The sequence below is a fragment of the Triticum urartu genome, chromosome 7A (genome assembly GCF_056163025.1).
Source record: "Triticum urartu cultivar PI428250 chromosome 7A, HENAU_Tu73, whole genome shotgun sequence".
NCBI classification, from domain to species: domain Eukaryota; kingdom Viridiplantae; phylum Streptophyta; class Magnoliopsida; order Poales; family Poaceae; genus Triticum; species Triticum urartu.
This window is the reverse complement of record NC_141879.1, coordinates 448,647,325-448,719,413: the sequence shown is the minus strand read 5'-3', so window position 1 is coordinate 448,719,413 and position 72,089 is coordinate 448,647,325.

Genomic DNA, 72,089 nt, shown 5'->3' with positions numbered 1-72,089 from the left:
TTCCCACATCCACATATGACATAACCCAAAGTCAAACTCGGCCCCACCGATTCTTTCTATCCGACGCCACCGAGTTCAAATGTCATAGCCACTGCCACAAACCCTAGACAAATCGGACTCACCGATAGGGATTTCGGTCACACCGAGATGGGGGTGTAATCTCTCTATTTCCCTTCGTAACGTTTCGGTCCTATCGAGATGAGCGATCGGTCCCACCGAGATTGCAATGTAAACTCTCTGTTTCTCTTTTGTAACATTTTGGTCCCATCGAAATGAGCGATCGGTCCCACCGAGTTTACCTGACCAACTCTCCGGTTAGCTTATTACCAAAATCGGTCTCACCGAGATTACGTTATGCCCTAACCCTAACCATATCTGTCCTACCGAGTTGCATCTCAGTCCCACCGAAAATCCTAGCGGTCACTAGGTTTGCTGAATTGGTCTGACCGAGTTTCTCAATTCGGTCTCACCAAGATTGGTAAATTGTGTGTAATGGTTAGTTTTTGTGTGGAGGCTATATATACCCCTCCACCCACTCTTCATTCATGGAGGGAGTCATCAGAACATACCTACACTTCCAATACACATTTTCTGAGAGAGAACCACCTACTCATGTGTTGAGGCCAAGATATTCCATTCCTACCATATGAATCTTGATCTCTAGCCTTCCCAAGTTGCTTTCCACTCAAATCTTATTTCCACCAAATTCATATCTTGTGAGAGAGAGAGTTGAGTGTTGGGGAGACTATCATTTGAAGCACAAGATCAAGGAGTTCATCAACAACACACCATTTGTTACTTCTTGGAGAGTGGTGTCTCCTAGATTGGCTAGGTGTCAGTTGCGAGCCTCCGACAAAGATTGTGGAGTTGAACCAAGGAGTTTGTAAGGGCAGGGAGATCACCTACTTCGTGAAGATCTAGCGCTAGTGAGGCAAGTCCTTCGTGGGCGATGGCCATGATGGGATAGACAAGGTTGCTTCTTTGTGGACCCTTCGTGGGTGGAGCCCTCCGTGGACTCGTGCAACCATTACCCTCCGTGGGTTGAAGTCTCCATCAATGTGGATGTACAATAGCAACACCTATCGGAACCACGACAAAAACATCCGTGTCTCCAATTGCGTTTGAATTCTCCAAACCCTTCCCTTTACATTCTTGCAAGTTGCATGCTTTACTTTCCGCTGCTCATAGACTCTTTGCACGATTGCTTGAACTGTGTTAAGATTGCTTGACTTGTGCTAAGATAGATAAAATCTGCCAAAGACTAAAATTGGGAAAAGGATAGATTTTTAATTGGTCAAGTAGTCTAATCACCCCCCTCTAGACGTACTTTCGATCCTACAAGTGGTATCAGAGCTTTGGTCTCCATTTGCTTTGATTTCCATAGCTTTTGGTGGTCATAGCCTTGGTTTCACAACCGAGGAGAGTATGGCGTCTAGCGAGGGAAATTATCACCGTAGAGGTCCTTACTTTGATGGTACTAATTTTGCTAGTTGGAAGCATAAGATGAAAATGCATATTCTTGGACATAACCCCGCCGTTTGGGCTATTGTGTGTGTTGGCTTGCAAGGTGAATTCTTTGATGGGAGAGAACCAAATCGTGAAGCTACCGTGGATGAGTTGAAGATGCTACAATACAATGCTCAAGCTTGTGATATCCTCTTCAACGGATTGTGCCCCGAAGAATTCAACAAAATCAGTCGTCTTGAGAATGCAAAGGAAATTTGGGATACTTTGATTGATATGCACGAAGGTACCGACTCCGTCAAGGAATCCAAGTTGGATGTGCTTCAAAGTCAACTTGACAAGTTCAAAATGAAGGATGGTAAAGGTGTCGCTGAAATGTACTCTAGTCTTGCTCTTATCACAAATGAGATTGCCGGCTTAGGAAGTGAAGAGATGACCGACAAATTCATCATCAAGAAGATCCTAAGAGCCTTGGATGGAAAATACGATACCGTATGCACATTGATCCAAATGATGCCAAATTACAAAGATCTCAAGCCTACGGAAGTCATTGGAAGAATTGTTGCTCATGAGATGTCACTCAAGGATAAGGAGGAGCTCCATAACAAGTCAAGTGGTGCTTACAAAGCCTCATGTGAAGCCCACATCATCAAGTGAGAAACAAACCTTCAATGAAGAATTGAGCCAAATGGTGAAGAACTTCAACAAGTTCTACAAGAGTAGAAGCAAGGAGAGAAGTTCCAAGTCAAGGTCCTACAATGACAAAAGATCTTCTAGTTGAGAGCGAAACTACTACAATTGTGGAAGACCCGGACACTACTCCAATGAGTGTACGGCTCCCCACAAGAGAAGAGAATATTCTCCCAAAAGAATAAGTAGAAGGGAAGAATCACCATCAAGGGAGAGAAGGAGTAGGGATGATCGATATGAATGAAGACCCTCACGGAGAAGCAAGGATTCGGAAAGGAAGGACAAGTCATGAAGGAGCTAGACAAAACGAAGACATCAAGCTCATGTTGGTGAATGGGTATCCGGCTCCGACTCCGACAATGACTCCAAGAGAAGCTATCACTCCGACTCCGAATATACTCAAGATGAAGGTGTTGCCGGACTAGCACTTGTGTCAACCAACTCCTACGACATATTTGATTCACCAAATGAAGGAATTGGAACATGCTTCATGGCCAAAGGTCCAAAGGTATCACACCCTGAGTATGTTGATTTCAATAGTGATGAAGATGACTTGTTAGGTGATGATGAGTTACTTGTTGACAACTATAGTGATGAATACTATGATGAAACGAATGACAATGATAAGGAGAAGATTGAGTCTCTAACTAAAGAACTAAACACTCTTAAGTTAGCTCATGAAACTATCTTAGGAGATCATCGAGAACTTTTAAGGACTCATGAGAAATTACATTTTGAGAAGCTCAATCTTGAGCAAGAGCATGAGTTCTTAAAGGCAATCAATGATGATCTTCGCAAGAAAAGTTCTTCTTACATTGCCAAGCATTTACTCTTATCCACTTACATGCCTCAAGTCAAGTCTAGTAACAAGAACAAGAAGGATTCTTCCTCTAGTAGTAACAATAATCATGCTAAATCCAATGTTGTTGCTTCTAGTAGTTCTCTTGATTCCACTAATGATTCTCTTAGCCAAGTTACACTTGAGCAAGAAAATAGCTTATTGAAGGGAATTATAGAGAAAGGTGTTTACAAGAGCCTTGCCGGGAGTAAGCAATTCGAGGAAATTGTACGCAAGCAAGGAAGGCACAGGAAGAATCAAGGTGTTGGTTTTGAACGAAAGTTCAATGCCAATGGAGTTGAGTGGGAAGAATATCAATACCCCAAGACGAAGTTTGTTCCTCAACAAGAGAAGTATGATCCTACTTCTTCCAAAAGGACACAAGCTCAAGATGATCTTCCACCACAAGATCATAAGCAAAAAGGCAAGGATAAGCTTCAAGAGGAAATTGATGCATTTGAAGAAGCTCCTAAGGCCTTGGTCAAGTGGGTTCCCAAGACTACATCAAGTTCCACTTCATCGAGTACAACTACAACTCTGAGGATTCCCATCAAGATGGTGTGGATACCGAAGAAGAAGAACTAGATAGTTCTTGAGGGTGACTCCGCCAACATACTTCACTTTTATCATTTTGGCAAGAACAAGTGCAATCAACTTCCACATCTTGCACTAGTTCAAGGATTCACAAACCCTCTTGTTGGTAAGACAGGGGACAAGGTAACCTAAAGCTTTCATAGACATCATCTTGTGTGTGCATCACTCTATGTCTATGGATATCCTTGTTTGTTCCTTGTGGGACTAACCCGTGTAGGTATTGAAAGTGCAACTCACTCCAAAGGATAGCTCCAAATGATCTACATCAACATAGAGCATCCACATCTTCAACACCTACATGAAGTCATCATTGACAAAACCCAAGGTTAGTTTATCCCTCTTAGGGGGATCTCACATCTAGGGGGAGCTTTACTCTAACAATTGAGTTAAAGCAACTCTAATGGTGTGAACACAACAACGCTTTATGTAAAAGTGGTAACCCCACTTGTGCTTAAACGATGAGTATGACCTATGATCAAATGTTCTTATTTGACTCCTAAGTCAATATACTCATATATAGATGACCTAGTCATCGCCAATTGCTTGATAGATGCTAGAATTGTTTGTGCATGCTTTGCCACATATTTTAGTTGCAATTTTATTGTGTGAGTATGTTGGTTGCATAATTCACTCATTCGAGGACATCCACTTGTTGTTTTGATTGATTGGTTTCCTTTTCTTTTGGCCAAGTGGATGGACAAGAATGCCTAAGAACCTTCTCTAGCTATCTATGCTTTTCTCGTCTCAAACTCTATTCATGCTACATCACAAAATTTGATCAAGTTAGATTCGAACCACTCTGTGTGAGGAGCACTCGGAGTCCCCGATTCGTCATAGACTTAAACTTCCAAAACTTCTTGGTGCGTTTTGGTCTGACCGATTCATCCATTTCGGTCATACCGAGATCACTAAGTCGATCTAGGTTTTCAATCTCGGTGCAACCGATTTGAACTTTTCGGTCACACCGTGTTGCAGTAACTGCTTGCAGTTATGCATCTTGGTGCCACCGAGTTGTTCCACTCGGTCACACCGACAGGGTCGGGCTATATATATCCACGGGTCAAATTTTGGAAAACTTTTCGAACCTCCTCGACCCGCCCTTAGCCCGCTCTGCCTCCAGGGTCTCCGGATCGTCCTCCTCGTCGCCAGCCGCTTCCTGCCGCTGGTCTCCACCGCCGTCAACGGAATCAACCCCGCCGTAGTGAGTTCATCGCCGAACTAGGGTATGAGCTCGATCACTGTGCTATCCTTATCTGATTCATAGCACATTGTGTTCGCCATGTATCTTGCCACGATTGAGATCATTCTATCCAGTCAAAACACTCCGTTGATTAGAGATGATTTGAGAATTTAGGGTTAGTTTTCCGCCGAAACCATTTCGGACCCACCGAGTTGTGGAACTCGGTACCACCGATTCAGCTAAGGCCATTGCACATGTGATTCTCGGTCTGACCGAGAATTGCAAATCGGTGTGACCGAGTTCAGGACTTTGTGAATCCCTAGCAGTCTCGGTGCCACCGAACTGTGACTCGTTCTGATCGAGTTCACTAGTTTAGGTTCCAACAGCTGCTTCAGTATAACCGAGTTTACAAATCGGTTGATCTGAAATGCTTTCTATGGAAAACTAAAACTAAATTTTTGACTCATTCTTTTGCAAAAACCTCTGCATTTTGTGATGTTCGTCCACTCTATCTCATCTATATCTATTCACAGGGTCTTCTGTCAGTGTTTGCAATATGTCTGATCAGAGTGACAGCGAAAACAAGTTAGAGGAGCAGGTTCACTTGAGTGAGGGCACTAGTCCCTCTAGCAGCTCAGATGATGGCAGCAGGAGCACACCAAGCAATCTGCCAAAGGCTGCCACCAGGGCCAACAATAAAAGAACTTCAGAGTTAGAGGATGAGGACTATGTGGCCGAGGAAGAAGAAACCACCTCAAAGAGAAAAGTCCTGAAGAAGGAATATGGCACAACTGCTGCCACCAAGCCAGGCATGAAGCAAAACATTCCTGCCAAGAGAATTCCAATGTCTAAGGCCAGAGCATCTACTCAAGAGACTTTGGGATCTGCACCCAAAGAGCAGGTTGTGGCAGAGAAGAAGAGGAAAGAGAGGGTCAAGAAGACCACTGCCAGAGTGCTTGGGAGATCCTCAATCATGAGAGATTCTGAAGAGGAAGAGGAAGAAGATGCTACACCAGCACCCAAAGCTCAGAAGCTTATGGGTGATGCCATTAGGGCAGGGGCTGTTCCATCTAAGCCTAAGACTGCTCCAAAGGCTGCTGCTCCAGCTCCAAAGCCAAAACCAAAGAGGAGCACCAGGAACATCCCTTCTAAGGAGAAGAACAAGGCCCCAGTGCCTGAAATTGAAATGGAAGAAGAAGATGATGAGTCACATGTATTGAGGAAGTTGAAGCCAAAAATTCCAAATCACAATGATGCTCATCCAGTAGCTGAGAACATGAAGATCAGGAAGGACTCAGGATTGAGGCTATGGAGAGAGTCTGATCCATATGCCACCAGGAGAAGGACTGCTGTGGACTATAGGTTCCATACAAAGGAACAGGAGGACTTCTATGAGACAGTCTTGCTTGACAAGAAGCCCATAGTGTGTGACATGAGATGGGTCGACTGGGACTACATCAAGGAAAACGAGGATCACTATCCAGGTGTGTATGACAGTTTCAAGGCGTGTGGAGTCGATGAGTTTGTGACTCAGAATCTCACAAAATGGAATGATGAGCTCATCATGCAGTTCTACTCCACAACTCACTTCTACCCAGATGGAAGGATTGTCTGGATGTCTGAAGGTACGAGGTACCAGTCAACAGTTGCAGAATGGGCGAAGTTGATCAATGCCCCAAAAGAGAGTGAAGATGACTTGGATGTCTATGCCAAGAAGAAGAAGGATCACAACTCCATGGCACACATGTACAAGGAGATCCCAGATGCTGCTCTTGAGACACATAAGTTTGGATCTGTACATTACCTTCTGTCAGGCTTGCCTACTATCAACTGGATCCTTAGGCACACTCTCTTGCCAAAGTTAGGTGATCACAAGATGATCAGAGGCCATGCAATAAACTTGCTTCATATTTTTTATGTCCCACAGAAGTTCAAAGTCATGAGTCTTATAGTTGAAACTATCAAGAGGACATCTGCAGATCAGAAGAGGAGTTGTGGGTATGCCCCACAGATCCAGGAGCTGATCAACTCCAAGATGGGCACTGGTACATATCTGCTGGATAAGGAGCACATGCCTATCTACCCAGAATTTGAGGACAACACTATGGTGATGGATGAAGATGAACCTTCTTCTGTGCACGCACAAGCAAAGAAGGAGAAGGCAAAGGCTGAAAAGGCTGCAAGGATTCCAACTACTGAAGAAGCATCTCAGTATCTTCTGAAGAGCAAGAAAGATCAGCTTGGCTACTTGATTGCATCCACTCTGAGGATTGAGAAGGGACTGGCCACCCTGACTCAAAACCAGGAGAGCTTGGAGAGGATCGTGAAGCAGAAGTTCTATGACTTGGATGTGAAGGTAACTGAGATCCAGTCTGTTGTGGAGCAACTTCAGGATGATATGCAGGAGAGGAAGGGCAATACAACCACTAATGCATTTGCCAGAGTGCCTAGAGCTCAGAGGTCTGCTCCAGTGCCTGTTCCAGACACCAGAGCCACTTCATCTGCACCAGCTATAGCTTCAGTGCCACCAGCTCCAGCACCTACTCCATCAGCTCCATCTACTTCGACTGAAGCCTTCGTTCTTGGAGTTATCCGGACACCACCACCTGAAGACCAAGCCTGAGAGACGATTTAGTGCTATGCATTTTCTAGGAACTTTTTGGTAACTTGTTGCCAAAGGGGGAGAAAAATGTATAGATCATAGGCTTCGAGAGAGAGCATTGCTTTTTATTCTCTCTTGCTTTGGTGGTTGAACTTTATTTGCTTTGCTTGTTTGAGATACTTTCTATCTGTGTGATACTTGGATGATCATGTGTTTGATCATATGCTACTTTAATGCTTGTTGGATGACATTATCATTTTATCCCTATATGATCACTCACTTTGCTTGGTGATGAGTGCATGTATTTAATTATTATCATTTTGAGCGCTCCACCAAGATGTATGTGACATGGAAGAGTAACCCATGAGCCTAACTCTTTGTGCATTTGCAGTCTAAAGCAAATCATAAACTATGCACAAATTTAGGGGGAGCTCTTGCTTTTCACATACTTCTCAAAGCGACAATGCTTTTCACTCTTATTATCATTTGTCGAAGCTTTGATCTATATATTGTCATCAATTACCAAAAAGGGGGAGATTGAAAGTGCAACTATCCCTAGGTGGTTTTGGTAATTCCTAACAACATATAGCTCATTGAGCTAATGCTATTCCAAGATTAATACTTCAGGAAAAGCTCAATGAATGGCATGGCATGGATGAGGAATGTGGACCCCTCAAAATACTAAGGACAAAAAGATTGCCTCAAGCTCAAAGCTCAAGACTCTACATTTTATATTTTAGTGATCCAAGATCACATTGAGTCTATAGGAAAAGCCAATACTATCAAGGAGGGATGAGGTGTTGTTTAATGAGGTTCTTGCTTCATAGTGCTTAGTGATATGCTCCAAAACCCTCAACTACCTTCCCACATCCACATATGACCTAAACCCAAAGTCAAACTCGGCCTCACCGATTCTTTCTATCCGGTGCCACCGAGTTCAAATGTCATAGCCACTGCCACAAACCCTAGGCAAATCGGTCTCACCGATAGGGATTTCGGTCACACCGAGATGGGGTTGTAATCTCTCTATTTCCCTTCGTAACGTTTCGGTCCTGCCGAGATGAGTGATCAGTCCCGCCGAGATTGCAATGTAAACTCTCTGTTTCTCTTCTGTAACATTTCGGTCCCACTGAAATGAGCGATCGGTCCCACCGAGTTTACCTGACCAACTCTTTGGTTAGCTTATTACCAAAATCGGTGTCACCGAGTTTGTGTAATCGGTCACACCGAGATTACGTTATGCCCTAACCCTAACCATATCGGTCCTACCGAGTTGCATCTCAGTCCCACCGAAAATCCTAATGGTCACTAGGTTTGCTGAATCGATCTGACCGAGTTTCTCAAGTCGGTCTCACCGAGATTGCTAAATTGTGTGTAACGGTTAGTTTTTGTGGTGAGGCTATATATACCCCTCCACCCACTCTTCATTCATCGAGAGAGCCTTCAGAACATACCTACACTTGCAATACACAATTTCTAAGAGAGAACCACCTACTCATGTGTTGATGCCAAGATATTCCATTCCTACCATATGAATCTTGATCTCTAGCCTTCCCAAGTTGCTTTCCACTCAAATCTTCTTTCCACCAAATTCATATCCTGTGTGAGAGAGAGAGAGTTGAGTTTTGGGGAGACTATCATTTGAAGCACAAGAGCAAGGAGTTCATCATCAACACACCATTTGTTACTCCTTGGAGAGTGGTGTCTCCTAGATTGGCTAGGTGTCACTTGGGAGCCTCCGGCAAAGATTGTGGAGTTGAACCAAGGAGTTTGTAAGGGCAAGGAGATCGCCTACTTCATGAAGATCTACCGCTAGTAAGGAAAGTCCTTCATGGGCGATGGCCATGATGGGATAGACAAGGTTGCTTCTTCGTGGACCCTTCGTGGACTCGCGCAACCGTTACCCTCCGTGGGTTGAAGTCTCCATCAACGTGGATGTACGATAGCACCACCTATCGGAACCACGACAAAAACATCCGTGTCTCCAATTGTGTTTGAATTCTCCAAACCCTTCCCTATACATTCTTGCAAGTTGCATGCTTTTCTTTCCGCTGCTCATAGACTCTTTGCATGCTTGCTTGAACTGTGTTAAGATTGCTTGACTTGTGCTAAGATAGCTAAAATCTGCCAAGCACTAAAATTGGGAAAAAGATAGATTTTTAATTGGTCAAGTAGTCTAATCACCCCCCTCTAGACATACTTTCGATCCTACAAATATGATTAATTGAACTTAATTTATCATGAACTTAGTCTTGGTAGTTTTGCATATCTATGTTGTAGATCAATAGCTCGTGATATAGCTCCCCGTTTATTTTTGATATGTTCCTAGAGAAAATTAAGTTGAAAGATGATAGTAGCAATGATGTGGACTAGGTCCGTGATCTGAGGATTATCCTCACTGCTGCACAAAAGAATTATGTCCTTGATGCACCACTAGGTGACGAACCTGTTGCAGGAGCAGATGCAGACATTATGAACATTTTGCAAGATCGGTATGATGACTAGTGGATAGTTTAGTGCACCATGATTTATGGCTTAGAACCGGGACTTCAAAAATGTTTTGAACGCCATGGAGCATATGAGATGTTCCAAGAAGCTGAAATTGATATTTCAGACTCATGCCCGTTTTAAGAGGTATGATACCTCTGACGAGTACTTTGCCTATAAGATGGAGGAGAATAGCTCAGCTAGTGAGCATGTTCTCAGAATGTCTAGGTACTACAATCGCTTGAATCAAGTGGGAGTTAATATTCTAGATAAGATAGTGATTGACAGAGTTCTCTAGTCACTATCACCAAGTTACTAGAACTTCAAGATGAACTATAATATGCAAGGGATGACGAAAACGATTCCCAAGCTCTTCGCGATGCTGAAATCAGCGAAGGTAGAAATCAAGAAATAGCATCAAGTGTTGATGATTAATAGCAGCACTAGTTTCAAGAAAAAGGGCAAGGGAAAGAAAGGGAAACTTCAAAACGAATGGCAAGAAAGTTGCCACTCCCATGAAGCCCAAAGCTAGACCCAAGCCTGAAACCGAGTGCTTCTACTACAAAGGAAATGGTCACTGGAAGTGGAACTTCCCTAGATACTTGGCGGATAAGAAGGATGGCAAAGTGAACAAAGGTATATGTGATATACATGTTATTGATGTGTGCTTTACTAGTGTTTATAGCAACCCCTCGGTATTTGATACTGGTTCAGTTGCTAAGAGTAGTAACTCGAAATAGGATTTGCAAAATAAACAGAGACTAGTTAAGGACGAGGTGACGATGTGTGTTGGAAGTAATTCCAAAGTTGATATGATCACCATCGCACACTCCATCTGCCTTCGGGATTAGTATTGAACCTAAATAAATGTTATTTGGTGTTTGCGTTGAGCATTAATATGATTAGATAATGTTTATTGCAATACAGTTATTCATTTAAGTAAGAGAATAATTGTTGTTCTGTTTTTATGAATAAAACCTTCTATGGTCATACACCCAATGTGAATGGTTTATTGAATCTTGATCGTAGTAATACACATATTCATAATATTGATGCCAAAAGATGCAAAGTTGATAATGACAGTGCCACATATTTGTGGCACTGACGTTTAGGTCATATTGGTTTAAAACACATGAAGAAACTCCATGCAGATGGGCTTTTGGAATCACTTGATTATGAATCATTTGATACTTGCGAACCAAGCCTCATGGGCAAGATGACTAAAACTCCGTTCTCCGGAACAATGGAGCGAGCTAATGACTTTTTGGAAATAATACATACCGATGTATGCGGTCCGATGAGTGTTGAAGCTCGCGGCGGGTATCATTATTTTCTGATCTTCACAGATGATTTGAGTAGATATGGGTATATCTACTTAATGAAACACAACTCTAAAATGTTTGAAAAGTTCAAATAATTTCAGAGTGAAGTGGAGAATCATCGTGACAAGAAAATAAAGTTTGTACGATCTGATCGCGGAGGCGAATATTTGAGTTACGAGTTTGGCCCTCATTTAAAACAATGGGGAATAGTTTCACAACTCACGCCACCTGGAACACCACAGCGTAATGGTGTGTCTAAATGTCGTAACCGTACTTTATTAGATATGGTGCGATCTATGATGTCTCTTACCGATTTACCACTATCGTTTTGGGATTATGCATTAGAGACAGCAGTATTCATGTTAAATAGGGCACCATATAAATCCATTGAGACGACACCGTATGAACTGTGGTTTGGGAAGAAACCAAAGTTGTCATTTCTTAAAGTTTGGGGTTGTGATGCTTATGTGAAAAAACTTCAGCCTGATAAGCTTGAACCCAAATCGGAGAAGTGCGTCTTCATAGGATACCCAAAAGAAACTGTTGGGTAGACCTTCTGTCACAGATCCGAAGGCAAGATCTTTGTTGCTAAGAATGGATCCTTTTTAGAGAAGGAGTTTCTCTCGAAAGAAGTGAGTGGGAGGAAATTAGAACTTGATGAGGTAATTGTACCATCTCTCACATTGGAAAGTAGCTCATCACAGAAAACCATTCCCGTGATGTCTACACCAACTAGAGAGAAAGCTAATGATAATGATCATGAAACTTCTGATCAAGTTACTACCGAACCTCGTGGGTCACCCAGATCATGTTCCACACCAGAGTGGTATGGTAATCCTGTTCTGGAAGTCATGTCGCTAGACCATGACGAACCTACAAACTATGAGGAATCGATGATGAGCCCAGATTCCCAAAATGGCTTGAGGCCATGAAATCTGAGATAGGATCCATATATGAGAACAAAGTATGGATTGTGGTGGACATGCCCGATGATCGACAAGCCATTGAGAATAAATGGTTCCTCAAGAGGAAGACGTAGGCTGATGGTAGTGTTACTATCTACAAAGCTCGAATTGTCGCAATTTTTTTCGACAAGTTCAAGGTGTTGACTATGATGGATTTTTCTCACTCATATCGATGCTTAAGTCTGTCCGAATGATGTTAGCAATTGCCGCATTTTATGAAATCCAGCAAATGGATATCAAAACTGCATTCCTTAACGGATTTATTAAAGAAGAGTTGTACACTACTGCAGGATGCTGCTAACGCGACACTACGATCAGAGACCCTTAGAGAAACTTTGGGCGATGCAATAATTGCAAACGGTCGTGTATGACAACCGTCAAAAAAGTTGCAAAACGTTTGCGATGGAGGATGCATAAAACACGGTTCATATTTTAGTTGCGTGTGCGATGAAGGGCATATGGTTCAGCTCAATTAACTGTTTGCGATGAGGAGGAACAAAAGAAACGGGCAGCCAGATGAAGGCGTGTGCTATACACAACATACAGTTCACTCGGATGAACTATTTGTGATTAGGCAAAACAAAAGAAACGGGCAGCCAGATGAAGGTGTGTGCGATATACAGCATACAGTTCACTCAGATGAACTATTTGTGATTAGGAAACACAAAAGAAATGGTGAGCCAGATCAAGGTGTGTGCGATATATGTCATGCGGTTCACTCGGATGAACTATTTGCATTGACACTAGAGAACAGAAACAGTTCAACCTAACAAGACGTGTGTGTTGCGCGATGGGATTGCATACAGGACAACAACATATATACATACACACACTTAGAAGGACATGCTCGCATAACCAAATTAAACATCCACTTACATAGGTGGCTACTACAACCATGGCATTTGCACAATCCAAAGTAAACTATTACATGGGTAATTACATAGGTGGCTACTACACACATGACATTACCACACACCAACAATAAAGTAAACTATATATTACATGCATGATTAACTAGCATAAATGATCATTTGATCATCATCTACTTCTTGTGACGCTTGCTCTGCTTGTGGCTCGATCCGGGCTCGTCGATTTTGGTAACGAAGCACTTCCTCATGTCAATGATCCATCTGTGCATCTCGTAGCATGTGTACACGCTCTTGGCCGGGAACCTGAGGTGAGGTTCATCTAGTTGCCGCATCCAGGCCCCGTGCTAAGATACGGGACTTGTTCTCTGGGCATCCTGCTTCATCTTTTTGTAGTAGGGGTCGATGATGGCCGAGGCGAGTTCGACCAGGGAGTGCTTCTTCGTGCTTCCCTATACCCTGTAGTGGTCACATATTTCGACAAGGTTCTTGCAGGCCAATCCCATAACACTGAGCACTTTTACATCGTTGGTGGTATCCATCGTGGTGAACTTGTAGTCAGTGTCGTTGACAAACCTGTTGAAACGGACGCAAGGTTTTGTGGCCATGCAGTAGTGGCAGATGAGACCATGATGGCCCATGCACAACTGTGCGACGGCAACCTTCTGATCTATGCCGGGACGACCGGCGGTGTACTGGAGGTCGATGCCGACCACCTTGTACTTGTCTCCAGCAAGCAACTGCTCAACGCTATTGATGTAGTCGTCCACCATGGCCAGGTCGATGGTGTACACCACCGAGAGATCCGTCTCCCTCACGTGGGTCTCCACTCTATGCTCGCCGAACTCCATTGGAGCGCCGTCGGACATCCCCTCTCTATGTGTCGTCGTGGGTGTGCTTGTTGTGTTGTGGGGCGCGATCAAAAGGTTGAAGAGACTAAGGTCATAATGGCCATGGGAATTGAAGGGGAAGCTGGACGGCCAGGAATATCGACAGGCCCTGATGGCATTTCTAATTTGCAGCGCGTAACTCCAACGTGTCGCATGTAACTGCATCGTGTGGCAACGTGCGCGGCGCAACCGCATGCATATGGGGCCCCTGACATGATCGTGCGCACGCCTAACGCGCGCGGCCCAACCGCTGGCAGAGCACGCGCGGAGGGACGCGAGTAGAGCGCTCCGCAGAGCACTCCGCATATAGCAGTTGAACACGCAAGGAAAAGTTGTCCACAAGTCGAGCGCAACGACGGATGCGAGTAGAGCGCGCCAACGGACGTGAGCAGAGCGCGTCGCGGCGCCTAATGGCGAGCACAGCGCGCTGCAGCGCCTAACATCGGGATAGACCTTCATTCAAGCCAATCAAAATAAGACTGGAACGGACATGTCTGTATTGAGCAAAGGGATCGCACATGTCCGTATTAACTGGAACGAGAATGCAATAGCAAAATAAGAATTAAGGCCACCATGATGCGATCGCAGTGGTGGTTACAGGAGGCGAGAAGAAAGATGCATTCATCAATGTACGGCCTCCTCCTCCTCAACTCCGTGCGCCGGCCGGGCTACCGACCGGCGACTAAGGAGCGGCGGCTTTTGTGGCGAGGTCAAGGTGATTCTCAACAAAGGCATCCAAGGCTTCCAGCCGGCTGAAGAAGGCCAGCATCATAGCGTCTTCACTAGCCTTGTAGATACCTATGTACACGATTCGTTCATACACATGGATGTGTAGGTCGACAGTTTCTTGCAGGGCGAGGCGCCTCGCGGCGAGCGCGACTTCCAGGTGGACATTCTTCATGCCGTCGGCGGGCAGTCGCAGGGCCACCAGTGCTTGAAAGAGGTTCCGACCATGGAGGCCGATTAGGGTGGCAGGTAATGAGGAGCCCGGGCGCGCGGGCTGGAGGAGTACGGCGATGTCGTCCGCGAGCCTCTTGATGACTGCGAACCTGTTGGTGGTGCGAACGATCATCTGGTCCAACTGAGAGTCATAGCTGGCGTCGATGGCGGCCATCCACCAGCCACTCGCCAACACCGTATGGAGACGATCCACGGTGCCATGCCGTAGGCCGACGTCATGGACCATCTGGCACAGCCGCTGGCTGCTCGCGCACATCGCCGCCATGGGTCTGGAGTGGGCACTTTTGCGCTTATTAGTGTAGGTGCTTAGGCAAATGCTTAGGTGCGTATGATGTGGTAGATGCATTGGAATGGAGGGCCGCCTTTATATGAGTGCAAACTGCGTTGCATTCACATCGTGCTGCCTCTCTTTTCCCGGTCCTCCCATTACTTCCCTCATGCATTCACACGATGCTATTTGAAGGAGGATGCATCATTGGCCGTTCAATATTTCGAGAACAGCTACCCTCTCCCTCGTCTGCATTAATGCTGTATCGGGAACTGCACCGCCCGCTATCAAATCGAATAGTACTACGCCACCTGTTGCCGCCTGGCGGAACACACATCCTCGCCTCCATCTATGCTAATTACTGAATTTTAGTTGCGGAAATTAGATACCGCTAGTGATTTTTAGCTTCATATTTTGACAAATCGCACTATTACAAGGTTGGCAAATGGCAGTGTTACTAGATCAACAAATGTCAATCTTTCTAGTTTGACAAATGGCAACATACCCAATATGACAGATGCAAATCGCAGCACATTGTTTTTAAGTGGTTCACACGGGTCATCCAAAAGAACCGTCAGTGTTCAAGAGATGCACAAATCCTGCTCTCACTTTGCATACGGGTGTTCTATCTGAAACAATCATGCTTGTTGTGAGAAGCTCTGGATTGTGAGAAGCATATACCCAAACCTGCCCCAAATGGGACAAAAAATTTACCACGACATGTTGATGCCGCTCCATGATAGCATGCCAAGTTTCATGAATTTCAGACGAGTTTTGGATTTACTAGAATTTAAAAACCAGGCATCTCAATGTTTTGCCGGCAATCAACGGTGCCTGGTGTTTGAAATTTATTCCCATTTCTTGCATGGGACCTAAGCATGCACCCGAGGAAAATATTTGATTTTTCAACCAATTTATATGCACTGGAGCATGTGCATGTAGTTCAAATTTGAATTATGCACATAAATGCATTGAAAACTCACTTAATGCATAAAAATGTCGAAACGAACCCCGAAAAATCACAAAAAACAACACACTCGTGTTGTTCTATGTTGACACGAGAAATTTTTTGAAAGCAATAAGAGGCAATCGATATCGTTTCGTCCCCAAAGGTTGGGCATTCCCTACCGAAACCATCATGCTTGTTGTGAGAAGCTCTGGTTTGTGAGAAGCATATACCCAAACTTGCCCCAAATGGGACAAAAAATTTACCACGACATGTTGATGCCACTCCATGATAGCATGCCAAGTTTCATGAATTTCAGACAAGTTTTGGATTTACTAAAATTTAAGATCCAGGTATCTCAATGTTTTGTCGGCAATCAACGGTGCCTTGGTGTTTGAAATTCATTCCCATTTCATGCATGGGACCTAAGCATGCACCCAAGGACAGATATTTGATTTTTCAGCCAATTTATATGCACCGGAGCATGTGCATGTAGTTCAAATTTGAATTATGCACATAAATGCATTGAAAACTCACTTAATGCATAAAAATGTCCAAACGAACCCCGAAAAATCACAAAAAATATCACAACACTCTTGTTGTTCTAAGTTGACACGAGAATTTTTTTGAAAGCAATAAGAGGCAATGGAAGTCGTTTTGTCCCCAAAGGTGGGACATTCGCTACCGAAACCATCGTGCTTGTTGTGAGAAGCTCTGGTTTGTGAGAAGCATATACCCAAACCTGTCCCAAATGGGACAAAAAATTTACCACGGCATGTTAATGCTGCTACATGATAGCATGCCAGGTTTCATGAATTTCAGACGAGTTTTGGATATACTAGAATTTAAAAACCAGGCATCTCAATGTTTGCGGCCGAGTGACGGTGGCAGGGTGTTTGACATTCATTCCCATTTCTTGCATGGGACCTAAGCATGCACCCAAGGACGAAGATTTGATTTTTCAACTAATTTATATGCACTGGAGCATGTGCATGTAGTTCAAATTTGAATTATGCACATAAATGCATTGAAAACTCACTTAATGCATAAAAATGTCCAAACGAACCTGGAGTAATTCCAATTTTTTTGACGACACACCTATAGTTGCATGTTCACTGCAGATAAAAGCTCTAGCAATTGAAACACCGTCCATGGCCGCTGTGACCCCATTATGTAATTCAAATCAAGATGAAAGATCAAGTAGATCCCACACAGTTTATTATAACCAATCGTGTGAGATGTAGCACAAAATATCTTCGGACCGTGTCTGATGACACTTTGCGTGCCAGTTTTTTGGCTGAAGCGATTCCAAATTTTCGGCATGCACGGAAATATCTACCTCTCCGCCCCCTCCCCCTTACCAAAAGCCACATTTCCCCTGTTTCCGCCTTCCTTTCCAAGTTGAAACCTTCACTCCTTGCTTGCAGCGCCGCTGCCTCCTCGCCAGCGACCCTCCTTCACGCTGCTCGGCCTCGCCTATCCAGGCAGGTAATCAAAACCCGACCCCCATCCTTCTCCTCCTTCCACATCCCACATGCCTCGACCACCGGCGCGAGCGCGACACCTTCCACCCAAATCACCGACCCCTCCACCAAATAAGCGCCGGCCTAAGCCATGGTGCACGAAGTATAGCCAGGACCTCAAGGAGCATTTGGCAGCAGAGAAGCAAATCGCAGTCGCACGCGCGGATGAGGTCACGATGGCTGCCATTCGTGCCGACCCCCAGATCTTAGAGGAGCACCTCGCCGTCGAGGCCACTGTTGATGCCTCGCGCACCGACGACGCGACGCGGTTGGGTGCTTTAAATGACAGTTCGTGTCGTTTTCTTGAGGCTACTTTCAGTGCCTTCGACGAAGACTACACGGTGTTTTCTCAGCGTGCACATGCTTACCTCATCTCGAGTGCCAGCAGGTTGCTGCCCGGAGCGGCTCAGGAAACTCACCACTACAACAAGGGCACCCATGATGCGGACGTGATGCAGAGCATCCCATGATCATCCCCATGGACGCATCTACACCTCCAACGACACCACTTGGACCAATGGCACGAGCACGTGCAAGAGCTCTCGAAACCGAGGTGACATCTCTCCTCTCACAAGTCCACTTTGTTGCACATGGGACATGGCTACTACCTCAAACAGAGACATTGTGCATCCTAAGGTATCAAGGAGTTAGCCATGAAGAAGCTAAGGAGCAAGGAGAATCAGAAGAGGAAGATGTACGTGAAGACGGAGAAGAAGGGGAGCTGCGGAAGAACCTACAGGCACCAGACGACCGGTCCATCCCGGACGTCTGACCCCGGGAGGTCCCAACAGCCCAAGGAACTCAGACCTACACACGCTACAGCGGCCGAACGACCGACCAGGACCAGACGTCCGACGACTCCCAGGCTCCGGACGACCGTACCCCTCCGGACGACTAACGCTACACCAACAGAACGAAATTAGCGTAAGTCCGAGTAAGACTGGATGACCGGACACCCACGGACGTCCGAGGCCGTGGTGCAGAGCCTAATTTACGGATTTCCGAAGATCTACGAACGCCCGAAGATGACCGGCGCCTCACGGACGTCCGGACCCTGGCTGCGTCCAGTTTCGGGCCGAAGCCCATGTACCCCTCCACTTCGCCCCTCTTGTGCACTAAGACTATAAATATACCTCTCCCTCCTCGTAGTTAGGGTTAGCAAAGGATTAGCTCATATTTCGTGTGAGAGCATCGCTCATCCACTTGGTTACCTTCTCCTCGGAGATAGTGCCTCCTCGGAGAAGATCCCCCAAGCGGATTCAAGACCCCTTTACGGGAAGAACCTCAAGACCTCCTCACGGAGACGATCGTGCTTCTTGTATCACCCTTAGCTGATCGTGGATCGTGTGACCTCTTATGTACTCGAGGATCTAGCATATGTGTGACTACTTCTTGTTGGTTTTGTGATTCTCTCGTGTTTCCCCTTGTGTTTCCCCTCGTATTTCCCCTCGTGTTCATCGCGGGATCCGCTCCTTTCGTGAAAGATCGGCCACATAGGGTTCCACCCTACATCATCTTGGTATCTATAACCATGTTGATCACGATTTCGGAGCCTCCCCGTTGTGTTTCTAGCCTTGTTTTTGTTGATTTTGTCCCTAATTCGAAAATTCCCCACAAAATAGCCCCAAATTTTCTTTGTGATATGTTGGTGTGATGAAATTTTGTTGGATTTGATCCGTGGATTTGCTTTGCCTTGAGTGGATCTAGCTTTTCCCCCTTCGTCTCCACCTTTTCCATCCACAAAATCCGCCGGATTTGACCATTTTCACCTCATCAACCACGTCCACGAGCTGTTCATCCCGTGCCCGAAAATCTCCCAAGCACCGGGCATCCGACAGACTCCGGACGTCCGACGACCGGACAACCGTAAAACCCGGGACGTCCGTAAAACCCTGACAAAACTTAATTTTTTTCAGTTTGGTCTCCACCACCGCCATACCTCCGCATACGCACCCCCACCAGCTCTACACCATCACCACTTCCGCATACCACCACTATTGCTTACCCGTTTCGCACTCCGACACATTTTTTGCGACATTATGCTTTGAGAAGTTGAGTTGCTGTTCCGTGTCCCATTGTGTTTCAGCTATTTAGGTACGGTTCGACATCAACATCACCGCCGCTCATCTTCGCCATGGACGAGTCATCAACAATGATCACCTCGACTACATCTCGGTATTTGTGCCACCCATTTGATCAGCGTCATCCATTCTTGCTTACGAACAAGGAACCAAAGAATGCTAACCTTATCTTGGTATTGGACATATCATTCTTGCCATTACATTGATAGCCATCATAGCTTTACTCCTTTGCGTCGCTTACCCATCGAGACTAGCCTTTGAGTATTGCCGGCAACGCGACTTATGCACTTTAGTGATCATACTTCCCATAACATACATACATCATTGGTGCATATCTTGGTATCATCTGTTGTGTCACAAGCTTGTCATCGCATACACAATTGCTATCTTGGTTCGTGAAGCATTGCATGAGAAAAGAGCTTAAACAACAAAGAGCCAAACAAGCTTTTAAGCAAAAAGGGAAAGATAAGCAAAGAGATTTTAAGCAAGAACCATAGCATCATACAACATTAAGATTGTCATACTAGATCATCTTGGATCATATCATCGAAACACCATACGTAGAGCATACTTGGGATAGAAGTCGTTGCATTTTTGCTTAGTAGGTTGTGCACAAGTCTTCGTATCTTCCTATTGTGAAATCGTGCTAGCGTCTCTCTAGTGTTGTGCAACAAGAGCATTTTCATGGATTCCACATTTTGGCTCATCCTTGGTTGCACGACCCCACTTATCTCTTTGCGTGTGTGTTTCTGGGTACCTTATATTACTTGGTCTCCTTGTTGCATTGCAAAGTTGCGAATCTTTTCCAACATTATTGAAGCTCACTAACAATTGCATCAAATTTTGTGCCACCATCCTAACCAAGCTCCACCATAAGCTTTTACTTGTGTAGGTGTGAGAAACCGACAAGAATTACTACCAATTGTGCTATTTCCTTGTTCCACATTGGAGTGGTCATCGATCCACCTTCAACTTCGGTCAAGGTACATTTGGTATACGTTCTTCTCTTTCTCCCACTCACATATTTCTCTTGGAATGATGGATAGGCCAAGTACTTCTACCAACCCACTCTTCATTGGGCAAGACGACGATATGAACACCTACGTCACCAATAGCCACCTCTTTGGTGCACAACGTGCTTTGCATCAAGAGCAACAAGCGATGAGTGAACGCATCGACAACCTCGCCACCGACTTGCGACTCTCCGAGCAACATACAAGAGACTACTTCGACCACAAGCTCGATGATCACAAGCAAGAGAACGATGCAAGAATGGACGAGATTCGTGCTTTGTTGCTCAACTGCTCTTCTTCCACTTCGTCCTCATCAAGGCGGAGCCGCTCAAGTCGACACTCCGACTTCACCCTCTCCGGCTCAAGTACACCGAAATCGAACACTCTTCGACGTGCAGCAAAAAATGATCATGAAGCAAGCCTCAATCCTCTACGCGACACCGATTCTCAAGAGCACTGACACCGTCAAAACCAAGCTACCTTTGGGCAAGCACGAGAATGGAAACGACAACGCCAACACGAAGAGGAAGAGCGAGCGCGTCTACACCAAGATGCACAAGATGTCGAGGCACAACGCCAAGAACAACAACCATGTAAAGCTCAAGCACTTGAGGCACAACGTGCCCTTCGAGATTCAAGTCACGCCATCGCCACACGCAATCGCCATCAGCGTGAACAAGAAGAAGCACTTCGCGAAGAAGTTCAAGAGAGGATTTACCAATCACGTGTGCATCGTCAAGTTCCTCAAGTTCATCCTCGAGCTCGACAAGCCCCTCCACAAGCTCCACAAGAACCTTGAGTTCACCAAGAGCATGAAGACAATGGAAATCCTCCACGACAAGCACAACATGAAGTTGTCGGCGTTCTAGGAACGGGGGTCCCCAGACTTGCCTGCCTGCGGCCCGCGGCGTGGCTGAGCCTGTAGGCCGTACGGCCCATCTTCACCAGCAAAGCATCCAAGACCCTCGCGAGGGTCCAAGCCTTGCGAGGCGGACGATGCAAGGCCTCCTCGGGAGTGGCCTAGCTAGGCAGGCTCACAAGGAGCGGAGATATCAAGGCGGGGAAAACCTCACGAGACCCTCGTGACGTAAGCCATGACGCACGGCACCAGGCGGGCGCTAGCACGCGCAGCGTCCTTGTTTCCTCTTTGGCGCTAGGGAGGCCAGCGTAGGCGAGGAGTACCGTGGCATCATTCAAAGGTTGCTATATTGGTGCAACGAGACCAAGACCAGGAGGACGGCAAGACGAAGGTCATCGTGGAGCCCAAGACGGCGTCACCACCAGAGCCTTTGGCAGGCGAAGACCACTTTTGTCAGGATAGCTTGTACTAGCTATACCCCTTCGAATTAGCCCGCCATTGTTGGCTCCCTTCCTGCTCAATATTTTGGAAGAGGACCAGGGCCTATATAAGTAGAGCTAGCCACCATAGTAGAGGCATCGGATCCTTGCTTGATCCAACCCGATCGAGAGCCTACTCACAAGAACACCTCAACCTCAGGTGGCCGTTCTTCCCTTGTACTGTTCATCACGAGCCCTAGAGGCAATCCACCACCACCACACTGGAGTAGGGTATTACACCACAACGGTCGCTCGAACCAGTATAAATCTTGTGTCTTTCTGTGTTGCGAGTTCATCGAGTTCGTCTGCGAGATCTTAGTGAGCTAGGGCGTAGATTGGTGGGAAGGAAAGACTTCACGCGCACCCCAGTGTTCGAACCTTAAGGGTTTGCCGGAACCCCACATCCGACATTTGGCGTGCCAGATAGGGGTACGCCGGGGATTTCCACCAACCAGCGCCCCATGCTGCCACACTACGCTCCCATGGCAGGTGCCCCACCACCAACCTTTGCGGTCAACACCAGCAGCTGGGAGTCTGGGTACCGAGCCCTGGCCCCCGCTCTATGGCGAGTGCAGTGGCCGGCCAAGTTCAGGCCGGAGATGCCACTGTGTTACGACGACGCGGAAGACTCGGTGCCATTCCTACTAGCGTACGAGGAGGCCGTCCTCGAAGCCGGGGGCGACGACAGGATCATGGCAAACTTGTTCCCCCTGGCCCTCGACGGCGAGCCGCGCGCCTGGCTGCTCAACCTCCCGGGATCCACGGTGACGTCCTGGGGGGAACTCCGCGACCTCTTCACTATGCGCTATGCGGCGCCGACACACCACGTAGTCGCGGCACTGCTGGGCGGCTCCCAAGCACCTCCTTCAGATCGCCATGTCAAGCCTTTCTTCCGTCAGATTGGGGCAGCCTACAAGCGCCCCCGGGCTCCGCCGGGTTGGGCTGCACCAGAGGCCGACCTCACCTTCGACTCGGAAGACCACCCCGGCTCCACCGCCGGCTCCGGGATGCTCCCGATGCTCTGCGTGCCCACCATCTACAACATGGCCGTCACCAAAACCCTCATCGATGGCGGCGCCGGCCTCAACCTGCTCTCCGTGGAAGCCTTCAGCCTTCTTCATGTGCCGCTTGAATGGCTCGCCCTCAGCAAGCCCTTCACAGGAGTGGTTGGTGGAGCTGCTCACCCTCTGGGGCAGATCCGCCTCCCTGTCACCTTTGGCACACGAGACAACTATCGCACCGAGCTGGTGGACTTTGACATCGCCCGCATCGGTCTCCCATACAATGCCATCCTCGGGTACCAGGCTCTCACTCAGTTCATGGCGGCGACTCACCCGGCCTACAACCTCATGAAGATGCCAGGGAGCAAGGGCGTCCTCACCATCAAGGGGGACGCTAAGGAGGCTGCTGCGGCGCTCAGGCTCACCTTCAAGACTGCGGCAGCAGCACAACCAACCGGCGTCGGTACACCCGAGGCCAAGGAAACAACGCCCACCAAGAAAAAGCAGCTATTCACTCAAGACAAGGAAGAGACCAAGCAGGTGCCGGTCGACGAGGATGGGTCTTCAAGAGCCACCTTCACCATAGGAACCGTCCTTGACCCGGGACAAGAAGGAGCTTTGGGGAGGTTTTTGCGCGTGAACAAGGAGATATTCGCGTGGGAGCCCAATCAGATGGTAGGGGTCCCGAGAGAGGTAATCCAGCATCATCCGAGGGTGTGCCCCAACATACGCCCCGTGAAGCAGCGAGCAAGACGACAGTCCACAAAGAAGCAGGCCCTCATCGTCCAAGAGACACGCAAGCTGGAGGCGGCGGGTACCATCCGAGAAGTTCGATACCCCGAATGGCTGGCGAACCCCGTTGTAGTACCGAAGAAGGGCGGGAAGGAGCGGATGTGCGTCGACTTCACCAACCTTAACAAAGCGTGCCACGAGGATCCGTTCCCGCTACCACGCATCGACCAAATCGTTGACTCCAGCGCCGAGTGCGACTTGCTATGTTTCCTGGATGCATTCTCAAGATACCATCAAATCAAGATGGTGGTGGAGAATGTGGAGAAGACAACCTTCCTGACACCATGCGGGGTGTACTGCTATGCCTGCATGCCCTTCGGGTTGCGCAACGCGGGTGCGACCTTTCAACGGTTGATGCAAATCGCCTTGGGGCGGCAGCTCGGCAGAAACACGGAGGCCTACATCGATGACATAGTGGTCAAATCTCGGGAGGCGAGGACATTGATTCAAGACTTGGACGAGACCTTCGAGAGCTTGCGCCAGGTGAGCTTGAGGCTTATCCCGGAGAAGTGCGTGTTCAGCGTCCCCTCCAGCAAGCTACTGGGTTCCTCGTATCCCACAGAGGGATCGAGGCGAACCTGGAGAAGATCAAGGCCATCGAAGACATGAGCCCACCACAAACCCTCAAGGAAATGCAAAAGCTAGCAGGGTGGGTGACCGTGTTAGGGCGTTTCATCTCAAGCTAGGTGATCGCGCCTTACCCTTCTTTAAGCTCATGAAGAAGAAGGGCCCGTTCAAGTGGACCCCGGAGGCCGACCGGGCCTTCCAAGACCTCAAGAAATACCTCACGAGCCCCCCAGTGATGGTGGCACCGCGGCCTCTCGAGCCTCTGGTGCTCTACCTTGCCACCACCCCGTACTCCGCCAGCGCGGCGCTGGTGGCAGTTCAGGAGGAGCGCCAAGGCAAAGGTGTGCCGCGCCAAGCCAGAGCTGATGCAGCGCGGGGCCAGGAAGGCGCGGCAAAGCCATCAGCGGCAGAAGACCAAGCTCAACAGGGCAACATCGCAGAAGCTCCAGAGGATGGCCAGGTCTCGGGAAACCCACCACCTCAGGATATGCCATGATCTCCGCGGGACCCGAGCCTTGACAGTGTGCTAGCCCTCGTCGAGCACACGGTGTACTTCGTCAGCACCGTACTGCGGGACGTGAGAGCGCGCTACCCCATGCCGCAAAAGCTTCTGCTCGCACTCTTGGTGGCCTCGCGCAAGCTGCGGCACTACTTCTAGGGCCACCCCATCAAGGTCGTCTCAGCCTACCCATTGGAGAGGGTGCTCAGGAGCCCTAACTCAGCCGGAAGGGTCGCTGAGTGGAACATCGAGTTGCAAGCATTCCAGTTGGAGTTCAGCACCACCAGGGTCATCAAGGGAGCCGCGCTCGCCGATTTTGTGGCAGACTGGACGGATGCCCTGGCTCTTGAGGAAGGAGAAGACCGGTCCACTTCCCCAGGAAGCGAGGCACCAGACGGCTGGGTCATGTATTTCAATGGCGCCTTCGTGCATCAGGGCGTGGGGGCTGGAGCAGTGCTCATCTCGCCCACTCAGGACAAGCTCTACTACGCCGTGCAACTCTGTTTTCAGCACGGCGAGAAGATCTCCAACAACATCGCAGAATACGAAGGCCTCATAGCTGTCCTGAGGGCCGCGGCGGCTCTAGGGGTGAAGCGCCTCACCATCAAAGGCGACTCGCAGCTCCTTGTCAACTTTTCCAACAAGGTGTACGAGCCGAAGGACGAGCACATGGAGGCCTACCTCGCCGAGGTGCGCAAGATGGAAAAATAGTTCTCGGTCCTGGAGCTGCAGCACGTGCCCCGGGGCACCAACAAGGAAGCCGATGACATCGCCAGGAGAGCATCCAAGCGGCAACCGCAAGAGCCCGGCATCTTCGAAGAGCGGCTCTTCAAGCCATCAGCTTCGCCACCTCTTTCAAGCATGACCCAGCCTCGGGAGGAACTCCCGCAGCCCCCGGCCACGGGAGCCCCAGCCTGTGGCCCCACCTCAGGAGCTCGGCTTCTCTTGGCGCTCGAGCCCTGGGAGGAGTGCTGGATCAAGGAATTCAAAGAGTACCTGATGCACGGGACGCTGCCGGAGAAGGAAGAGGACGCAGAGCGCGTGGCCCGGCAGGCCACGACATACTGTATCCAAGACGGCGAGTTATACAGGAGGCGACCGAACAATGTCACGCTGCGCTGCATCTCCAGCGATCAAGGAAGGGAGTTGCTGATTGACATACACGGCGGTGATTGCGGGCACCACTCGTCATCACCGATCCTCGTCGGCAAGGTTTTCCGCAGTGGGTTCTATTGGCCTACAACACTCAACGACACGGCCGAGCTGGTGAAGTCCTGTGAAGCTTGCTAATTCCACGCCAAGCAAATCCATTAGCCTGCTCAGGGCCTCCAAACCATCCCGCTGACATGGCCGTTTGCGGTCTGGGGGTTGGACATCCTAGGCCCGTTTCCCCGGGCTCCAGGGGGCTACCGCTATCTCTACATCGCAATCGACAAGTTCACCAAGTGGGCAGAAGTGGAATCCGTCTATACCATTCCAACCGGCTCTGCTGTTAACTTCATCAAGGGCCTCGTGAGCCGTTTCGGGGACCCCAACCGCATCACAGATAACAGTTCGCAGTTTACTAACAACCTCTTCAAAACCTACTATGCTAACCTTGGAACGCAGATCTGCTACGCTTCAGTGGCCCACCCCGGGAGTAATGGTCAGGCCGAGCGCGCTAACGCGGAGGTCCTGAGGGGCCTCAAGACCAGGACCTTCAAGAAGAAGTTGGAGGCCTACGGCAGGGGCTGGCACGACGAGCTCCAGTTCGTGCTGTGGTCCATCCGAACCACCGCCACCAAGCCAACGGGCGAGACTTCATTCTTCCTCGTCTATGGAGCTGAAGCAGTCCTCCCTCACAAGGTCAAGCATCGCTCCGCACGGGTCCTAGCGTTCGACGAAATGCAGCAGGACGCCATGCGGGGGATGTATCTCGTGCTGGGGGAGGAACGCCATCGCGAAGCCGTGTTGAGGGCAGCAATGTACCAACAAGCGCTGTAGCGATACCACTGCCGTAACATCCTCTCTAGGATGCTCGAAGTGGGCGACCTCGTCCTAAGGCGGGCCCTCTTCAGGGAAGGGCTGCACAAGCTCTCGCCCATGTGGGAGGGCCCGTTCGGGGTCGTCCATTTCTCTAGGCCGGGTGCAGCGCGCCTGGAGACGCGGGACGGGGTACCTATCCAGAACGCCTGGAACATCTAGCACCTCCGGAAGTTCTATCCATGAAGCAAGGCCCAGAGCCTGAGAAGCAAGGCCCAGAGCCTGAGAAGAAAGGCCCAGAGCCTGTGAAGAAGGCCCGGTGCCTGTGAAGAATCACCACCCGTGACACTCTCACGTAATAATGAGTGGGGTTGTACATGCCCCGGAGTCTCAGGAGCGCCGGCCTCAAGCCCTGGGGCTCCCTCCCACGCCTAGTGGATAGCACTTAGCTCCGCGCTGATGAGAAGACCTGAAGACTAGATAAGGTGCCGGACGCGGCTTTTCATTTGCTTTTCGTAGTTGACTCGTTTTTCCTCAATCAAAGTTTGCCTTTGGCGTTCCTTACCGATTTGATTCCCTCGCCTCTCACTGCACATTTTCGGCTCGAATTTGCTCATGTTCTCTCTCTTGCATGCCTCGCGAGGGGGCTAGGCAGGTGCCCTCGCGAGCATTTTTTCTCCTTTCTGCCTCCTCGCGAGCCACCCTCGTTCGAGCCCAAAGGCTGGCGTGCCTCTCCTAGTCCGTGCCCCTCGGGTACCGCAACACAAAGCACCAGGTCAGGGCTAGGATGAACGGCAAATCTTTTGACGCACTTCCTAACGAGTTTTTCGCAGTTCCTGAGCGAATGCAGGCCACCGAGGCAAGATGAATGCGAGGAAATAAACACTTCGCGAGGAAGAGGACGTCCTGAGTATACCAGGTTAAGTTATCTTTGCGCAAAATAACGACACAGCACGAGAACAGCACACATACTGATATAACCAAGGAACCATAGTTCGATACACGCCCCTTCTGGGCCCATGCTGGTTTCATTCTTGATGCATGAAAAGAGAAAAACAAAAGTGGCATTGCAGCGATCCGCGAGGACAGGCACCTAGCACTACCCCAACCCTAGCCAGATCCTTCCTCACGCTTCACAGAGGTGCGGCGACGAGACGACCCACCACCGCCTTCAAGACGGGCGCGGTGGCTGGGCATAGCCGCCACTGCTAGAGCTGTAGCCGGAGGAAGAGCCGCTGTAGCTGGACGAGACACGATCGCCGGCGAGGGCGGGCTCGCCCTCGTCCTCGTCATGACCGTCCCCAAGGCCGAGTACCTCATCATCGTCGTTCGCCTAGGGGCAGCACCTGGCGCGGTGACCATCTTCCCCAAACACCCTCACATAAAGGGTCGACTAACCATCGTACCTGAAGTGGAGGGTGCACCGCCTTCCCAGGCCGCGCGCGGGGGCGAATGTCTGCCAGCCGCGGGCCAGGGCCATGTTGCCCACAGCGGAAGTCTCTGCCGCAACCCAAGAGGCCCTGCTGCAGCAACCATCTGCCTGCAGCCAGAGTCCGCTTGGACCAGAGGCCGGCAGTTCGCCGGCGAAGAAGCGCGGGAGTTGGAGCCAGTTGCCGGCGGGTTCTCTGACCAGACGACGAACTCTGGCGACACCTCCATTGTGTGGAAGCGCGGATGAGGAGGCCGCGCCACCAAGGCACGCCTCCCCTCGTCAACAGGACCGCCAGGGCTGGGATGACCCACTCCGCGTGCCATGGCGCTGTCTCGACAATGGGCCATGGCATGTTTACGCGGGCGGCCGCGGCCATGCTTGGGCGCCGGGGAGCCGGGTCCATCGCGAGGGGCTTTCCCCTTCTCAGTGGCGGAGAGCTTCCTTCGTGGTGCCATGGGTGTCACTGCAAGTGATGGAGCGAGGAGGAAGGAGCAAGCAAGCGAGGAAGAGATGGGAAATGGGGGCTCCGCCCCCTCCCTATTTATAGCAAGGGAAGGCCAACCGGCGTCTCCCACGATCGCGACAAGCCGAGCAGTTGCCGAGACAACATGGGGAAGCGGAGACGCCCACGTCCAATCAACCGCCACACGTCAATCGAGGCCGCAGGCTTTTGGGGGCCCGCAGTGCTCTAAACTTGGCCCTTGGTTTCGCCGCGAAGCCAATCCCGAGCGCACCTTGGGGCCGGGGGCTACTGTCGGCGTTCTGGGAACAGGGGTCCCCAGACTTGCCTGCCTGCGGCCCGCGGAGTGGCTGAGCCTGTAGGCCGTACGACCCATCTTTACCAGCAAAGCATCCAAGACCCTCGCGAGGGTTCAAGCCTCGCGAGGCGGACGATGCAAGGCCTCCTCGGGAGTGGCCTAGCCAGGCAGGCTCACGAGGAGCGGAGATATCAAGGCGGGGCAAACCTCACGAGACCCTCATGACGTAAGCCATGACGCACGGCACCAGGCGGGCGCCAGCGCGCGCAGCGTCCTTGTTTTCTCTTTGGTGCTAAGGAGGCCAGCGCAGGCGAGGAATACTGAGGCATCAGGCAAAGGTTGCTATATTGGTGCAACGAGACCAAGACCAGGAGGACGGCAAGACGGAGATCATCGTGGAGCCCAAGACGGCGTCACCAACAGAGCCTTTGGCAGGCGAAGACCACCTTTGTCAGGATAGCTTGTACTAGTTGTCCCGCTTCGAATTAGTCCACCATTGTTGGCTCCCTTCCTGCTCGATATTTTGGAAGAGGACCAGGGCCTATATAAGTAGAGCTAGCCACCATAGTAGAGGCATCGGATCCTAGCTTGATCCAACCCGATGGAGAGCCTACTCACAAGAACACCTCAACCTCAGGAGGCCGTTCTTCCCTTGTACTGTTCATCACCAGCCCTAGAGGCAATCCACCACCACCACACTGGAGTAGGGTATTACACCACAATGGTGGCCCGAGTTCATCGAGTTCGTCCGTGAGATCTTAGTGAGCTAGGGCGTAGATTGGTGGGAAGGAAAGACTTCGCGCGCACCCCAGTGTTTGAACCTTAAGGGTTTGCCGGAACCCCGCATCCGACAGAAGTCGACAACCCTCCTCGCCAAGAGCAACACGAGTTTGACAATCCTCAACTACATGGGCGTCATTATCCTCGACCCCAACACAATGAAGAGCAACGCTACGGCAAGCTAAAGTTCACCATGCCCAAGTTCAATGGAAGCAACGATCCCGAAGAGTACCTTTCATGGGCATTGAAGGTCGACAAAATCTTCCGCTTGCACAACTATGAAGAAGAGAAGAAGATCGTGATGGCATCCCTTGAGTTCCAAGACTATGTCCTCATTTGGTGGGAACAAGTGATCGAGCGCCATGAGGCAAGAGGTGAACCACCCATCACTACTTGGGCGCAAATGAAGGATGTCATGAGAACACGCTTCGTGCCTATCTACTACAACCGCGACCTCTTCAAGAAACTCCAACTAATCAAGCAAGGAACCAAGAGCGTTGAAGAGTACTATAAGGAGATGGAGATTGAAATGATACGAGCCAATGTCACGGAAGATGATGAGCAAACTATGGAACGTTTCTTGAATGGACTCAATCATCCCATCAAGAAGATCACTGACTTCCAACCATACTCGAACCTCATCGAGTTAGTGCATCAAGCTACCAAAGTGGAACGTCAAGTGAAAGAAGACTTCAAGTATGCCAAGTTCTCATCCAAGTCATACGGCTTCTCCAACAACCAAGCTTCAATGACTCCAACACCTTCTACATCAACAAAGCCTTCTACAAGCAACTTTGACAAGTCGAGTTACAAGAAAGCTTCATCAACCCCAAGTCATCCTCCTACAATGAGCAACTTCAAGCTGAGAGCTTCATCATCATCTACCCCAACCGATGAGACCGTCAATACAAGTTCCTTCAAATGCTTCACATGCGAAGGCCGAGGCCACAAGTCCTTTGAGTGCACCACAAGCGAACCATGATCCTCAACGATGATGGTACATACGACTCCATGAGTGAAGGAGAAATGGAAGCCCTTGAGAAAGTGGCCATACACCGGCAAGTGAACGAAGAAGACAAGGAACAAGTCTTTTGTGATGAAGATTCAAGTCCCGCCCTTGTTGTATCCAAGGTCTTGACCCTTCAACATCACCAAGAAGAAGACCAAAGCTGCCATATATTTCATACCAAGGCCGGCATCAATGGAAGGTCCGTCAAGGTCATCATTGATGGAGGGAGTTGTCATAACCTCGCAAGTGAAGAACTTTGCTCCAAGCTCCAATTGCCCAAGACGAAGCACCCACATCCCTACAAGGTTCAATGGCTTAGCGACTCCGGCACTCTCCAAGTCGAGCATTGAGTACAAGTCTCCTTCAAAATTGGTGCCTACGAAGACACTTTGGAGTGTGATGTTGTCCCAATGACCGTTTGCCACCTTCTTCTTGGACGCCCAAGGCAATTTGATAGAGGTGTAATCCACAACGGCCGAACGAACTACTACATCTTCAAGATGAAAGGAAAGGAGTACGTACTTTGCCCTATGTCTCCAAGCCAAGTGATCGCCGACAAGCAAGCCACCCATCGTGGAGAGCATAGTGAGAGAGTGAGCCACCCAAAAGAGAGTGAGCGCCACAAGCCCAAATTGAGTGCCTCCACAATGAGCGACAAGAAGAACTTAGTTCTATTTGCCACCAAAAGTGAGATACGAGGAGTGTGTGAGAACCCATCTAGTGTCCTACACTATGTCCTTTCATGCAAGGACGACGCACCAAAAGCTAACAATTCTCACGCTCTACCTTTAGTGTTGTCTTCTCTTTTGCAGGAATTCCAAGATGTTTTCCCTGACGAGCTACCTCCAAGACTACCTCCACCACGAGGCATCGAGCACCGCATCGACCTCATCTCCGGAGCACCTCTTCCGAACAAAGCTCCCTACCGCGTCAACCCCGAAGAAACCAAAGAAATACAAAGGCAAGTAAAGCATCTCATAGACCATGGACATGTGCGTGAAAGTTTGAGTCCTTGTGCCGTTCCAGTCATTCTTGTGCCAAAACGAGATGGTAGCTTTCGCATGTGCTCCGATTGTAGACCTATAAATGCTATCACCATTCGCTATAGGTATCCCATTCCACGCCTTGATGATATGCTTGATGAACTTAGTGGTGCCACTATATTTTCCAAGATTGATCTTAAAAGTGGTTACTATCAAATCCGCATACAAGAGGGTGATGAATGGAAAATCTCTTTTAAAACAAAGTTTGGTTTGTATGAGTGGTTAGTCATGCATATGGGTTTATCTGAAGCACCGGGTACTTTCATGCGTCTTATGAATCATGTCTTTCGCCCTTACATTGGTGAGTTTGTCGTGGTCTACTTCGATGATATCCTTGTTTATAACAAATCTCTTAAATATCATGTCACCCATGTTCAAACCATTTTGCAAACTCTTCGAAACGAGCATCTCTATGCTAACATGGAAAAGTGCCTTTTTGGCGTTAATAAGCTTGTTTTCTTGGGTTTTGTTGTTTCCTCTAAGGGTGTTCATGTTGATGTCTCTAAGATCAATGTTATTAAAACTTGGCCCTAACCAACCAATTTGCAACAAGTGTGTAGTTTCCTTGGTTTAACCGGTTTCTACCGTCAATTCATGAAGGACTTTAGCGCCATTGCTTCACCTTTGCATGCTTTGAGCACGAAAAATGCGCCTTTTCTTTGGGGACCATCCCAAGATACCTCTTTCAATGAGCTTAAGAATTTGCTTACCCATGCTCCCGTGCTTGCATTACCCAACTTTGACAAGCCCTTTGAGATTAATTGTGATGCTAGTGGTAATGGCATAGGAGGTGTGTTAACACAAGAGAAGCGACCCATAGCTTACTTTAGTGAGAAACTTTCCGGAGCGCAACTCAACTACCACATCTATGACAAAGAGTTATATGCTTTAGTGCGAGTTTTGCATGAATGTGAACACTATCTTGGCCCTCATGAATTCACCATTCATACTGATCATGAAACGCTAAAATACCTTAAGGGTCAAACCAAGTTGAACAAGCGACATGCTAAATGGAGTGAATTCATTGAGTTTTTTCCTTATATCATCAAATACATTAAAGCTAAGGAAAATGTTGTGGCGGATTCACTTTCCCGTATATGCATGCTTGTTACTCAACTTGCATTGGATGTCATTGGCTTTGAGCACATAAAAGACTTGTATGGGCATGATCCTACTTTTGCTATTCCTTATGCCAAATGTTTGACGCATACCTCTTGGGAACGCTATTACATCAAAGATGGATATCTTATGAGAGCTAACAAGCTTGGCATCCCCGAGTCTTCTCTTCGTTTGTTGCTTTTGCAGGAATCTCATGGAGGAGGACTAATGGGACATTTTGGACGCGACAAGACATTCGCTACACTCTCCAAGAACTACTATTGGCCTAAGATGTTTCGCGACGTCAACCGCTTCACCAACCGATGCTCTACATGTCGCAAAGCTAAGTCTAAAGCTCAATCCCATGGCCTTTACATGCCTCTCCCAATTCCATATCAACCATGGGAAGATATTAGCATGGATTTTGTACTTGGATTGCCTAGGACTAGAAATGGAAACGATTCGGTATTTGTTGTTGTGGACCGATTCTCTAAGATGGCACATTTCATCCCTTGCAACAAGATAGACGGTGCTTCACATGTTGCCAATCTCTTTTGTAGGGGAATATTGCGTCTACATGGAGTGCCAAAGAAGATTGTATCGGACCGCGACGTCAAGTTCCTAAGCTACTTTTGGAAGACCCTATGCGCCAAGCTTGAAATCAAGCTACTCTTCTCCACGGCGTATCACCCACAAACCGACGGCCAAACGGAGGTGACCAACCGCACACTCTCCGCTCTACTTCACGTGCTCATCAATAAGAACATCAAGGAGTGGGAGGAGTGTCTACCTATCACCGAGTTCTCCTACAACCGCGCAAGACACTCAACAACCGGCAAGTCCCCCTTCGAGGTCGTCTACGGATTCAACCCATTGTCACCATTGGACATTCTTCCTCTACCACTCCAAAAGCGCATCAATATGGACGCAAGTGCACGTGTGAATCATCTCAAGAAGGTGCATGAAGATACAAGGCACACCATCGAGCGCCAAGTACAACGACTTGCGACCAAGCTCAACATTTACAAGCAACCCATGGTAACATTGGTGATCTTGTGTGGCTACACCTTCGCAAAGACCGCTTCCCCACCGAACACAAGTCCAAACATCTACCTCGAGTGGATGGACCCTTCAAGGTTCTTGCATGCTACAACAACAACAACGCTTACAAGATCGACCTCCCGCGCAACAAGTACAACGTGAGCGATATCTTCAATGTCAAGGACCTCTCGCCCTACCATGGTGATGAAGAATTTGATCCGAGGTCGGATCTTTCCAAAGGGAGGGAGATGATGCGGAGCATCCCTTGATCATCCACATGGACGCATCTACACCTCCAATGACAACACTTGGACCAATGACACAAGCACGTGCAAGAGCTCTCGAAACCGAGGTGACATCTCTCCTCTCACAAGTCCACTTCGTTGCACATGGGACATGGCTACTACCTCAAACGGAGACATTGTGCATACTCAGGTATTAAGGAGTTAGCCATGAAGAAGCTAAGGGCAAGGAGAATCAGAAGAGGAAGATGCGCGTGAAGATGAAGAAGAAGGGGAGCTGCGGAAGAAGCTACAGGCACCGGACGACCGCTACATCCCAGACGTCCGACCCCTGGAGGTCCCAACAGCCCAAGGAACTCAGGCCTGCACACGCTACAGTGGTCGGACGACCGACCAGGACCGGGCGTCCGATGACTCCCAGGATCCGGACGACCGACGCTACGCCAACAGAACAAAATTAGCGGAAGTCTGAGGAAGACCGGACGACGGGTGACCGGACGACCAGACACCCACGGACGTCCGAGGCCGTGGTGACAGAGCCTAATTTACGGATTTCCGAAGACCTACGGACGTCCGGACCTCCGCGAGCCTTTGGACGACTGGCACCTCACGGACGTCCGGACCCTGGCTGCATCCAGTTTTGGGCCAAAGCCCATGTACCCCTCCACTTCGCCCTTCTTTTGCACTAAGACTATAAATAGACCTGTCCCTCCTCCTAGTTGGGGTTAATAAAGGATTAGCTCATATTTCGTGTGAGAGCTTTGCTCATCCACTTGGTTACCTTCTCCTTGAAGATAGCGCCTCCTGGGAGAAGATCCCCCAAGCGGATTCAAGACCCCTATACGAGAAGACCATGCTACTTATATCGCCCTTAGTTGACCATGGATTGTGTGAACTCTTATGTACTCGAGGATCTATCATATGTGTGACTATTTCTTGTTGATTTAGTGATTCTCTCATGTTTTACCTTGTGTTTCCCCTCGTATTTCCCCTCGTGTTCTTCGTGTTCATCGCGGGATCCACTCCTTTCGTGAAAGATCGGCCACATAGGGTTCCACCCTACATCAGGAGGCCTCGCCCTCTTCCATGTCCAAGGAGACAATCGTCATCGTTATCTCCGACGATAAGGAGTAGCTTGTCTTATTGGCTCACTATAAGGACCCATGTTTAGTTTGCTAGCTATTTCCTTTCCTTAACAAATTCTAGTGAATTGTGCTATCTACTTTTACCATGCAATCTTCTGCTATAGTGTATATGTTCTATATGTCGTGCAATGTGGTGTTCAATTAACTGCTTGGTTCAATTCTGCAAATGTGATGTTCAATTCTTCAGGGTGCAATATTTCCAAGTTGTTAAGCATGCTTGGTTTGGTTAACTATCTGATCTTCTATTAGGAGTATGTTATATTGTTCAATTGGTGTTTAGTTAACTGCTTGGTTCATTTTTTGTGCCTTGGTTCACTTGTTGTGGTGTTTAGTTAACTTCTTGGTTCAATTCTGCAATGAGATGTTCAATTGTTGTGGAATACCATGTGAGGAATAAATCGAATTTGGTTGTACTAAATACATGAGGAACAAATACAATTGCTATATTTCCAAGTTGTTAAGCATGCTTGGTTTGGTTAATTGACTGATCTTCTATTAGGAGTATCGTTATATTGTGCAATGTGGTGCTCAGTTAGCGTTTGGTTCATTTGTTGTGGTGTTTAATAGTTAACTGCTTGGTTCAATTTTGCAATGCGATGTTCAATTGATGTGGCTGCATTCTATTATTGTATAACATGTGAGGAATAAATTGAATTTTGCTGTACTAAATACATGAGAAACAAATACAATTGCTATATTTCCAAGTTGTTAAGCATGCTTGGTTTGGCTAACTGTCTGATCTTCTATTAGGAGTATGTTATATTGTGCAATGTGGTGCTTAGTTAACTTTTGGTTCATTTGTTGTGGTGTTAAGTTAACTGCTTGGTTCAATTCTGCAATGCGATGTTCAATTGTTGTGGCTGCATTCTGTTATTGTATACCATGTGAGGAATGAATTGAATTTGGCTGCACTTAATACATGAGAAACATATACAAGTGCTATATTTCCTAGTTTTTAATCATGCTTGGTTTGGATAAATGGGGTTTCCATGTGGCTTGAATTAATCTAATGAATCTGCAATGTGCTTATTTTTCATCAACATATTTACTGACAGCATGCGAACCCTTACTTAACCTGATGACTAACTACCTTATATGTGTTGCAGGGAAACAATGGGAAGCACTAAGGTTTAGAAGATGGTACTAACTATTATACCTTGCCTTTTTTATTCCTTTGCCCCGTTTCCAATATAGAGAAGATATTTATGCACATCCTTGTTTTCAGTGTTCGCTGATGATTACCTCTCAAACCACCTATGTGGTCAGGAGGCGACGAAAGTTTTCATACAACACCCACGGTTCAATATTGAAGTGTTCCTAAAGAGGTCGAAGGATGGACGGTCAATCATCCATAGGCACTGGCCTAAAGTTGCAAAGACCTTCGACATGAATGAAGGCTCGATACTCGCCTTCCGCTTCAGCAGTTTTCCAGATGAGATGCATCTCTCTATGTACCATCTATGATGCTAATTTTGAAAGGTTCTAGATGTTGCATGTCAAACTTGCTGCTGGTCCAGTTGTGCAATGGGGTATCTGAGTGCAGAAGCTATATCATGTTGTACTCCGATGTATTTCAATTATGAAATCCTGCTTCCTTAATATGGAAATGGAATATATTATTGTTGGGGATCGTTGCAGAAATTAAAATTTTCTACGCATCACCAAGATCAATCTATGGAGTAAATAGCAATGAGAGGGGAGTGCATCTTCATACCCTTGAAGATCGCGAGTCGGAAGCGTTGCAAGAACGCGGTTGGAGGAGTCGTACACGTAGCGATTCAGATCGCGGCCGAATCTGATCTAAGCACCGAACAACGGTGCCTCCGCATTCAACACACGTGCAGCCCGATGACGTCTCTCGCGCCTTGATCCAGCAAGGCGGAGGGAGAGGTTGAGAAAGAAGGCTCCAAAAGCAACACGACGGCGTGGTAGTGATGGAGTGGCAGTTCTCCGGCAGGGCTTCGCCAAGCTCACGGGGAGGAGGAGAGGTGTTGGGGAGGGGAGGGGCTGCGCCTTGGATGTGGTGCTGCAGCCCTCCCCTCGCCCCTCTATTTATAGGGAGAAGGGGGAAGGGGGGCCGTCCCCTCTAGATGAGATCTAGAGGGGGGCGGCGGCCAAGGGGGAGGGGGCTTGCCCCCCAAGCAAGGGGGCGCCCCCCCTTTAGGGTTCCCCCCAAACCCTAGGCGCATGGGCCCTAGGGGGGAATGGCGCCCAGCCCACTAGGGGCTGGTTCGCTTCCACCTACAGCCCATAAGTACCTCCGGGGCAGGTGGACCCTCCTGGTGGACCCCCGGAACCCCTCCGGTGGTCCCGGTACAATACCGGTATACCGCCGAATATTTCCGGTGACGGTATGATGACTTCCCATATATAAATCTTCACCTCCGGACTAATCCGGAACTCCTCATGACGTCCGGGATCTCATCTGGGACTCCGAACAACATTCGGTAATCACATACAAATCTTCCTAATAACCCTAGCGTCATCGAACCTTAAGTGTGTAGACCCTAAGGGTTCGGGAACCATGCAGACATGACCGAGACAACTCTCCAGCCAATAACCAACAGCGGGTTCTTGATACCCATGTTGGCTCCCACATGTTCCACGATGATCTCATTGGATGAACCATGATGTCTAGGATTCAAGCAATCCCGTATACAATTCCCTTTGTCAATCGGTATGTTACTTGCCCGAAATTCAATCGTCAGTATCCCAATACCTCGTTCAATCTCATTACCGGCAAGTCACTTTACTCGTTGCGTAACACATCATCCCGTGACCAACCCTTAGTCACATTGAGCTCATTACGATGATGTCTTACCGAGTGGGCCCAGAGATACCTCTCCGTCATATGGAGTGACAAATCCCAGTCTCGATTCGTGCCAACCCAACAGACACTTTCAGAGATACCCGTAGTGCACCTTTATAGTCACCCAGTTACGTTGTGATGTTTGGCACACCCAAAGTATTCCTACAGTATCCGGGAGTTGCACAATCTCATGGTCTAAGGAAAAGATACTTGACATTAGAAAAGCTTTAGCAGACGAACTACACGATCTTGCGCTATGCTTAGGATTGGGTCTTGTCCATCACATCTTTCCCTTAATGATGTGATCCCGTTATCAATGACATGCAATGTCCATAGTCAGGAAACCATGACCATCTGTTGATCAACGAGCTAGTCAACTAGAGGCTCACTAGGGACATGTTGTGGTCTATGTATTCACACATGTATCACGATTTTCGGATAATACAATTATAGCATGAACATTAGACAATTATCATGAATAAGGAAATATAAAAATAACCATTTTATTATTGCCTCAAGGGCATATTTCCAACAGTCTCCCACTTGCACTAGAGTCAATAATCTTGTTACATTATGATGAATCGAACACCCATAGAGTTCTGGTGTTGATCATGTTTTGCTCGAGGAAGAGGTTTAGTCAATGGATCTGCAACATTCAGGTCCGTATGCACTTTACAAATATCTATGTCTCCATTTTGAACATTTTCACGAATGGAGTTGAAGCGATGCTTGATATGCCTGGTCATCCTGTGAAACCTGGGCTCCTTGGCAAGGGCAATAGCTCCAGTGTTGTCACAGAAGAGAGTCATCGGGCCCGACGCATTGGGAATAACTCCTAGGTCGGTAATGAACTCCTTCATCCAGATTGCTTCTTGTGCTTCCTCCAAGGCTGCCATGTACTCCGCTTCACATGTAGATCCTGCCACGACACTTTGCTTGCAACTACACCAGCTGACTGCCCCACCATTCAAAATATACACGTATCCGGTTTGTGACTTGGAGTCATCCAGATCTGTGTTGAAGCTAGTATCGACGTAACCCTTTACGACGAGCTCTTCGTCACCTCCATAACCGATAAACATATCCTTAGTCCTTTTCAGGTACTTCAGGATATTCTTGACCGCTATCCAGTGTTCCATGACGGGATTACTTTGGTACCTTCCTACCAAACTCACGGCAAGGTTTACATCAGGTTTGGTACACAGCATGGCATACATAATAGACCCTATGGCCGAGGCATAGGGGACGACACTCATCTTTTCTCTATCTTCTGCCGTGGTCAGGCATTGAGCCGTGCTCAATCTCATACCTTGCAATACAGGCAAGAACCCCTTCTTGGACTGATACATATTGAACTTCTTCAATATCTTGTCAAGGTACGTACTTTGTGAAAGACCAATGAGGCGTCTCGATCTATCTCTATAGATCTTGATGCCTAATATATAAGCAACTTCTCCAAGGTCCTTCATTGAAAAACACTTGTTCAAGTAGGCCTTTATGCTTTCCAAGAATTCTATATCATTTCCCATCAATAGTATGTCATCCACATATAATATGAGAAATGCTACAGAGCTCCCACTCACTTTCTTGTAAACACATGCTTCTCCATAAGTCTGCGTAAACCCAAACGCTTTGATCATCTCATCAAATCGAATGTTCCAACTCCGAGAGGCTTGCACCAGCCCATAGATTGAGCGTTGGAGCTTGCACACCTTGTCAGCATTCTTAGGATCGACAAAACCTTCCGGCTGCATCATATACAATTCTTCCTTAAGGAAACCATTAAGGAATGTTGTTTTGAGGTCCATTTGCCATATCTCATAATCATAGAATGCGGCAATTGCTAACGTGATTCGGACGGACTTCAGCTTCGCTACGGGTGAGAAATTTTCATCGTAGTCAACCCCTTGAACTTGTCGATAACCCTTAGTGACAAGCCGAGCCTTATAGATGGTCACATTACCATCCGCGTCTTTCTTGTTCATAAAGATCCATTTATTTTCTATGGCTCGCCGATCATCGGGCAAGTCAGTCAAAGTCCATACTTCGTTTTCATACATGGATCCTATCTCGGATTTCATGGCTTCCAGCCATTTGTCGGAATCTGGGCCCACCATCGCTTCTTCATAGTTCGAAGGTTCACCATTGTCTAACAACATGATTTCCAGGACAGGGTTGCCGTACCACTCTGGTGCGGAATGTGTCCTTATGGACATACGAAGTTCAATAGCAACTTGATCTGAAGTTTCATGATCATCATCATTAACATCCTATCTAGTCGGTGCAGGCACCTCAGAAATATTTTCTTGAGTTGCGCCACTCTCCGGTTCAAGAGGCAATACTTCATCAAGTTCTACTTTCCTCCCACTTACTTCTTTCGAGAGAAACTCTTTCTCTAGAAAGGATCCATTCTTGGCAACAAAGATCTTGCCTTCAGATCTAAGGTAGAAGGTATACCCAATAGTTTCCTTAGGGTATCCTATGAAGACGCATTTTTCCGATTTGGGTTCGAGCTTTTTAGGTTGAAGTTTCTTGACATAAGCATCGCATCCCCAAACTTTCAGAAATGACAGCTTAGGTTTCATACCAAACCACAATTCATACGGTGTTGTCTCAACGGATTTCTACGGAGCCCTATTTAAAGTGAATGCAGCAGTCTCTATGGAATAACCCCAAAATGACTGCGGTAGATCGGTAAGAGACATCATAGATCATACCATGTCCAATAGAGTGCGATTACGATGTTCGGACACACCATTACATTGAGGTGTACCAGGCGGCGTGAGTTGTGAAACAATTCTGCATTTCCTTAAGTGCGTGCCAAATTCGTGACTCAAATATTCTCCCCCACGATCTGATCGTAAGAACTTGATTTTCCTGTCATGTTGATTCTCAACCTCACTCTGAAATTCCTTGAACTTTTCAAAGGTCTCAGACATGTGTTTCATTAAGTAGACATACCCATATCTACTCGGGAAAACTTTGTTTTTGCCACTCTAGTTTTTGTCTATTTTGCTTATGCCACTCTAGAATTTGACATATCACTTTTGCCACTCTTAGTTTTTGACAATACATCACAAATTCCATTCCGTGGCAAAAGCAATAACTTTCCATTCCACTTTTGCCACTCTTAGATTTTGACAAGTATCACAATTGCCACTATAAAATTATTGCTTTTGCCATGGAATGGCAATTGTGATGTATTGTCAAAAACTAAGAGTGGTAGAAGTGAAATGTCAAATTCTAGAGTGGCATAAGCAAAGTGGTCAAAAGCTAGAGTGGCAAAAACAAAGTTTTCCCTATCTACTCAAGTCATCAGTGAGGGTGAGAACATAACGATATCCTCCGCGAGCCTCAACACTCATTGGACCGCACACATCAGTATGTATGATTTCCAATAAGTTGGTTGCTCGCTCCATTGTTCTGGAGAACGGAGTCTTGGTCATTTTGCCCATGATGCATGGTTCGCACGTGTCAAATGATTCATAATCAACAGACTCCAAAAGTACATCTGCATGGAGTTTCTTCATGCGTTTGACACCAATGTGACCAAGGCGGCAGTGTCACAAGTATGTGGGACTATCATTATCAACCTTACATCTTTTGGCATTCACACTATGAATATGTGTAACATCATGTTCGAGATTAAATAAGAATAAACCATTGACCAGCGGGGCTTGACCATAAAACATGTCTCTCATATAAATAGAACAACCATTATTCTCAGATTTAAATGAGTAGCCATCTCGAATTAAACGAGATCCAGATACAATGTTCATGCTCACAGCTGGTACTAAATAACAATTATTGAGGTTTAAAACTAATCCCGTAGGCAAATGTAGAGGTAGCGTGCCGACGGCGATCACATCGACCTTGGAACCATTCCCGACGTGCATCGTCACCTCGTCCTTCGCCAGTCTCCGTTTATTCCGCAGCTCCCGTTTTAAGTTACAAATATGAGCAACCGCACCGGTATCAAATACCCAGGAGGTACTATGAGCGCTGGTTAGGTACACATTAATAACATGTATATCACATATACCTTTGACATTGTCGGCCTTCTTATCCGCTAAGTACTTGGGGTAGTTCCACTTCCAGTGACCATTTCCCTTGCAATAAAAGCACTCAGTCTCAGGCTTGGGTCCATTCTTCGTATTCTTCCCGGCAGCTTGCTTATCAGGCCCGGAAACTCCCTTGCCGTCCTTCTTGAAGTTCTTTTTTACCCTTGCCTTTCTTGATCTTAGTGGTTTTATTCACCATCAACACTTGATGTTCCTTTTTGATTTCCACCTCCGCTGATTTCAGCATTGAATATACCTCAGGAATGGTCTTTTCTATGCCCTGCATATTGAAGTTCATCACAAAGCTCTTGTAGCTAGGTGGGAGCGACTGAAGGATTCTGTCAACGACCGCATCATCCGGGAGATTAACTCCCAACCGCGACAAGCGGTTGTGCAACCCAGACATTTTGAGTATGTGCTCGCTGACGAAACTATTCTCCTCCATCTTACAACTGTAGAACTTGTCGGAGACTTCATATCTCTCGACCCGCGCATGAGCTTGGAAAACCATTTTCAGCTCTTGGAACATCTCATATGCTCCATGTTGCTCAAAACTCTTTTGGAGCCCCGGTTCTAAGCTGTAAAGCATGCCCCACTGAACCAGGGAGTAATCATCATTACGTGTCTGCCAAGCGTTCATAACGTCTTGTTCTGCTGGGAAAACAGGTGCTTCACCTAGCGGTGCATCAAGGACATATGCTTTCCTGGCAGCTATGAGGATAATCCTCAGGTTACGGACCCAGTCCGTGTAGTTGCTGCCATCGCCTTTCAGCTTGGTTTTCTCTAGGAACGCGTTGAAGTTGAGGGCAACATAAGCGTGGGCCATTTGATCTACAAGACATATTGCAAAGAATTTTAGACTATGTTCATGATAATTAAGTTCATCTAATCAAATTATTTAATGAACTCCCACTCAGATAGACATCCCTCTAGTCATCTAAGTGATACATGATCCGATTCAACTAGGCCGTGTCCGATCATCACGTGAGACGGACTAGTCATCATCGGTGAACATCTTCATGTTGATCGTATCTTCTATACGACACATGTTCGACCTTTCGGTCTTCCGTGTTCCGAGGCCATGTTTGTACATGCTAGGCTCGTCAAGTCAACCTAAGTGTATTGCGTGTGTAAATCTGGCTTACACCCGTTGTATGCGAACATTAGAACCTATCACACCCGATCATCATGTGGTGCTTCGGAACAACGAACCTTAGCAACGGTGCATAGTTAGGAGGAACACTTTCTTGAAATTATTGCGAGGGATCATCTTATTTATGCTACCGTCGTTCTAAGCAAATAAGATGTAAAACATGATAAACATCACATGCAATCAAATAGTGACATGATATGGCCAATATCATTTTGCTCCTTTTGATCTCCATCTTCGGGGTGCCATGATCATCATTGTCACCGGCATGACACCATGACCTCCATCATCATGATCTCCATCATCGTGTCTTCATGAAGTTATCTCGCCAACTATTACTTCTACTACTACGGCTAACGGCTAGAAATAAAGTAAAGTAATTACATGACATTTATGTTGACACGCAGGTCATAAATAAATTAAGACAACTCCTATGGCTCCTGCCGATTGTCATACTCATCGACATGCAAGTCATGATTCCTATTACAAGAACATGATCAATCTCATACATCAAAAATATCATTCATCACATCCTTTTGGCCATATCACATCACACGGCATATGCTGCAAAAACAAATTAGACGTCCTCTAATTGTTGTTGCAAGTTTTTTTTACGTGGCTGCTATAGGTTTCTAGCAAGAACATTTCTTACCTACGCCAAAACCACAACGTGATATGCCAATTTCTATTTACCCTTCATAAGGACCCTTTTCATCGAATCCTCTTCGACTAAAGTGGGAGAGACAGACACCCGCTAGCCACATTATGCATCTAGTGCATGTCAGTCGGTGGAACCAGTCTCACGTAAGCGTACGTGTAAGGTCAGTCCGGGCCGCTTCATCCCACGATGCCGCCGAATCAAGATAAGACTAGTAACGGCAAGTAAATTGACAAAATCGATGCCCACAACAACTTGTGTTCTACTCATGCATAGAAACTACGCATAGACCTAGCTCTGATGCCACTGTTGGGGATTGTTGCAGAAATTAAAAAATTTCTATGCATCACCAAGATCAATCTATGGAGTAACTAGCAACGAGAGGGGAGTGCATCTTCATACCCTTGAAGATCGTGAGTCGGAAGCGTTGCAAGAACGCGGTTGGAGGAGTCGTACATGTAGCGATTCAGATCGCGGCCGAATCCGATCTAAGCACCGAACAACGGTGCCTCCGTGTTCAACACACGTGCAGCCCGGTGACGTCTCCCGCGCCGTGATCCAGCAAGGAGGAGGGAGAGGTTGAGGAAGAAGGCTCCAACAGCAGCACGACGGCGTGGTAGTGATGGAGTGGCAGTTCTCCGGCAGGGCTTCGCCAAGCTCACGCGGAGGAGGAGAGGTGTTGGGGAGGGGAGGGGCTGCGCCTTGGATGTGGTGTTGCAGCCCTCCCCTCACCCCTCTATTTATAGGGAGAAGGGGGAAGGGGGGGTGGCCCTCTAGATGAGATCTAGAGGGGGGCGACGACCAAGGGGGAGGGGGCTTGCCCCCCAAGAAAGGGGGGCGCCCCCATTTAGGGTTCCCCCCAAACCCTAGGCGCATGGGCCCTAGGGGGGAATGGTGCCCAGCCCACTAGGGGCTGGTTCCCTTCCACCTACAGCCCATAAGGCCCTCCGGGGCAGGTGGACCCTCCCGGTGGACCCCTGGAACCCCTCCGATGGTCCCGGTACAATACCGGTATACCCCCGAATATTTCCGGTGACCGTATGATGACTTCCCATATATAAATCTTCACCTCCGGACTATTCTGGAACTCCTCGTGACGTCCGGGATCTCATCCGGGACTCCGAACAACATTTGGTATGATATGGATAGGCCTCCATTTCACACACATTGCATGCAAAATTTTGTTTGAGATGTCATCGACACATATTCCCACAAATACATTCACGAAATCAACCTCCCCCCAAACAAAAAAAACTCACAAATGCACAAGAGATTTGTCTAGGTTTGTATCTCTCACACACACCCACGTAGGTGGGGGACATGCACGAAGAGAAGAGGTGCACGCACGGCGCACGTACTCTCGTCTCTTTCCCAACCACACCCGTGCGTGTACACGGTGGAGCTCATTTCTATACGAAAAGGCAGCCCACGTGGTAATTTGACACGTGTACTGGTTGTCCACTAGATGGAGGGAGGATCATCTACCACGGGTGAACAAACAAATTGCGACTTGACACGTTATGTTAAAAAAGAGGCAAACCATGTGGGGCCTACCTTGAGGCAAGGCTCTATACACTGGACTACTTTTGATGTGTCCTGCCAACTCGCAAAACGAGGAGAAGCTTGCTTGTACGCCGTCTCCCCCGCCCACGGGCGCTGTGGCTCGCAGGATGAGGTGAAGCTTGCTTACTATGCCGTACGCCCGCTCCCTCGCCCACGCGCGTGGTGGCTCGCAGGACGAGGAGAAAATTTTACTAGTACTCCCTCCGTTTACTCCTCATCCCTACCTTGGTTAGAGAGATTATCATATTGTTTGCAATATATGTCCTTTAGTAGATCTCAATATGAACTACTAGTACATACTCCAAACACTGATGTATATAGACGTATTTTAGAGTTTAGATTCACTCATTTTGCTCCGTATGTAGTCCATATTGAAACAGACGTAATAGTACGCACTATCCCTCACCCGTCGACCCTCCCCACGTGGTGGACGTGCAGCAATTCATTCGGTCTCATATAGCCAGAATGATATATACTGCAGTACCATTATTGCTCGACTTCCCGAAGCGGCGAAGAGCCAATTGCAAGGTTAATAGTTTTGAGATGCCAAGCGCAAGGTTTATAGGAGAATGAGTAGTAGGTGCTGCGTCATTTATAAATAAAGTTGTAGTGTGAGGTGGGCCATGTAATCACTGAGCCTACGTGTTTTCACTGCTCTTGCACTCCTCCACCGTAAGAATGGAGAAAATTGTAATCTAGTAGTACCTCCTTTCGTCGAGAGCGTGGGACATCCAGCAGTCCTACCACCTCAGTAATAATGACCAATGAGCCGTCAAATCACATAGACCCAGCAGTAAGTTGGACGGACGATAGGCGCCAGTGAGAGGTCACGTCCGCTCTGCCTGGGCATGAATGCGGCACTAATTCTTTGGAGTGGCACTGACCGTTTCGGGCGGGAAGCGCGCGCGGGTGATGGAGGGGCTTTGTGTGGGCCAGGCTGGTCAGGAGCGGGCATGGCAGCTGTCCGCCTGTCCCTACCGGACTCCCAGAAATGAGAGGATGCACCGAGTCTCGCAGCTAAAATCGTACACTACACACCATCTCTCTATAGGAGTAGGTCGATCTGTCACTCTCTCTAACACACACATGCTGTTAAACACACACACGCACACGCACACGCACACACAGGTTCATAGAATAGGAAAATCGTGCGAGTGCGAAGCCATAGGAAGTGAGATACAAATGGAGTACATACAAGAAGAGAAGAGGTGACGAATATTCCATCAAACCTGGACTGCGGAGTAGTACTCCCTCCGTCTAGGTGTTAAGTCATCCTACGGAAATCAGATATTCCCAAAATGTTTAAACATCGTCCATTAACTTCGCATCTCAATCCCCTCCTGGCCTCGTTGCTAGCGAGCGTTGTTACTTAGGGATCGTTTGGATCCTTAGCAAGAATAGCTTATAGCATAGCCGAGCAAGGTTAGGCGTTGGAACTGTTAAAATATGTTAGCTTTTGTGGGCCGACTAGCTTGGGTGGGCTAGAAAAACCTTGCTAACTCAGGAGAGCCAGGTCGGCTCGCTTCCGACGGCAAACTTCGTGTAGTAGTAACATAGACTAGTAACATATGCATGTTGTACTAGTACAAGTTACTCACCACTATGACTAGCCTAAGCAATGTAACCAAACGCTCCTTACTCTGCCTTGTTATCTCCCCCGAAAACCCAATGCATGGAGCGCAACTACGCGTTGATCCGTCAAGAAATCAAAGTCGGCTTGCATGCGAGTGAATACGTGGCCCTGCATGGTAGCTAAAACGACATCTCTTAGTTGTTTGGATTAATTGTTGCGTTTAGAGATAGAAATCAGGGCTTTGATTGGAGGAATGGCTGGTCATGTTTCTCCTTCTCCTCCAATCTGCTTGCACCTTGGTCCCGCTGCACCTTCTAACGTGACTTATTACACCTAGACGGAGGGAGTCGTACGAGATACGGTGGCACACTGACTTAGGTCGAATACAAGTGCCCAAAATTGTGTGCATGTTATAATAAGGATTCACTTAAAATAGTACGTGAGCGAACAGAGGGATCAATTGGACAGTGTTCCCGAGCATTAGCAAGATGTGTGAGGTAAGATACCACTGGCGCTTTTAATTTTTCTTATTAATTTGTTTGTTTCACCCTCTGACTGGTGGGACCCAACGTACTACGTGGAGAGAGGTAAGGTGACTAAGGCTGCATTATTTCTATACCACTATGGATAGTCTTACCACCAAAGCCACATGACACGATTATGATTTAAATCCCAATGACTCCCCCCCACACACAAAAAACACGACATGCTTGTCACACGAATGCAGGAATGTATAAAAGGTTATTTTCCTCTCGTTGAACATAACGGGAGGGTTGTGTAGCTGGTTAGCTTGTTCGCTCATCAAACTTGAGGTCTCGGGTTCGATAACTACACTTGAGCATAATTCGTGCCAGGAGGATTCTTTGACTGGTCAAAATGGATGGATATAGAGCTATACGATCTCGTAGTGACCGTATAATCACCTCATCACGTATAAGCTGCAGCCTCGGTGCTTGTTTTCTAGGGTTTGCACTCTTCACACTCTCTCCAGTATATATATACACGCTGGAGCCTCAGCGCTTGTAGTTTCTCTCTTCACACTCTCTCACCCTCTCTAGATCTAAACAAGACTTCGTTGGCCTCTCTCTCCCCTCACTGCTGGTCTGCTTGTAGTTGCACTATTCACACTCTCTCACCCTCTCCAGATCTAAACAAGACTTCGTTGGCCTCTCTCTCTCTCCCCTCACTGCTGGTCAAAGAGCCGACATGATCCGTCCGTCGGGAAGGGAAGGAGGCTTAATGCTGTCGCCGTCGGTGAGGGAGGGAATCCACTACCGGCGTAGCTGTTTTCACCCAGCGGCGGCGCGGGAGGGCCTCCGACCCCTTCTTCTTCGTTGCCGTACATAGTGTGGGTCGAACGGCCTCTGGTTGCCCACCGAACCACACCCCAAGAACCTTAAGGTATAATTTACTTATTCCACATGCATTGCTCTAGCTGCATGTGGGATTTTTCCTCTTCTGCACTCGAATCTAGGTGTTGGATCAAGCAGGAAAGTAGTGGGGAAAGTTGTATACCATGAATCTAGGACGTGGTTCAAAGAGGAAAGGAATGGGGGAAAGTAGTGGGAAAAGTTGTATAGCATGAATCTAGGACGTGGTTCAAAAATGAAAGGAAGGGGGAAAGTTGTATCGCATGAATCTAAGACGTGGTTCAAAGATGACAAGAATGGGGGAAAGTAGCGGGGAAAGTTGTATAGCATAAATCTAGGACGTGGTTCACAGAGGAAAGGAAGTAGGGAAAGTACTAGTACATACTGGCTATCTAGCACCTACATTGGTCAAAAAGGGAAAACAATGGCAAACGCAGTACACACATCTGTAACGAACTGATCTTTTGTTTTGGGGGACAAAGCTGTAGAGTTTGGGTAGGACTAGATTTGCTGCGCTCACATAGGGAAAGGTGTCTAAAGATAACAAAACTGGGACCAACACAAATATGCTCCTTGGTTGTTTGTTCTTTGTTGCAACAGACTGTGCATCACCCCAGTACATCGGTAGATGCACATGGTGCTGGTGCGTCCACTTTCCCATGCAACTCTTTACCTGTTGTTAATCTAAGGCCCTGTTTGGTTAAAAACTCCCTAGTCCTTACCTGCTTGGTTCCAGGGACTAAACATGGACTAGAGGTTATTAAATGACATGCTAAAAGACCATGTTACCTCTAGTAATAAACTAATAGAGACAAGGTGCGATGCGTGGCAGGGGCAACTGTTGGAAAAAGTCCCAAAAAAGACTCTCCCTCGGGGTCTTCTTTCTTTAGTCCCAAATGCCCACTTTTAGTCCCTAAAAGTCCCTCCTGTTTGGTTTAGATGGGACTGACACGGAGTTTTTTAGTCCCTCCACCAAAATGTCCCTATAAACAAGCACCCTCTAATAATGCCGTTGGAAAATTGATGCAATGCCACAGTTAAAAGCAAATTACATGTTTAACAAATTTTATTGTTAATATAATCCTCTGTTAATATTAATCAATGCCACCGTTTGAGAAATGCTACTGTCTTTCTTTCTTCCCCATTTTGATAAGGTAGATGCTTCTTTTTGTTGGCTTCTGTGTCATCCACCGTTATTGACCACTAGTTGTTTCCTTTGCACCTCTGTGTAAACAGGGTTATCTACTTCACCTCGTTGCCATTGTGACCTTTTGTTGCACTGTACAAAACACTTTTGTTTTAAGAGTGTTTTGTGTAGTTCAACCAAAGTTTCACACCGACAATGTTGCTTGAGCTTAGTGGAACTACACAAGAGGAGATCTTACTTCCTATCCGTGTTGGCAAATTTGGTTGAGATCTTCTTCTTGTGAGTTGTTTGAATTCCGCGTCATGGAAGGTCAGTACTAGCCTTCTTTCACATTATTCTGCAGTGTGCTTTCATATGTTGTGCTACTTGTACGGTAATGTTGCTTGATTTTAGTGAACTGCACAAATGGAGACAAGACTTCCAATCTGTATGTGCACCACAATCGCCCGCTTCATTGCCCTCTTTGTAGGCGGCCGCAGCCTCCACCACCCACATGCGGTGCCGCCAGCGCTCGAGGCGGCCCTCGCGGGTGGAGCGGTACGAGTCGAGCAGCGCCTCCTGCTCCACCCGCTCCGCGGTGATCTGCTCCTCCACCTGCAGGTGCTCCTGGAGGAGATGGTGGTTGTAGGCGGCGTCGGCCTGCGCCTCCCGGAACTGCTCCTCGCGCTTCTGCCTCACCGTGTCCATATATTGGGCATGGGCCTCGCCGATGGTCATGGTGCAATGCACCAGCGAGGATGGTGCGGAGGAGGGGGTTGGCGCTGGATCGTCGACTACCATGTTCTCCATTGGAACATCGTCATCCTTCGGCTACCTACCGGCCAGCCAGTCGGCAGCAATGGCTACCATCTCCTTGTGGTCCGTCGTCTGCCCGTCCCGAAGAGCGCTGGAGCGCGAGGAAGCCATGGCGGGCAGTAGTGGTGTGGACAGGAGAATAGGAATGGATGCGGATGACTGCGGCTATGGTCGGCGCAGCAGTTTATATAGCAATTGTGGGTGGCAGAGGGACGGACGTGTGGCGCTGGAGTAGCCGCCTCGGCAACCGCGTATAATTAATGTGGGCGACAGAAGGATTGATGGACGACACTTGTGTCGTTTGTAGGTGGAGCAATCGCATGCACCGGGAAGCGGGGCGGGTGGCGCTGACCGTTTCGGGCGGAAAGCGCACGCGGGCGAGGGAGGTGGTCTGGGTGGGCCAGCGCAGTCAGACTCGTGCTTGGCAGCGGGTTGGTCCAGCAGCCGGACATGTTGGCTCGCCAGCTACCTCGCCGAGCTGAGCGACGACAATCAGACGATGGATGTAGCTTCCGACCAGGAGCCGGCGCCACTGTCCAAGCCGTTTCATGCCATGTTCACCATAGAGCAGGTGTGGCCGCACTTCGACGCCCTAATGGCAGAAGAGCTACCAGCGTAGGAGGACCTGTGCTGCAACCTTCGTCTCCTCAACGAGCACCGGTGAACAAGCGAACGACAATGCCGTCGCGGACATGTGGCCCTATGATCCTGGCTTCCCGAATGAGCAGCGGGCGCTGTATCAGACCATCCGTAGGGCCCGCGAGGCCCTCTCCATCGTCCTTCGAGTTGTTGCGCTCGCCGTGGCGCCGCCGTCTCGCGTTGTCAACATGGTCAATGGACATGAGGATGAGGAGATGACTTATTTGGAGAGGATGACAATGGGGACCCACCAGGGCCATAGCCACACGTACGCAAGTGCCTCCTTATTAGTATATAAAACTATAATTTTTTTTGCTTCCTACTGGTTTCCTGACATCACGGTCCCACACCATTGTCAACCTATGTAGTCAATAAACGAGAGAATTGCACAAGAAGCGACTGACAGCTGGGACCAAGCAGCTCGAGCAGTATTTGTGTTTTTGAGGTGTGAGCACTGCAGAGTTTTTCTTGAGCGATGTTTAGCCCAGATATTAATTTTTCTCCTCTGGACAACAACAAAAACATCGCTGCAGCTATTAACTGGGCGGGCTGTGGCCCATCTAGCCCAGGCGAGATATCCAACCCAGATCTTAATTTTTTTCAAGATGAAAATGGCTAGCCCAGCTATACTTTTTTTAGGAATACCCAGGCATGGTCAAGTTGTTATTCTCCACCCCGCTGGGCTGCAAATATTTCCTAGGGGGGATGCATTATGCTTAACAAGAAAATGGGCTTTAAGAAATAATAAATGGGATGTAATTATAAAAACTAGGCAGTAACTATAAAAATGCACCAAACACGTAATTACTTTACAAAATATTATTTTTGGATATTGGAAATTTTAATTTCATTAATTGTTGCGAGCGCAATGTTTCGTTGGATTTTTACGTAATATAAATTTATATTGAATTTGTATTTAATCTGACTAGAAATTTTGGGATAAAAATATTTCGGATCCCATCAAAATGTGGGAAATTTTATTGAATTCTGTTTTGAACGGTTGGTTGAAACGGGCTGTACTTTTAACAAACTGTAAATGGGCTGTAGTAAATTCCATTAGAATTCAGAAATTTGCTGCACATTCTTACAAATCTCAAATGGGCTATAAGTTCTTTGCCACACACTTGTGGCCTTACTAAGTTGACGCATCCCCTCAAAAAAAAGAGTTGACGCGTATGCAAGGCTTTGTCAACTTATAGTCAACACACGGTTCTAGCAGCAGTGGCCGTTGGATGTCCATCCAACTGCTTCTTCTTCAATCTCGGATATTCTAGCTTCATCCGCCCAAAAAATGATTCCTCCCCCTGACATCTGGGGTGCACCGTTTCGGAAGCTGACCTGTCGTCCTACTAAGTTGACGCGTACCAAGGGCTTTGTCAACTTAGTCAATATAAACGATTCTAGCTGCAGTGACCGTACGATGTCCATCCAACGGCCGTCGTGCTTCTTCAACCTCTGGTCTTCTTGCTCCAGCCGCCAAAGCAGTGCCAGTCGTGCCGCCTGCTCCTGCCTCCCGTGGCCGACGGTGCTGCCGCATAGGCCTCACCACCCCTACTACTCCCACCGCTGGCCAGGGCATCCCTCCACTCACCCACAACCCCTGTTATTCTGTGGCGACGTCAGCCTCACACCGCAGCCGAACCAGTGAACCCTCGTACTCCTCTCTGCGTGGGCATCCACTGCCGCGTCTTCCCCGACTCCGCGTCGTCCCCTTCCTAGGCCTCGCTGTCGTCCACCGCCCTGGTGCTCTCGGCGCAGCGTGGTCAATGTGGTCAAGGAACGACTTCCATCGGAAGAGTACTGTACATGGAGAGGACAACAGCTGGGTCCACAGCAGCTACAAGGAAGTGCCTCCTTATTACACGCAAAATAATTATTCCTCCACCAGAGAGTAGGGACCCACCGGACGGGCCACCGTATTTGGCGACAAAAACGTTTCCCCCCTGACTGCTGGGACCCACCGGACAGGCCAACGTATTTCGTGAAAAAACGTTCCCCCTGCTATCAGCTCGGACCCACCGGAGGTGCCTCCTTATTACGCACAAGAAATGAATACTCCCCCTGCTAGTCGGGAGCCACCTTGGTGGGAGGCTGACTTGTGTGCCTACTAAGTTGATGGGGAAGGAGTGCTTTGTCAACTTAGTCAATATGAACGATTCTACCTCCAGTGACCGTACAATGTCCATCCAACGGACGTAGTGCTTCTTCAACCTCTGGTCTTCTTGCTCCAGCCGCCCAAAGTAGCGCCGGTCGTGCCGCATGCTCCTGCCTCCCATGGCCGGCTGTACTGCCGCGGAGGCCTCACCGCCCCTACTACTCCCACCGCTGGCTAGGCCCTGCGGCGACGGCAGCCTCACACCGCAGCCGAACCAGTGAACCCTCGTACTCCTCTCTGTGCGGGCTTCCACTTCCGCGTCGTCCCCTTCCTAGGCCTCGCCCTCGTCCACCGCCTTGGTGCTCTGGGTGCGGCGTGGTCAACATGGTTAAGGAATGGCTTCCATCGGACGTGGACTGTACGTGGAGAGGCTGACAGCTGGGTCCACGGCCGCAACAAGGAAGTGCCTCCTTATTACGCGCAAAAATAATTATTCCTCCACCTGATAGCGGGGACCCACTGATACGTCCATTTTGCATCATGCTTTCATATCGATATTTATTGCATTATGGGCTGTTATTTCACTTTATGTCACAATACTTATGGCTATTCTCTCTTATTTTACAAGGTTTACATGAAGAGGGAGAATGCCGGCAGCTGGAATTCTGGGCTGGAAAAGGAGCAAATATTAGAGACCTATTCTGCCCAACTCCAAAAGTCCTGAAACTCCACGGAATGTCTTAAAATAAATAAAGAAAAATCCTCGCCAAAGATGAATGCCAGGGGGCCCACACCCTACTCACGAGGGTGGGGGGCGCACCCCCTACCTCGTGGGCCCCCTGGTGGCTCCCCGACGTCCATCTTATCCTATATGAAGTCTTTCGATGAGAAAAAAATAGGGAGGAACTTTTCGGGACGAGACTCCGCCGCCACGAGGCGGAACCTTGGTGGATCCAATCTAGAGCTCCGGCAGAGCTGTTCTGCCGGGGATACTTCCCTCCGGGTGGGGGAAATCATCACCATCATCATCACCAACGCTCCTCTCATCGGGAGAGGGCAATATCCATCAACATCTTCACCAGCACCATCTTATCTCCAAACCCTAGTTCATCTCTTGTATCCAATTCTTGTCTCAAAGTCTGGGATTGGTGCTAGTAGGTTGCTAGTAGTGTTGATTACTCCTTGTAGTTGATACTAGTTGGTTTATTTGGTGGAAGATTATATGTTCAGATCCTATATTCATATTATTACCCCTATGATTGTGAACATGAATATGCTTTGTGAGTAATTACGTTTGTTCCTGAGGACAAGGGAGAAGTCTTGCTATTAGTAGTCATGTGAATTTGGTATTCGTTTGATATTTTGATAAGATGTATGTTGTCTAGCCTCTAGTGGTGTTATGTGAACGTCGACTACATAACACTTCACCATTATTTGGGCCTAGAGGAAGGCATTGGGAAGTAATAAGTAGATGATGGGTTGCTAGAGTGACAGAAGCTTAAACCCTAGTTTATGCGTTGCTTCGTAAGGGGCTGATTTGGATCCATATGTTTCATGCTATGGTTAGGTTTACCTTAATACTTTTGTTGTAGTTGCGGATGCTTGCAATAGAGGTTAATCATAAGTGGGATGCTTGTTCAAGTAAGAACAGCACCCAAGCACCGGTCCACCGACATATCTAATTATCAAAGTATCGAACGCGAATCATATGAATGTGATGAAAACTAGCTTGACGATATTCCCATGTGTCCTCGGGAGCGCTTTTCCTATTATAAGAGTTTGTTCCGGCTTGTCCTTGCTACAAAAAGGATTGGGCCACCTTGCTGCACTTTATTTACTTTTGTTACTTTTTGCTCGTTACAATTTATCTTATCACAAAACTATCTGTTACCACTTATTTCAGTACTTGCAGAGAATACCTTGCTGAAAACCGCTTATCATTTCCTTCTGCTCCTCATTGGGTTCGACACTCTTACTTATCCAAAGGACTACAATAGATCCCCTATACTTGTGGGTCATCAAGACTCTTTTCTGGCGCCGTTGCTGGGGGAAATTTTTTCAAAACTAGCATGTTTTTTACAGCAATTTCGGGAATTAGCAGTGCTAACAAGTTATTTGCAAAACTAGCACCCCGTCGGCCTCCCATTGGCCGAAGAGTGGCTCTTCGGCCAGCCATTGACCGAAGAGGGCACTTCTGCCTCCCGTTGGCCGAAGTGTGCCCCAACTAGGCCGAAAAGGACTCTTCAGCTTCCCATAGACCGAAGAGCACTCTTTGGTCAACCGTAGGCCGAAGAGTCCCCGGGCCCCACCTTTTCGCGTGAACAGTTGACCGAAGTTGCATGGTCACGCTCTTCTGCTTACTATAGGCCGAAAAGGGTTTTTTTTATTATGACTTACGAATGTTGTGTAACCATTTTGCAATGAAAAAAAATTGCATAGCCCTTTCCGTAAATATTTTCCTGCCAACTCTTTCCCCTCCATATGTTCCCGCCAACCCTTTCCCGCCATATGTTCACGCCACCCGTTTCCCGCCAACCCTTTCCCGCCATATGTTCCCTCCAACCCTTTCCCGCCATATGTTCCCGCCAACTCTTTCCCTCCATACCCCAGTCGTTCTTTCCCGCCATTTTCTCTCCTTTCTACCTATAAAACCCCCTTGACCCGGAGGTGAATAACAGTCCAGTGTTGTCGAGATGTCCCATTATCCTTTCGATCGTAGTTTTCACCCTGAGATGAGCAGCACTCTTCTGAGGCTAGCTACCGATTTCAGGATGGACAATAGGATAGTTCCATGGGAAGAACTCACCGGTAGTGACACCATAATGAATGAGTTGGCTCACCAATTACGTAGGGCTGGGTGGCCTGAAAGGACTTATGAGGAGGTACGTAAAGAACTTCTTAGGTTGAATGAAAGGTGGAAGAAGGTAGTGGATCCGAAGAGTGAAACTTTTAGAAGGACTTTAGAAAAGCATCCATTTTTATGGACTGAGGAGAGCGAGGACGAAGATGATATCTTCATGCGGCCGCTCCCGGGTTCCGCATCATCGAAGGGCAAGAGTTCTGCATCGTCAAAGGGCAAGAGTTCTGCATCCACGAAGGGCAAGAGTTCTGCATCGTCGAAGGGCAAGAGTTCTGCATCCACGAAGGGCAAGAGTTCTGCATAGTCGAAGGGAAAGAGTTCTGCATCAACGGAGGATGACGATGATGACTTCATGTAGTATGTAAGCTGTATTCCAGTTGTACCTCAACAAGTAGGGCATTATGTTCTACGTTAATTTCATTTTGTAGTATGTAAGCTGTATTTATTAAGTTCAACCGCACCGTTTAATTCAGATGTGCTTGTATCTTAATTATCGGTTGTAGTCTCTTTGAAAATGTAACTGGAATAACAATGCGAATTATAGTAATATGTCTCTCGCATACATAAAACGATATATGTCTCCTGATCAGATAGAAGCAAGTGCAATAGTAACACATACATGAAGCATGTCTCATACATAAATACTGACTCACGTATGCGAATAGTCTGAAACTAACATAGATAATGACTCATACATAGATAATCATATCACTGCGGGGGTCGACGACGAATCTGGGTCTTCCTCGGGCGAGGACCGGAAGGCGATAAGCGCTGAGGCGGTGGACGATGCTCATGAAAACCACGACCATAGATAACCTCGTCTATCACTGTCTGTGTCTCCTGCGACGGTGGTGGTGGTGGAGTGTGAAACACCATGTGCGAGAAGTCATAAATGTTTTCAGCTTGGTCATCATCATCGCCATAGCCCTCTAATCCACATCCAGCACCACTAAGTATCGGTGATTGCACTAAATGCATGAACTGTCGCGACTGGTTGCCTACCGCAATATAGTAAAATGGGTAAAATTAATTTGCAAACCTACAATGTTGAAAAGAATGTACAAAGTAGTGTTACCTAGTTCCATTTGATGAGACCAGGAAGAGGTCCCTGGTTGAGAAGGCGATGGCTGATTCCAGGAAGAGCTCCCTGGTTGTGAAGGAGATGGATGATGCACAGAGAGGCGTGGTTGTTGCACGGAGTGTCGTGGTTCTGAACGCTGCACAGAGTGTCGTGGTTCTGAACGATGGACAGAGGGACGTGGGGGCCGATGTGCGGGACGAGGAACGACAACATCCGTAGATCGCCTACATGTAAGTGATGCGTAAATCCCTCTTAACTTCTCATCCATACGCCTCAACCATGAGAGGTGCTCTGGCTGTGGGATAGTATCCCCCCTCTCAACCTGCCGCATTAAAGCGGAAACCTCCTCTCGCACCTGGACTGTCAAGTCACTCTGCACATGAAGAGTTAACCCATTGTATATGATAAGGTTATGATAGAACTACACATATGAGAAGCATGACACGTACCGCATGGTGTCTCGTTCCCACAACAGAGGTAGTTGGGTACATATCACTGGTCAGAGGGGCTTCAATCTGATCAGGAGCAGCTGATGGAACCAAGTAGATCCTCCTTGTATGCCGGTAAGTTTGTAAATACAACCCAAACTTGTCCCAGTCAAAGGGCCCAACCTCATTCCAGATATTTGTCGGTGCCGTAGTCCATTCTTGAACGTAAGGGCTAATGCTCTGAAGCCAAACAGCCATGGACTTGTTTCCTCCTACACGACTGTACCTGAGATTGACAGATTAATCAGATTGACATGCGCGTTGCGTGGTTAGATATATTCTGAATGTAGTGCTGACAACTTTAATATTATTACTTACTTGTGAATGTGGTCTGGTATCCGTGGAATATCTGGAATTGTAGGATCTTGACATAGACCAAACTGTCTCATCACCCTATGAAGAGCCATCTCCTCAACCGTCACGTCGAACACCAACTTTGCCTTGGTCATCCAATAGTGCCGATCTCTAGTGCATAAGGCAGAGATCCCAACTGGATACCTGGATGTTATAGTCTGATACGAGTAGGGCTCCTAGATAACTTGATCCTCGTGCAAACTATCGAACTGCACCGTGAAGGACGGGTAGCAGCCCTTCACCTGGGTATGTGCAAACTGTCTCTGTACATGACAACAAATTTACATTATTAATACTATTGCACGGCAAAAATAATCAAAGGAATTACATAATTTAAAACTACCTCTCTCCGTGCCCAAACAGATCCCATAGTAGGCAAGTCGCCGATAGCAGGCACGTAAGCCCCTGCCATGTCCTCCAACCCAAACGGTGTGTCAATGGAGACATAGGGTCGTCCAATAGGGAATCTCTCGTAAGACCAGAGCTGCAACAATAGTGGACATCCAACCAGACCTGACTTTCTAGACTTCAATAAGCAACCTTTGCACAAGCCTCTATACGTAGCTGCTAACACGGCAGAACCAAAACTCCTCTGGACAATATCCGCAGGGCAACGTGCATCAGCTATCTCTCGTGCAATACCGATGAATCGTGCATCAACAGTGGTCACGTGGTTCTCCGTGAACATTGTCTTGCCGAACAACCATAGAATATATGCCTCTAAGGATCGATCAATCTGTGCGTCTGACAAATCTACTGCGGGGTATCCTAATGAGACAATCTACATAGAAAACATACAATTGTGTGAGTGATGTACTATTGGTAACTAAAAAAACATAGTCATGTGGCCACGAAGGTTACCTGAAACTGGCTCAACCACCTAAAACGTGGCCCGTGAGGATCATCGTTTAAGCCCGTAGCAGTTGGCACCGCAGCTAGAAAACGGGCCTGCATATTTGCAAGCCAGCCAGGTTCTGCCTCTAAAGGACCTATGGCATCACCGGCCAAAGGTAATCCCAACAAGTAGGAGACATCCTGTAAAGTAGGCACCATCTCTCCCCAGGGAAAGTGAAAGGTGTGTGTCTCTGGTCTCCATCTATCTACTAAGCAAGTAAGGAGTGACCTGTCGTAAGAGAATCGTTTCACTTGCCTCTTTTTCAACTGCATTGGTTCACCTGCCTCATCCAAGTTCGGATGGTCAACCCACTCTTCCAACATACCCTCAACCAGCCGTGCCAAGGGTAGAAGTCCAGCCCAACTTAACCTACAAAAAAAGAGAATGTAGCATGAAAAGTAAGTAATTATATGTTTCAATACCTATGTCAAACATGTAAGGCACTATATGTATCAATACCTATCAACCCATGAAGGGTGTATCATCCAGTTAGTCTTCGAGGTGCGAGTGACCAAAACGTCTAAGTTCTTGCCCCCTTGCATAAGTGCAGCCCGGTGACCTCTATCAATCGTACCATTAAGCAACGGATACAAAGACATATCTGCAATAAAAACATAGTCCAGACATTGCAAATTAATACATAGTTCAGACATACAAAGTAAAACATAGTTTAGTCGACATTACAAATTAATACATAGTTCGGACATACAAAGTAAAATATAGTCCAGCCGACATTACAAATTAATACATAGTTCAGACATTGCAAAATAAAACATAGTCCAGATGATATTACAAATTAAAACATTCTCCCCCACATTATATAGCTTCTGAGTTATTCCTTCCTCGTCCTCCCCTTCGGCCTCGACTGCCACGACCACATCCGCCTCTTGCTCCTGTTGTTGCAGCCATCGATGTGGAAGCACTCGTCGATGTGGAAGCACCATCTTTGTTCAGGTCAGGACAATATTTCATCCTATGCCCATAAGCCGCACATAGCAAACATTGTCTGGTTGCTCCACCAGCTTCAGATTGGTCCATATCATTTCGGATTCGACGGGCCTTACGTCGACCCCTGCTTGTTCGCCGAAGTTCTGGATCCGGGATGTATACTCTCTCACCGTCGTTAGCCTTGTTGAAATTGCCAACGACTCTAAACCCTGTCATCTCACCGGTCCATGTGTTCAGTACAACCTCTTTTAAGTAGTATGGCGACACAAAGGAGACGGCAGCCAACTCAATCTGGCCACAGGCAGCCAACACATGTGAGCAAGGCAGGTGCAAAAACTTTGGTTTGTTGCATGTACATTCACACGTTGGATAAAATTCCGTTCCAATTTTTACCTCATGCGTCTTCACCTCATTCGCAGAACCAAAACCATCGGTAGGTAGTTGAACCTCATACCTCCTTTCCTGATTACCTACGAGTCTCACAGTGTGCTTCTTTGCTTTCTCTATCTTCTCTGCCATATACTCCATGACACGGCTACAGTAAGGTGTGTTCTGATTATCTATAATATGCTTCTTTGCTAACTCGTGTCGGTCTCTGAAATATCTCAAAGTGCCATGGAATACAGCCTCCACAATAGCTGTGAGTGGCAATGCTCTATTCCCTCTGAGTACAAAGTTATACACCTCTGCAAGGTTGGTTGTCATGTGGCCATACCTAGCTCCATGGGTGTCATGCAACAAAGACTAATTCACGGGAGGCTCTTTCTCTATCCACTCTGAAAAATCCTTTATTGCCCTCCCCTTCTTTCTCTTAGTATTAGGAGGGTCAATTGCTGGCAAGTCACAGAGACCAACTGGCTCCTCTAGCTCCGCCATGAGTGTTGCTAATTGTTGTTGGTCCTTTTCCATTTTCTTCCTGGCACGGACCTGCTTCTTAGTAAACTCATCAAGTTTTGACCAAATAAATTGGTATTTACGCTCCTGGTTCTGCTTGCACAATTTTTTAAACAAGTTCATCAACCACTTGTTCTTAAACTGTGAGAAAAAGTTAGCCCCAAGATGGCGCATGCACCACCGGCTCTGCAAATCCTTCCAAGGTGTTGGTTCGTCTACTGTTGGATTCCTTAGTGTCTTCACAGCCTTCAATATACCAGCATGCCTATCATGAATGACACACACGTTTGGTCGATCCTTCACGATGGCAATTTTCACTTGCCGAAAGAACCACACCCAGCTCAGAAAGTTCTCACCCTCCACAAATGCCATGGCAAGTGGAATGATTTGATTGTTTCCATCCACGCCAATGGCAGTCAGGATTTGCCCTTTGTACTGACCAGTCAGGAATGTACCATCCACAAACATCACAGGAGGACAATGCCGGAAAGCTTCAATGCACATAGCGAAAGAGAAGAATACTCGTTTCAACACCTTGAAACCTGGTATACTCAGCAACCTTGTATGTTGTACGTTAACATAAGTGCCGGGATTCCTCTCCTTCAGTACATCTAGGAGACGGACAACATTATCATATGAGTCAAAGAACGTCCCAAACCTTTCCTCCATAGCCTTCTGCTTAGCCCTCCAAGCCTTCCCATAACGAATGTCATAATTCCATCTGACCTTCACTGCTGTCTCGATGTGTTTTGCTTCCATATCTTTTTTCTCCACTATCTCAGTATACATGAGTTGCGCAATGAGAGTTGAAGTTAGGTTTGGATGACGAACCAACAAGTTTTTCCTCACACAATTATGTGGGACCACATTCGTGACAACCCAGTGGATGTTATACTTCGGCACGTGCCCGTGCACCTTCGCAGGACAACCTGTTTCAACACACTTCACGGTATAGTTTGTTGGGTTTGATCTGTCTATCCGGAAAACCCTCTGAGTAGACATAGCCCACTTTATCACTGCATACTTCAATTTTTTCTTTGTATCAAACATAGCCACTATCTGGACTTGGTTCAGATTATATTGCCATGGAGTCTCATGGCCATCGTTCACAGTAAGGCCGGTGGATATGTCCTGATTCCATGCAGAAGGAATCGGTACCTCCACTTCATCCTCAGAATTTTCAGAATCCAGATCCTCTGCATATCCATCCTCGTTCTCTTCCTCCATCACCCTCTGCATTTCATCGCCTTCCTCATCCCCATCAGCAACACCAGAACCAGCTAATATTATCGACTGAATATTCTGCCCAGTATCATGACCACAAACATTGTCCAACATGTAGTCTGACTCCTCAGTTTGGCTAGGATCCACATCCGGTGGCTGTGACCCGGATAAATGAATCTCGTTAGCAACTCGACTACCCTGGCCGGGTTCATACCCCACATGGAGTTGTACCGTATTCTCCTCCTTCGCCACTGGCTGCACTAGGACATATGGGTGGATTCTTCGGTCTCGGCAACGACTTAACAGGGTCAACCAATGCTGGCTCCTATCTATCGGCATCAACTCCCACTTGACATTTTTACAGGATTTGGTCCACAATGCATGAATACTGACGGAACATACTTTAGAATCCAACCCAAAACTAGTAGTCAACTAGTGCTTCAACTGTCTAATGTCCACTCTGTCCGGGTCTGAAAGTGTCATGACGCCATTTTTAAACTCGCTAAGATCAACCCCCAACTCATTATATCGAACATTACCAGGGCCATAGTAAACAGTCAAATTTACTGATACAGGCATTTTCACCTGTCAGACATTGCCGCCTTCTAATTAATCGCAATGAACAAATTGTTACCGGCTACACTAACTATCCGCTAAAATGCCAACACAAACCAATTAACACTAATAAAATGTGACGCGTGATTATACCTTCGACGCATGTGGCCACCTCACGAAGAACCTGCACCAACAGACACCACCAACGCCACCCCCTCGGCGGCACGAAGCTGCACCTCCTCCTCACCAGCCAAACCGCCTCCTCCTCCTCAGCCCACCATGGCCTCTCCTCCTCACCCCATCATGACTCCACCTCACTTGTATGCACAAATAGCTATCCCATTGGGAAAAAATGACCGTAGGCCGGTGGAGATGGCTATGATCTACCGTTTCTGTGCTTTGGATTCAAAAATAGGTGAAGAAACGAAGAGATCAGTGAGGGGGGCGATGTACAGAGAGGAACGAGAGAGACAGAGGAAGAACAGCGAGAGGAGAAAGAAGATGCCGCTCGGGCCTTATCCGCTACTCTTTGGCCACTGGTAAGCCGAAGACCTCTTCGGTCGCTGGCTGGCCGAAGAGGCCCATCTTTGGTCGCTGGCTGGCCGAAGAGGCCCGTCTTCGGCCCAGTTCGCGCACGCTTCGTCCTGGCTTAACCGAAGACGTGTCTTCGGGCTTCCGCAGGCCGAAAAGGTCCACTTTGGCCAACCGTTGACCGACGGGCTGCTAGTTTTGCAAATAACGTATTGACACTGCTAGTTTCCGAAATTGCTATAAAAAACGTGCTACTTTTGAAAAAAAAATCTTGCTGGGGAGTGTAGCGCCTTTGGTAGGTGGAATTTGGTAAGGAAAAATTTATATACTGTGCTGAAATTTACTGTCACTTGTTACTATGGAAAGTAATTCTCCGAGGAGCTTGTTCGGGGTATCTTTACCCCGTCCAGTAGAGCAAAGAGTTGCTCCTCAACCTACTGAACCTATTGAAAATGAAACTCCTTTTGAATTTCCTTCGGGTATGATGGAAAAACTGCTAGCTGACCCTTTTACAGGAGATGGAACAAAGCATCTTGATGAGTACTTAATATATGTGGATGAAGTTTGTGGATTATTTAAGCTTGCAGGTATACCCGATGATGTTGCTAAGAAGAATGTATTCCCTTTATCTTTGAAGGGAGACGCATTGATATGGTATAGGCTATGTGATGATATGAGATCATGGGACTATAAAAGATTGAAGTTGGAATTTCATCAAAAGTATTACCCTATGCATCTTGTTCACCGTGATCGCAATTATATATGTAATTTCTGGCCTCGCGAAGGAGAAAGCATCGCTGAAGCTTGGGGGAGGCTTAAATCAATGTTATATTCATGCCCCAATCATGAGCTCTCAAGAGAAATGATTATTCAAAAAATTTATGCTCAGCTTTCTGATAACAATCGCACCATGCTCGATACTTCTTGTGCTGGCTCTTTTATGATGAAGACTATTGAATTCAGATGGAATTTATTGGATAGAATTAAACGCAACTCTGAAGATTGGGACCTCGACGAAGGTAAGGAGTCAGGTATGACACCTAAGTTTGATTGTGTTAAATCTTTTATGGACACCGATATTTTCCGTAAGTTTAGCACTAAATATGGCCTTGACTCTGAGATAGTAGCTTCTTTCTGTGAATCTTTTGCTACTTATGTTGATCTCCCTAAGGAGAAGTGGTTTAAATATCATCCTCCCATAGAAGTAAAAGTAGCTGCACCTATTAAAGTTGAAGAAAAGACTATCACTTATAATGATCCAATTGTTCCTACTGCTTATGTTGAGAAACCACCTTTCCCTGTTAGAGTAAAGGATCATGCTAAAGCTTCAACTGTGGTTCGTAAAAGGAACATTAGAACATATACACCTCCTGAGCAAGTTAAAGTTGAAGCTAATATTGCTATTGTTAAAGATCTCTTATCTGATAATATAGATGGGCATGTTATTTATTTCTGTGATGAAACTGCTAGAATTGATAAACCCCGTGATACAGATAAACCTAGACCTGTGGTAGGTATGCCTGTTTTTTTGTTAAAATAGGAGATCATTGTTATCATGGCTTATGTGATATGGGTGCCAGTGCTAGTGTTATACCTCATGACTTATACAAAGAAATTATGCATGATATTGCACCTGTTGAGTTAGAAGATATTGATGTCACAATTAAACTTGCTAATAGAGATACTATTTCACCAATTGGAATTGTTAGAGATGTTGAAGTCTTGTGTGGGAAAACTAAATATCCTGCTGATTTTCTTGTTCTTACTTCTCCGCAAGATAGCTTTTGTCCCATTATATTTGGTAGACCCTTCTTGAACACTGTTAATGCTAGGATAGATTGCGAAAAGAATGTTGTTACTATTGGCTTGGATGATATGGTTCATGAGTTTAATTTTTCTAAATTTAGTAAACAACATCGTGAGGAAGAATTGCCTAGTAAGGATGAAATTATTGGTCTTGCTTCTATTGCCGTACCTCCTAGTGATCCTTTAGAACACTATTTACTAGACCATGAAAATGATATGTTCATGAATGAAAGAAGGGAAATAGATGAAGTATTCTTTAAACAAGAACCTATTCTGCAACACAATTTGCCTGTTGAAATTTTAGGAGATCCTCCTCCACCCAAGGGTGATCCCGTGTTTGAGCTTAAACCGTTGCCTGATAATCTTAAATATGCTTATCTTGATGAAAAGAAGATATATCCTGTTATTATTAGTGCTAACCTTTCAGAGCATGAAGAAGAAAGATTATTGAAAACTCTGAAGAAGCATCGTGCTGCTATTGGATATACTCTTGATGATCTTAAGGGCATTAGTCCCACTCTATGTCAACATAAAATAAATTTGGAAGCAGATGCCAAACCAGTTCGTGATCCTCAATGACGTCTGAATCCTAAAATGAAAGAAGTGGTAAGAAAAGAAATACTTAAGCTTCTGGAGGCAGGTATAATCTATCCCGTTGCTGATAGTGAGTGGGTAAGTCCTGTCCATTGTGTCGCTAAGAAGGGAGGTATTACTGTTGTTCCTAATGATAAAGATGAATTGATTCCACAAAAAATTATCACAGGTTATAGGATGGTAATTGATTTCCGCAAATTAAATAAAGCTACTAAGAAAGATCATTACCCCTTACCTTTTATTGATCAAACGCTAGAAAGATTATGCAAACATACACACTATTGCTTTCTAGATGGTTATTCTGGTTTCTCTCAAATACCTGTGTCGGCCAGAGATCAATCTAAGACTACTTTTACATGCCCTTTTGGTACTTTTGCTTATAGACGTATGCCTTTTGGTTTATGTAATGCACATGCTACCTTTCAAAGATGCATGATGGCTATATTCTCTGACTTTTGTGAAAAGATTTGTGAGGTTTTCATGGACGACTTTTCCGTCTATGGTTCTTCTTTTGATGATTGCTTGAGCAATCTTGATCGAGTTTTGCAGAGATGTGAAGAAACTAATCTTGTTTTGAATTGGGAAAAGTGCCACTTTATGGTTAATGAAGGTATTGTCTTGGGGCACAAAGTTTCTGAAAGAGGTATTGAAGTTGATAAGGCCAAGGTTGATGCTATTGAAAAGATGCCATGTCCCAAGGACATCAAAGGTATAAGAAGTTTCCTTGGTCACGCTGGATTTTATAGGAGGTTCATTAAGGACTTCTCAAAAATTTCTCGGCCCCTGACTAATTTATTGCAAAAAGATATACCATTTGTCTTTGATGATGATTGTGTAGAAGCATTTGAAATACTTAAGAAAGCATTAGTCTCTGCACCTGATGTTCAGCCACCTGATTGGAATTTACCCTTTGAAATTATGTGTGATGCTAGTGATTATGCTGTAGGTGCTGTTCTAGGGCAAAGAGTTGATAAGAAATTAAATGTTATTCATTATGCTAGTAAGACTCTAGACAATGCTCAAAGAAATTATGCTACTACTGAAAAAGAGCTTTTAGCAGTTGTATTTGCTTGTGATAAGTTCAGATGTTATATTGTTGATTCTAAAGTAACTATTCAAACTGATCATGCTGCTATTAAATACCTTATGGAAAAGAAAGATGCTAAACCTAGACTTATTAGATGGGTTCTCTTGCTACACGAATTTGATTTGCATATTGTTAATAGAAAGGGAGCTGAGAACCCTGTTGCAGAAAACTTGTCTAGGTTAGAAAATATTCTTGATGACCCACTGCCTATTAATGATAACTTTCCTGATGAACAATTAAATGTTATAAGTACTTCTCGTAGTACTCCATGGTATGCTGATTATGATAATTATATTGGTGCTAAGTTTATACCACCTAGCTTCACATACCAGCAAAAGAAAAAGTTTTTCTACGACTTGAGACATTACTTTTGGGATGACCCACATCTTTATAAAGAAGGAGTAGATGGTGTTATTAGATGTTGTGTACCTGAGCATGAACAGGAACAGATCCTGCGCAAGTGTCATTCCGAGTCTTATGGGGGACACCACGCTGGAGATAGAACTGCACATAAGGTACTGCAATCTGGTTTTATTGGCCTACTCTCTTCAAGGATGCTCGTAAGTTTGTCTTGTCTTGTGATGAATGTCAAAGAATTGGTAATATTAGTAGACGTCAAGAAATGCCTATGAATTATTCTCTTGTTATTGAACCGTTTGATGTTTGGGGCTTTGATTATATGGGACCTTTTCCTGCCTCTAATGGATACACACATATTCTAGTTGATGTTGATTACATTACTAAGTGGGTAGAAGCTATTCCAACTAGTAGTGCTGATCATAACACTTCTATTAAAATGCTTAAAGAAGTTATTTTTCTGAGGTTTGGAGTCCCTAGATATTTAATGACTGATGGTGGTTCACACTTTATTCATGCCGCCTTCCGTAAAATGCTTGCTAAATATGATGTTAATCATAGAATTGCATCTCCTTATCACCCATAGTCTAGTGGTCAAGTAGAGTTGAGCAATAGAGAGCTCAAATTAGTTTTGCAAAAGACTGTTAATAGGTCTAGAAAGAATTGGTCTAAGAAACTTGATGATGCATTATGGGCATATAGAACTGCATACAAAAATCCTATGGGTATGTCTCCGTATAAAATGGTTTATGGAAAAGCATGTCACTTACCTCTAGAACTAGAACATAAGGCATATTGGACTATTAAAGAGCTTAACTATGATTTCAAACTTGCCGGTGAGAAGAGGTTATTTGATATTAGCTCACTTGATGAATGGAGAACCCAGGCTTATGAAAATGCCAAGTTGTTTAAAGAAAAAGTTAAAAGATGGCATGACAAAAGGATACAAAAGCGTGAGTTTAATGTAGGTGATTATGTATTGCTATACAACTCTCGTTTAAGATTTTTTGCAGGAAAACTTCTCTCTAAATGGGAAGGCCCCTATGTTATCGAGGAGGTCTATTGTTCCAGTGCCATAAAAATCAACAACTTTGAGGGCACAAATCCGAAGGTGGTAAATGGTCAAAGAATTAAACATTATATCTCAGGTAATCCCATAAATGTTGAAACCAATATTATTGAAACCGTAACCCCAGAGGAATACATAAGGGACACTTTCCGGAACGTTTCAGACTCCGAAAAGGAATAGGTATGTGGTACGGTAAGTAAACCGACTCCAAAACAATTTTTAAGGCAATATTTCTCCATTTTGGAATATTTAGAAAAACAGAAAAATAAGTAGCAGTCCGGGAAGGACACGAGGGCCCCACGAGGGTGGTGGGAGCGCCCTACCCCCCCTGGGCGCGCCCCCTACCTCGTGAGCACCTCGTGTGCCTTCCGGACTCCGTTTTCTTGCACGATACGTATTTTGGTTGGTAAAAAATCATTATATATTCTCTCGAAGGTTTTGACTCCTGTATGACGCAAAATCTCCTGTTTTTGTTTCAAGCTGTTTTTCTGACAGATCTAGATTATCATGATGTCCCCAAGTGCTTCCAAGGACAAGTTCTTCGAGAAGGTCATCAACCCTTACCTCGCGGAGGTGCTGCGACACTCTCAAACCATTGAGATGCGTGATGGGTTGCTGCACATCCGCGATGTTGAGGGACCAAAGGGAACTAGAAGCGTGGAGACGAGGCTCGAAGCAATGGAGCAACAAATTTTCAATTGCCAGGGGATGGTGGAGCGTGGAATCAATGCTAGCCACACGATGCTCGCGGAGTTCACTAACAACTACAAGCCGGATGCCAAGAACACCGAGGAGGCCATCTTCAAGCTATATGAGAAGATCGAGCGCCTCCAAGCCCAAATCTATGACCTGCAAAACCAAAACTGTGAGTATGAATATAGATTCAAAAGAATGAGTTTGGCTGCAGATTCGAGGACTCCGAAGACTCGATCATCCTTCTATGATGGTGAACCTATGCCTTGGAAGATGGATGACAAGCCCGCATCATCAACAACACCTTCACCTTCTTCACCAACCAAGGAGATATAATCACATGGGTATGGGCACTCCCCTTGGCAACTGCCAAGCTTGGGGGAGGTGCCCCGGTATCGTATCACCATCACAACTCCTATCTTTATCGTTTTTCTTAGTTCGATCCTATTAGTAGTATCTTGATCTAGTAGAATAAAGTTTATGGCATGATCTAGTTTTGAGTTTTGCTTTTTGATCTCTCTTTGTAATCGAGTCCGTGAGCTATATATAATAAAGATTAGTGTTTAGTCAAGGGCTTGATTATTTTGCCATGATCTTGGGTGAATAAAAGAAAAAGAGAAAAGAATAAAAAAGAAACAAAAAGTTCATATTGATCTTATTGAGAGTAATGACTTCACATAGAAAGAGTATGATGATTAAAAATTGTTGGGAGTTGGTAGACATAGCTTTGGTCATTGTTGCAATTAATAGGAAGTAATAATGAAAGAGTGGTTTTCACATATAGATATATTATCATTGACATCTTTTATGATTGGGAGCACTCATTAAAATATGACATGCTAAAGAGTTGATGTTGGACAAGGAAGACAACGTAATGAGTTATGTCTTTCTTATATCTGAGATAAAGTATGTTGTCATGGATCCTCTAACTTGTTGAGCTTGCCTTTCCCCCTCATGCTAGCCAAATTCTCACCACCAAGTAGAAATACTACTTGTGCTTCCAAAATACCTAAACTAGTTTTGCCATGAGAGTCCACCATATCTACCTATGGATTGAGTAAGATCCTTCAAGTAAGTTTTCATCGGTGCAAAGCAATAAAAATTGCTCTAAATATGTATGGTTGATTGGTGTGGGAGAAATAAGCTTTATACGATCTTGTGATGTGGAAGTAATAAAAGCGACGGACTTCATAATAAAGGTTCATATCACAAGGGGCAATATAAAGTGACGTTCTTTCGCATTGAGATTTTATGCATCCAACCATAAAAGCGCATGGCAACCTCTGCTTCCCTCTGCGAAGGGCCTATCCTTTATCATTATCTTCTACCTTATGAAAGAGTCATGGTGATCTTCACCTTTTCTTTTTCATTTTATCCTTTGGCAAGCTCAACATGTTGGAAAGAACATGATATATATATATATATATCTAATTGGATGTAGGGGAGCATGAACCATTATTGTTGACATTACCCTTGAGGTAAAAGGTTGTGGGGCAAAACTATAATCCCCTATCTTTCTCTGTGTCCGATTAAAACTCCGTAACCACAAGTATTGCATGAATGTTAGCAATTATGGAGGACTAAATGATAGTTGAGTATGTGGTCTTGCTTTTTAGCTCTGACATAGACTCTTTCTGATGTTATGATAAATTGTAATTGCTTCAATGACTGAGATTATGGTTTGTCGGAGCCCAATAAGGTTTATGATTTATACTTTTGCATTGTGAATAGATCATCACTTGAACATAAGTAATCATATGACAAAATCTATATATGTTGCCGTTGTGAGAATAATCATGATGCCTTCATGTCCGTATTTTATTTTTTTATCGACGCCTCTACCTCTAAACATGAGGACATATTTATTGTTATCAGCTTTTCGCTTGAGGACAAGCGAGGTCTAAGCTTGGGGGAGTTGATACGTCCATTTTACATCATGCTTTTATATCGATATTTATTGCATTATGGGCTGTTATTTCACTTTATGTCACAATACTTATGGCTATTCTCTCTTATTTTACAAGGTTTACATGAAGAGGGAGAATGCCGGCAGCTGGAATTCTGGGCTGGAAAAGGAGCAAATATTAGAGACCTATTCTGCGCAACTCCAAAAGTCCTGAAACTCCACGGAACGTCTTAAAATAAATAAATAAAAATCCTCGCCAAAGATGAAGGCCAGGGGGCCCACAAGCTGCTCACGAGGGTGGGGCCGCCCCCCTAGGGCGCGCCCCCTACCTCGTGGGCTCCCTGGTGGCTCTCCGACGTCCATCTTCTCCTATATGAAGTCTTTAGATGAGAAAAAAATAGGGAGGAACTTTTCGGGACGAGACTCCGCCGCCACGAGGCGGAACCTTGGCGGATCCAATCTAGAGCTCTGGCAGAGCTGTTCTGCCAGGGATACTTCCCTCCGGGAGGGGGAAATCATCACCATCGTCATCACCGAGGCTCCTCTCATCGGGAGAGGGAAATCTCCATCAACATCTTCACCAGCACCATATCATCTCCAAACCCTAATTCATCTCTTGTATCCAATTCTTGTCTCAAAGTCTGGGATTGGTGCTAGTAGGTTGCTAGTAGTGTTGATTACTCCTTGTAGTTTATGCTAGTTGGTTTATTTGGTGGAAGATTATATGTTTAGATCCTATATGCATATTATTACCCCTCTGATTATGTACATGAATATGCTTTGTGAGTAATTACGTTTGTTCCCGAGGACAAGGGAGAAGTCTTGCTATTAGTAGTCATGTGAATTTGGTATTCGTTTGATATTTTGATAAGATGTATGTTGTCTAGCCTCTAGTGGTGTTATGTGAATGTCGACTACATAACATTTCATTATTTGGGCCTAGAGGAAGGCATTGGGAAGTAATAAGTATATGATGGGTTGCTAGAGTGACAGAAGCTTAAACCCTAGTTTATGCGTTGCTTCGTAAGGGGCTGATTTGGATCCATATGTTTCATGCTATGGTTAGGTTTACCTTAATACTTTTGTTGTAGTTGCGGATGCTTGCAATAGTGGTTAATCATAAGTGGGATGCTTGTTCAAGTAAGAAAAACACCCAAGCACCGGTCCACCCACATATCAAATTATCAAAGTATCGAACGCGAATCATATGTACGTGATGAAAACTAGCTTGACGATATTCCCATGTGTCCTCGGGAGCGCTTTTCCTATTATAAGAGTTTGTTCCGGCTTGTCCTTTGCTACAAAAAGGATTGGGCCACCTTGCTGCACTTTATTTACTTTTGTTACTTGTTGCTCGTTACAATTTATCTTATCACAAAACTATCTGTTACCACTTATGTCAGTACTTGCAGAGAATACCTTGCTGAAAACTGCTTATCATTTCCTTCTACTCCTCGTTGGGTTCGACATTCTTACTTATCGAAAGGACTA